Below are 72089 nucleotides of genomic sequence, written 5' to 3'. Positions count from 1 at the left end.
GGTTACATTTTGCAACATTTTCCACTGGTATAAAGGAGTACCTAAGATACTAGTAAGTGGTAAAAAAGCTCATGCCTTTCAAGAACTACCAGAAATGTAGCTCACCATCTGCGGTGTCGTAAGCTGTGAAAAATGCTAATAAGTTTCAGGTTGTCTTTTCTAAATCTGCATCTCTAATCCTTAACTGTCCGTCCAAAACATCTATGTTTCTAAGAATTTGTTTCAGAATTTCTGTTATTACTGCTTGTCCATCTTCTACTGTAACTGRTATCAGAATAAAGATGTTTTCAGTGCACACGCAGACACTCCTTCCATTCTGGGCAGTGAAGACTTTCACTAAACTTGTGGAGCCACTCATAACAGGGTTCACTGAGCACACTCTCTAATTAACTCAGTCAATGTTCTGGACCTGTGAAAATCTCCACTGGGATAAACGATGATATACAGGTACTGCTATTACCTTCAGCGAAGGTAGTGTCCACTGTCCTGAAGGTCACTACAGTCTTAAGGCTTTCATGTTACTTCATCTGCAGTCAGAAGGCAGTATCAAAATGTAATTTGGAAAAAGGAATAACCATAGCAACAGACAAAGCAAATCTATTCTATATGAAACATTTTCAGAACAACTGACAATACCTACCTCTTCTACCATTAAGGTCACCAAATCCTCCAACACCCTACACAGACAGATCATGGAATATCTTTTGAGCTATTCAAAACTTAACGGGAGTTGAAAAAGCCTTGAGCAATCTGACCTAGCTTTGAAGTTGGCGTAGAGGTCCACAGACCCTTCCAACCTAAACTACTCTTGAATTTATTCAGAACTACTTTGCCTTAAACTGAAATGCAAAAATCAATCTCTAGAAGATGAAGTAGGAATTGTATCTGCTCTGCTTCAGACATTTTCCAAAAATAAGCAAAGCTGAGTTAGGGAACTCCCAATCATCTGAACTGTTTTGCAGTGGCCACAGGAGAACAGGAACTAAGCTTTATGTTTCATAARAGAATAGCTGTTTCAATGCTTAATACCCTTAAATTCCAGCTCACCCATGGTTCAGGAGTGATTCCAAGGAAGGATTACTAGTTGCTAACACCCATCACATCTGGATTTTCCTTTGAGGTCTCCTGTCTCACYAGTGATGAGGCTGACCCAGCTTCACTTATGAGATTTAGCAAAGAAACAGTCTCAGTTGACACTGACACAGAAAAACAGAGCAAATTAAACTAGTTGTCTTCCTGTTTTACAACCAACTGCACTTACTTTACTGGGGAGATGTCATTTGAAGAAAACATTGCACCACACAAACAAGAAACATTTCATTAGCATCTGCAGAGTGAACTTTTCCCCAGGTGCAAATTGAGGACTTCTTAAAATATTCAGTTCCATCCTCTACTTTCAGTCCTCAATCACTTGCAATGGCAATTCTAGCTTCCCTCTATACGAAATCCTGCAGTTAAATYTACTTTCAGGATGACTGCCCTGAATAATAACTCTATAATATCTGTAGTCTCTGTCGGATAAAACATTTCTTGTTCAAAACTAATCCTTTTCCTCTGGATGCTGGCAATTACAGTGCCAAGGGAATGAATCACCACTGCTTGGTGCTGCCACTCACACTGCTGGGATGTGTAGTCATGTGAAGTCACTTTGAGATCTATTTTTTTATCCTCCTCTGTCAGCTGTGGATTAAAATAGTGGAGAGCAATACAGATGCAAATAACTCACAAGCTCTCCAACACGCCTGTCAAAGAGACCAGAGAAACTTCATGGATACCCCACGAATTCTCAATGTCTACCTACTGTGTAGCATCATGTCTACCTCAAGAAAGTGTATTGTTTGCAGGAAYAAACAAGACCACCAGGAAGGCAGAAAAGAGTAAGACAAAATACAGTTCATGAAAGGAAATGGAAGGGAAAGAAAGTTTTGTCCTACGTTCAATTTTATCTTGCCAGAAAATAACTCCACTTAGCAAAAGTGATTAGTATTTTGATTTTTGCTCCACATAACTGGAATAAATAAATRAAGAAAAGATCTCTTGGATTTTCATGCAGCAATGGGAGCTACAGTGGGGAGTAAAACATTCAGTGGCCTCACTTGGGGCTCTGTCAAAGGATCATTTAGTCTACAGCAGATCTGAACATAAGTCAGTAATACCTTCAGGTAACTACCCTAGTAATGGGTGATATTTGTTCTACCTGTCTATGGCTTTTGAAAGGTCACTTCATCTGGATGTAGAACACAAACATTTTTAGAAAACATCAACGTTTCCACAGAAAAGGATAACATATTCCTGCCTGCCTCTATGGAGGAGGGGGTGAGGAGAAGAGCACCTTTCAAGAAAGGATTTAAGAATTATTCAACAAGTTAATTAAACAGTTTTACAATGCTTCTATATAACAACATATTAATACATTTATATTCATGATGAGTAGACTGAGAGGCAGAATTTCATAGGCAAATCCCCTGAGGAAGAAAGGCTAAAACAGGTATTTTCTCATCAACTTCACTGAGGCCCATTTCACCTGAATTTAAATGACTTGAGTAAGATTATGCAGTGAGTCAGCACAGGGCCCAGAATAGCACTGGAGAATTGTGGCTCATTGTCTCTGTCTTTAACCATTAATTCTCACTCCCACACTGCAAAAATGGATGTTACTATTTTATTAAGCCCCACAATACATTTAAATCACACCAACACATTGAAACATATTTGAGAAAAGTCATAAACTGAAATATAGGCTTGACATCCAGTCTCAAACTTTGGTCACTAAGAATGTGGATAGAAAGGGGACAATACTTGCATAATCTGACATACCTATGGGCATTACCTTTCAGTTCCCAGCTTTGCTTTGGGCTCTACAAACACTTACTTTACAACCTGTTCCAGGTAACAGGTAGCCCACAATCTCCCTGTAGCAGGCACAGACTAAGCATTCCTTAACATCTGTATCTGCTTTTCCCCACCTGCCCACTTTGGTTAACGGGGATGAGCAGGTTGYGTTTCCTCTGTTTTCCTGTCCCACAGAATTCACCCTGTCCTCTCCATCACCCCTGCTCCCAGCAGACAGGGAGATGCAGCCAATACATTTTCACTCCTGCTCCCTCCAGCTGTTCACAGTTATAAGAGCAGGCAAAAAGTCATCGGTCTCCTACTGCTGAGTAGGAGTGCTGAGGAGAAAAAACATCTTCCCCCTATCAGCCAAGTAGTAAGGGAAATGCAGTTCCACAGCAGGAGTTTTAGAGTCTCAAAAACTGTTTTTCAATAGCTTGTAGCATGGCAAATCTCTTAAWTTTTTTTAAGCAAATGTTTGAAGATCCTTTAAAATTTCACATGCACAGACAGCTGTATAACATAAATGAATATACATTTCCTAGTCACCATCCAAATCCCGTTAGCAGAAGTCCACACACCTCTGATCCATGTGGAMCATAGGAGTAAAAAATGATTTGTTAAAAAATGTTTCAGTAAGTGAAATAAAGAATAAAACAGGAGAAGGAGCCAAGAAGACAACAGGGAGATGTGATTATATATAACATATATATTATTGTACGCATGATCTGCATACTGTCAACTTGCAGACTCAAGGTGAAATTTTCCTTCAAGATACAAAGAGATAAAAATTACAAGTGATAACAGTGGCCATGTGACACAATTAAGATAGATTTCTAAGCAACGTATCTCTCTTTCAACTGTAAGGGAAGGGTCTCACATACATTGCCWTATATCCTTGCAGACCTTCTCAATAACTTTGCTTCGCAGAAAGGAAGGATGGTTGGCTAAGCACCATTTGCTTTATATATTGCCTTCTTAGAAAGAAGGCAAAACACTATTACAGTGTTCACAGACACCTGAGAGTGAACTGTAAGACCATTTTGATATACCCTGTGCCAATACATGTAATGGAGCAATGCTTTCTGAAAGTCTACAAAGACAAGGCATACAGTGAATGGGTTAGGCAGCAGTGGCACWTTTTTTTTAAAATTAAAAAAAACCCCAATGTTTCTYAGCTAAGGGGAAGAAAGAAGGACAAAGGAAGATGTAAAGAGAAGTCAATGAGTTAGTCACTTCCATGCCTGCCTTAACATGGACCATGCAATGTTCAGAAGTTTTATATTAGTCAAGTTTACATTCTCACACTCCCTGCACTGTATCTCCTCCATGAAAAAATCCACTTTTTCTTAACAATGCCAATCAAGGAGACTGCAGGCAAAGCCACCTGGAGGGCATAATCAGCCTAAAGCAAATTAGAAATGCACTGAAGTTAGCAGAAACGGTATGATTAAAACTCCAGCTAATAGTGATACCCTTGTTTTCTCCAAATACTCTAGAAAAACTCTGCCTTTGGATCCCCTTAGAATTTGCTAAGGGATTTCTTTCTTTAGTGAGACACATTTAGGGTGTTGAAGCAAGAGCTCAAAATGGAAAGCTAGTTTTGAATTTCACAACTTCATTACAAGGGTGGTTTTGAGCTAGCTTATACACCTTCTGCGAGAGTAAGGGGATGCTGGGAAAAAAATGCATGCTCTGAGGCAGTAAAGATTTTTTTGGTAAGGGTATGGTTCTAAGAAACATAAATAAAATGGCAAACTGTTACCTCACAGCAGTATGACTGCAGAAAGAAGTATTAATTGTCTTTGACACTTACTGCTGTATCACTGCTACTTATTAAGCATGAAATTATGAACTATTTCTTTGTCTTCTAATAAACCGTTATCAGAAAATAAGGTGGGTAAAGATAAGGGTACGGTGGTCCTGAAGAAGTGCCACTGCCTGCACAAGAAAGTKACCCTCAATTTGGTTTCTGGATCTTCATCAAATCTACTTTCTTGCTCAGGGAAGAACATGGTAGAAATTCTTCTTACTTATGTTCTAAGAGAAACATGTTTATTTGAATATAATTTAATAATTTAACTATCTGGCTCTGTCATGAACAGCCATGTTYAAATCTTTTAATTTGGCAGGTTTTTAATCTGTATTATAAATAAATACCTCCTCTATGCAGCTGTTTTCCTTTGTACTTTTTAACTCTTCTAAATCTGATCTGGATGATGTAATCGGCTGCTTGAATAAACAAAACCTAATTGATGCAGTATTCCAAAGAGCATTATTTCTATTATTATAACTTCCCTGATGTGTTGCTGTAAACAGAAAGAAGAATGATGGCAAATAACCTAGATAAATGTGTCCCAAAAGCTGCAGCTCCTTATGCTTGACCTCTGACACCATCCTAGATGTGCAATGACTTGTCCCAGCATTAACGGATCCACGGTCTCAGGCTCATTCTGTTCTGGGCAAACTACTCATACTCGGCAAAGGTGCACGCGTGTGCACGCGTGCACGCACACACACACACACACACACACACACACAAAATTAGTGAACTAAAATGAATTTCTAATAAAAGATCAATAGAAACACTGAGCCCAACTGCAGCTTCTGGTCTCCCACTACAAAAATAGAAATTATAGTACTGAAGTAAGTGCTATGTATATTTTGCTGATAGTTGGAAGTTTTCATATCTATTTTTGAGCTATATAACTCAGAAAGAGCTCATCATACCTTGCTCCTATTTTCAGTGCCTTTTAGTAAACAGTAAAGAGGACAAGAAATGACAGTCAGTATTTTTGACTTAACAAATTAAGAATCATAACAAATTAAGATTCATTAAGAATCAYTGTAACTTAAAATTGATTTAATCATAAATTTATATTTTGTGTAGTTCCATGCACAACAGTCATTCACTAAAAATACATAAATTCCCCCCCCCCCCCGGGAAAAATCTCAAACTAATCAGAGAATATGTAAAAGAAGGTAGAATAACTCTAACCATCACAGAATCTCAGTGTTRCCAGTAATTGAGAGCAATGTGTTAGTTATAAAATACATGCTGTATTATATGCACAGAGTACCCATGTTATTTCGCTTAAGAAATTAGCCTTAAAATGCTGGACCATACCTGTATACAGCATTATCTTGCAAACACAATCAAGAAGCTTAATACAAAAACATATACCAACAACTTACATAAGTAGGGGCTGAATTAGGTACTCTTCAATGTAGCCCAAATACCTCTAGATTTTAGAGCAAAATCAATCATCTCCATTATTAAGCGGTATAAAATTTTACTAAGCATTTTGAAAGAAAATAAACCAAGTGTGCTGGAACAACAACACTACCAAAATGCAATCTAGCCTCTGTTGGTTTTTCTACATTCTGCTTGCACATTCAGATAAGAGTGAATAACCTTTTGTAATGGGGAAGTGAACCTGGAAAACTTTTTCATCATCCTCATTAATTATCATAGCAAGAAGCCAGCAGTATTACATTTTAAAATTTTGCTAAGAGAAAGCGCTCCTATGAAAAAGTTCATCATTTTGTCCCTTCAGCTTTAAATCATGTTAGGAAATCACTGGTAGGACAGTGTGTTGTGTAACCCATAGGCCCACGGGACAGGGAAGCTTATTTTTATATTGTATTGTTTTGCATATAGTTTCACTATAAATGCTCATGATGAAATTTAAAAATACGTAAAATATTAATACATACTTAAATTTAGATTAAAATAAAGCCAGAAAATATTCTTAAGAGTTCTTTAAGAGGCCAAAAATCATCCAATCTACTTTTTTGCCAATACTGATCCTTACTGTACATATCCATTTGCCAGGTTTATGCAACCAAACATTGAAAATTTAATTCCTTTCTCTCTCAAAAAGACACACACACACACACACACACACACAATTTCTGCCTAACAGAATTCTTTGAGAAGTGACATAGATAGATGTGTCCCAATAGCTGCAGCTCCTTATGCTTGACCTTCTGACACTATCCTAGACGTGCAATGACTTGTCCCGGCATTAGCGGACAACTTTCCTCAGAACTTCTTTGCTTGTGTTTTATTYTTACCTCTGCAAGCAGGGCTATGGCTCTCACAAACTATCAATGGCAAGATCATCCAAGAGTATCTGCTTCCTGTTCACAGGGAGGGAAGATACATAKGTAATTTCTTYTGACATTAATGGGACTTAAACATAYAAATCTCTTGTAAGTCAATGCAAAAAAAGGACCTTGAAGTTTTCATAAAGGAAGCAAAGCAAATCAGACACTGGAAAGAAAGGGGGAAAAGCTATTTCMTTTCTATATCCAAACAGCTCCAACACCACATTTTTGTTTGCAGCCTTATGTACCAGCCTTGATCCTGAGAGATTCTCACATATAAATGTTTCATGAACGCTTGTGGAACTATAAAGAAATATGCCTAAATGATGACCTGAAACAATGCTTAATGGGGTCTAGATAAAATGTCAATGTTATTTGTTGTGTTCTTTGCTGGTTTATGTCGTTGGTATCACTGGTAATCCCACTCCAGCAAAGTATTCCATGTTCCTCGGAAACTTAAGTCTTAAACATAGGAATGTTTTAATAATAGACACACTTCTGTTCAACTGCTTTCATTTTTGTATGCAGTGTTAAAACGCACTAAGCAATGAAAGGCCTTTGCCTCAAAGAGCGTAAGACTGAACAGGCCTAAGCAGCTTCAGTGCAGAATAACACAGTTCAGATTAAAATAAATAAATAAATAAATAAATAAATAAATAAAAATAAAAACCAAAAAATCCCCTAAAACCGGTATGCAGTTCCAATTATGAGATTTTTTTCCAGAAAACAGAGATAAAGTGATGGTCTGGGTATTTTTAGAGAAAAGAGAGCCAAATTCTACATCAGCAAAATGGATCTTTGTTTTTTTTRAAGCTGCCTTATTTTCACTGTGTTTATAGACAGGTAGGAAATGAAGTTCAGACGATACAAAAGCCATCATCACAGTAGAGGTCAGTAAGTCATTCACAAACTACGGTGAGTAAAATGGGATTTTTAGTTCATTTTTTTTCTCCCGAACGTAACTCCGGGGCCTCCATACAGTCAGAAACATGCACACAGAACAGCTGTCTTGGAGCACAAAGACCAATAGTCTCTATACCATCCTGTGGYATTTTAAGGGATTGAGATTCAGGATTTGGTAGCACTTCTAGAAGTCCACATCTGACAGCACCATAACAGCTATCATTCGCACAGCGCAAACATAAACTGCCTTTGGCCTAAAAGCTCCAGCTAAGATGGAGGACAAACTGCATTACAGATGTCATGCAAAGCAGTCTTAGTCATTAAGGTTGCACAGTCTAAGCAAACACTAACAGCTTCCCTTTTAGAGGAGCAACCTTCAGGCACAGAAATATTCATCCCCCTGCCCAGCGCAGTAAGTCCAGGTCAGAGCTTACCCTCCGTTCGAAAGGCCACCGCCTGACCGCAGCACCCTTTGGGAACTCACCACCCGCTGGCCCAGGTCACTCCTCAAGGAAACGACTGTGGACAAACCTTGCAGTGTATTGACGCTTTTAAGCAAAGTACTTGAAGTATACCAAAATCATAACATTTTCAGTCTGACATTAGTTTAGAACAAATATACACGTTGTGCCTGTGGCTACTGCCTGGCAGATACCATACCTTGGATATGAAATGTTATCAGCAGACACCATAACTAAGATAAAAAAGAAAGCGAGAAGATTCTGACCGAACCAGAAGTAGTATCACAAGTTAACGTTTAGGCTATCTGACAAAAAAAATACATAAATTATCAGTTAACTTKACAGAATAAACAGACCACAAAAAATGTAACGTTCTCCAGCAATGTTCCCCATCTGAGTATACCTAAGTAGAAGAAACTTCCCCTTCTGAAGGAAAAGCACTCTGCAAAACTTTTGCAGCGCTCTGACTGAAAGAAAGCAAGCTCGGCTTCCTCCCTGGAGGCTCCTAGAGAAGAAAGAGATGAGACCACATCCCGAACCCACAAGGCTGGAAGCCCTGCAAACAAATCAGGATTGCAATTGATCATCTTGGCGAGAAGGAACAACAGAGGACAGGAAGAAAGGCGGTACTTTAATTTCTACGTGAAACTTTTAACGAGGAGACAAAAATATGACACGGCTCCAATTAAGAAAATACCCAGGCCTCAAGCTGGCGTAACTTTGATCTTATTCTTTGCTGAAGAAAAGAAATTTCACCTCTTCAAAGCTTCAACCAAGTAGAACCAAGTTATTAAGCAGGAAGAAAACTTAAATAAGAACACTTTAGAGAGACCAAGGGCGAACTGACAGGTATAATATTTTAATTGATTGGCTACATCAGAGCAATTAAAATAATAATACATCTTTACTGGTGCAACAATCGTCATATGTATTGAGCTGAGACCTGAGTGGAATAAAATATGCAAATTTCTTCTCAGCTTTGCCCTTTTCATTTCTATTTTACCTTTTAGATTTGAAGGGCCTTTTGGTTTTGTTAGAAAAATTATTTACCACTGCTTAATCTTTGCAATATTAAAATACTATAAAAAGCATTTTATTAAATACTATCATTGCGTTTTGAATGTGTAATTAATATTCATTTACAATGTTAGATTGCCAGCCACAGAAACTCAATGCTGTATTTGTCTGCAAAACAAATTACTGTTTAGCTGGAAACAGTATAAGCTTTTTCAAATTTATTGGGGAACRCATCTCAGTCCTGACCTAGAAATAAACTTCCACCAGCTGTCACACCACTTAGTACTGCCCTAGCAAAGGGTGGCACAAACCTCTCCTGAAAGTGTCAGCTAGAGCTGACCGCGATGATCTGCAGACAAGCCACAAAGTAGACTTTCCGAGGGCAGCGAAGTGCTAAGAATTTGCGGTCACTGTTGGTGATGGAGCACCAGTCAGTAGTACTCAGAGGGCTCCATGAGAATGTGTCACTCCAGTGAGGGGCACTAAACAACCATAAATCCCTCTGGTCTCCCAGATTAGTCCCTTTAAAGAAAAAAAAAATCCAAAAATTGAGAGGAGAAAATGGGTGTCTAGGACAAACACGAGGTAAAAGTAACAGGATATTTTACCCTTGATAAACTAGTTTTAAGTAGCTAATCTGTAGAGTAAGGTTGCTTTTGCCTATGTATGACTATTAATATCAGGTCAGTTTTAGTGTAGAAAACCATGCAGTGGTTTATAGATTGCAGTAATAGTTGTCTCTTTCCAGTCATTCAAATAGCAACAGTTTAAAAAKTAAGAAAAAGAAGAATTTGGTTACAAAACAGCATAGGATAACGACTCTAGGTCTAAGGCTGAATTAAATTACTAATTTTGGGTGTGACCTGTTAGAAGATTTCCATTACCTTCGAGTATATCTAGAAAGGATTAATTTAAAATCTGGAACTTAATGAACATATTCATGCCTGAGCTGATAGAGTTTGCATCTGCCAGAAGACTCTGCATTCCCAGTGGCTTAACTTTTTTTACATGAAACATCTTTAATGTTTTCAACCTGGAGTCAATGTAAAGCCAATGAACCCAACAAAATCTCCCTGAGATCAGCAGAGTCAGAGTCAGAGTCAGACCCCAAGACCTGTCCTCGACAGCTGGTTGTAAAGTGTCTCAAGGAGGGGCAGCATCTTATCCTTATCTTTGGATATCCCCACCCTCCTCATTAATATTTACAACTCATACTTATTACATAGTGATATCTTCCTGCACACAAATTACCAACGACTAGCACTGCTGTTAAGTTTTCAACATTATGATGCATATCATATAATAGAGAAGTCTTTTCTTTTGTCCTTTTAAATATCTGTTTGTGATTTATTTGAAAAATCTCAGGCAATGGGTAAGTAAAACTGGAAGACATCAGTCATTCACTGGGAAGGCTCAGGGTCAGATTACTAACAATATTTGCCAGAGGCAACTGAAACAAAAATGCATTATTTCCTGCTTTGTGAAATTATCAGTTGTTACTTTTACATTATTAAATCCTGCTCATAGACAAACTAACACATATGGACTTAGTCATTCCATAAACTAATCAGTACCTAGAATCTTTCTCATCTGACTTTGAATGACACCTTAACAACTTAATATCAGCTCATACCAAAAACCTAATTAGCAGAGACAAGTGAAAATAGCAATGAATTCTAACGTGGAGGAGGGGGGGAACACCACTACTATGCTGTTAAAAATACAAAAGGAAAATATTACCTCCTATAACTCTTACGTTTAATTTTGAGGAAGAGCCCATCCAAGCAAGTTTTATATGGAATCCAGTTCCATCACCCTCAGCTATGATCTGTACTTGGATCAAATGAATGGAAATATTCACTTCCTTAGCATATGGCCTAAATCAGTATGCCATTACCATTACAAATTAATGTATTCTGAGACATAAAAAAGTGCAAACAATATTCTTTTGAACTAGAGGATCCAATAAGCACAGTAGCTCATACAATCTCCAATCAACCAAAGAAAAGGCTTGATATATTAATATAATTTAGAGCATAAGTATTGCCTCTATAGGAGGCCTCAATTTGAATATTAATTTTGAACTATCCCATTAGTCATGAGAGAATAACGCATATATTGCAGGACATTTTGCATTTTTAGGATGGTATTCCAGACACTGCAAAAACAGCCTAGAATTTACCCTGCAACGGTTCTGCAGAGCATGACATACTAATATAGGATTTTCTGCTGAACAGAAGTAACTGATTCCAAGGAGTTACAAACCAAAGAGAAACAGCCTGTCCTCTCCTCAGATGTTGATGACCAACAGTCCTTGATGATAGTGGTATTAACAAAAATACCACTCCTTCTCAGTGAAGGAGACCCCTTAGCTCTGTACTTTCAATATTTAATATCATGCTGTCATAATAACAGGAAAGACAGTACTAAGATACTTACATGGATGCTTAAATTGAGATATTTTGCAACAAGTAACATTGCTTATTCCCTATTTTATACCTGGTGAAAGCAATGCACAGAGCCATTGTGTGACACATCCAGGAACACACAGAGTCTTATTAAGGAAAGGTACTTGGATGTAAAGGCAGGAGCCTTTAGATCGTGATGCCAGCTATGCCTGCTAGGTTGCGATGCTACATATGATGCTTTCTATTACAAAGGTACCGTCAATTAAAATATAATTATATTTTTCATTGCTATTCCCTCTACATGTGTGATATGCCTCAAGTCATTATCACACTCATTAAAACACAGCAGTACTGTATCCCATGTCAGCATTTAAATGAAGTATGAGGGTATATAACAATACAATTAACAGAAATATTCCCAATGAATAGGGCCTTGAAAAACAAAGAGAAGCCTTAATGGGAATGTTTCTGCCCCTGAGGCCTACATACAGCAATCACTAGGGCTTTTCATCTTTCTTTTTTAAACAGAATTGACAGGCCTGATGGAAGGAGAAAGAGAGAGAAAGTACAATTTTGAAGCTTCATTTTTATTCAAGACATAGTACAAGGGCATCCAAAGGCAGCCTAACAAACATGAGATACAGTCAGAAAATGATGCCTGATTTAGCAGCTGAATTTCATTTACTCTTTTTGAGGTTCTGCATAGCACCTACCACAAGGGCCTCTCTCCTGACTCATGTGTTTCAGAACTTCACAAATAAAAATAGCATGTCCATCTGAACAACAGAGAGTCCCAAAAGACAAAACAARCAGGAAGTTTCTACTTATATTATACCTGTGTACTTTCTGCTCATGCTGCAAATATCTCTGCACATTTCTTTACCTTGGACAAGATGAAAGGTCACTCATTATGTGCGTAATAACGTAATCTCAATTGTAATTATACTGCAGAAAAAAACCTCTTTCATTTGAAGGTTAACTAGATTCAAAATAGCCCAGTTCTCATCAGGGCGTTACATTTATTTCAATTAAGCCAATCAACTTAACAAGGATTTAATTAAAAACAAGTCAGCAAGTCAGAAGAAGTGTTAGAAATGTAATTAATAAATATTTTAAATAAGAAAGAGGTACTTAAATTAAATATACGATTATAAAGGCACTAGGCTTTTTCTTGACAAATGCTTGCTACTGGCCAACTGGGCAACAACAAAAAGCGTTCCACAAGGGGAAAGCTTCACTCAGCCCTGCCTGGCGGTCCATGAGCACTGTGCCCAGGAGGTGCAATACTGAGGCATCRAAGAATTAGATAAAGAGAGGAGTACTTATTTCCATTTGTTTTATCAGAGGCAAGACACAAGATTTGCCCACTCTCTTTGTTCCATTTCATCCATTGCTGTTGGTTAAAAATAGCTGCTTAAGACAGTTAAACAAAACATAAAGCATCTTTTCACTGAGCTGACATGTTTCGTCAGTTGTGCAGTTTCTTGCCTTTGTGCGCGCTCTGCAAGCTGGCAGTGGGAAGCGTAACACTGACAAACAAAAATAGATGACTGTCAATATGAGGAGGCTACTGCTCATGATGGCCRTCCAATCTCTCAAAAGACATACAGTAATTTACATCAGCCTTTTGTTCCTACATTTTGTTCCTTTCCAATGYCTTTTGGAAAATCAAGCTTCACGTCTCTACCTTTGGAGCGTAACAGCAATGCTTAGACCTCCGCCTCTTACACTGTCTCTTTCAGTGTTTCCCAAGAATATCACACTTAATGCCGTTATGTTCTTCTCCTTTCTGRTTTCTGACATTTCAGCGGTGAAGTAGAAAACAAATAAACCATAAGCCAGATCCCTTTTCTCCTTGTCATCATTAAAAAGATGTATTTCTGTTGTCACCAACAATGACCAATTATAATGTAACCAAAAGTAAACATATTTCAAGTAAACAAATTCAAGGACTAATAATGTATACTAGAATTGAAGTTTTAATTGATTTCCCCTTTTTCTGAATGACTGAGCACATTCTCTTTCATGCATCTGACACACTGAGAACAGAAGCATGACGATTAAGACAAGAATGATCAGAAGCGTCAGCTGCTTTTGGGCAACCAAAGCCTGCGCCTGATCTTTCAGATTACTTAACATTATATTGACCCTTTCACCTTCAAACCACAGTTTTTATTCTATTGGCCTCAGCTACAGCTATGAGTGCTCCAAATTTAAGCAAACTCAACCAAAGTTGCTGATGTTAAGCACATGGAAAATAAGCATAACTCCTAGAGAATTTTTATCTGCACGATTTGCACAGCATCACTAAGGAGTTTTGTGGCACAGGCAAAGCTGAAATCCACTTAGCTGGGTGCAGCTAAATGCTAGATCCAGAGTCCTCCTGAAGTTCTCTATGCACTATGACTAGTCTTCTCTGTCCTACTATCTAAATCCACCTAGTACACTGAACTGGCAAAGGTCTTGAGGAAAGAAGGGGGGTAGGGCTTCTGAAAGCATATAATTAACTGCATGTATCAAGGATGCTAAATTATTCCTCTRTGGTCAACTATAGTCCCAGCTTTTCCTAACTTTAAAGCACCTGACTATAGGTTTCACAGCTACTGTCAGAAAGCAAAGGTTGTTTATTTGAATAATGAATCCATGTTTACAACATGACACTGCACAGGTTCTGCAGTCTTTTTCTTTCCAGTACTTTTTTTTTTTTTTTTTTTTGATTCTCCTTGTCACCTCCTCAACTTATGCGTCCATGGCCCTGTATTTAATCCTGCCTAACTCCACTTTTCCATTAACTTCTCACAGGGTTTAGTGAAACTGTTTAATCCATTTCTTCAGAAAGTACTGGATGTGAAGGCAAATGTTCTTTGAGAGCTCCAAAATTTTCAGTAAATTCACTTCAAGTAAGCGATCTGAAGCAGAAGGAGCAAGGACAGGATTCTTTTATGTCAATGATATTCCAGCATCCAGTAGGTAACCTGCAGAGAGCAAGACCTCCACGCAATTAACACCAACAAATGGTTTCTTATTGCTTTTCACCTAGACTATTTCGGGACCAAGCCATTGTAAGCTGGGAACTGCAATTTATSCTTTAATCTTTTCTATTGCAGAAAGTCAAAAGCCTCAAATAAATTACAGTTCTGAGAATACTCTGTTGGAAGTACTTTAAAAAAGAATAAGCTGAACTGCAAAAAATGACATATTTGTTTAAAACTCAGGTTCTACRTGGTGATTCTCTAGATTCACAAACATACAGAGTTATGAGTTTATGTCAGTTTACACCAGAATCATGATACTGTGTAGTGAATTTTTCAAGGACAAAAGCAGAAGCATTCCAGAGAAATGCATCTTAATATCAACTCCCGCATCATAATAGCGATTCCTGAAAGAAAACGCTTTTTAACTGTTTTGTAAACTGGGTATATGTCATCTGGTTTAYTCATATGATCATTTATCCCAGAAACCTGGGAGTTTATCAGAGACAMAGGAGGAAAACAGTTGTACACATTCCTTGTCAAAAATACTGGCTAATAAAGTTCTGACTTTTCCACTCTCAGCTGGCTACCTTGACTTCTCTGTTCCTCACTCTACTCCATCTTTGGGGGGTGGGGAGAGTGACCCAAAAAAAAAAAAAAAGTTGACAGTGTATCCAATACTATTGTGCTATATAGAAGGAATTCTGCTTTTTCTGAGGAGAAAAAGAGCACTGAACACCTTCTGTTCCCTCTCCAAACTTAATCATCTGGATATGGCTAGTATTTGCACTAGTTTGATTTCTTCCATGTCTTGTAGCAGAAGGGAACATATTGCCCTGAATAASACAGACACAAAGCAATCAAAGATATTTGGACGCACTATGGAATGTGATTATCTTTCCTTTTACCGCTTTGACTTGATTTGTTGTTGCCTAGTCTTTTTTTTTTTTTCCTTTAGGAAGCAGCACTGGAGAAAAAACAACCTAATTCTTTAGCTGATATGGTATTTTAGTTTGTGAGCCAGTTTCACTCTCATCTCAGATAACATCCAAAACAGCAATAGAATACAGAATGATTCTAATACAGTTATTTGCATAGTGAAATATGCAGTGTTTTTAATTGAGTTATATATGACAGGCACCAAATTTCTAGTTATGTATGACAGCCACCAAATCTTTACAAGAATGTTAGCTGAGATGCAAGCTGGCTTTTTTGTGCCTCCTCTACCTTTTCTGTTTTGAAGCAGCTAGTCAAAGAAATGGTAAATAACAAGGARGAGGTAAATGTAGGTAGATAACGAATGCTTTGGTGAATTCTACCCATTTTCCTTTAGTGCTCCCCTTACTCCCAACGGTCAAGTAGAGTAAAACAGGTGATCTAAACAAAGTCTTGCCTGTCATTCAYGGACATTTAAAGATATCTCTAATAGCATTTTCCTAAAGTCCTCAGCATTCACAGAAATCCCCCAAATCCATGGAAACTCTCTAAAGTGCAKTACATTTTTAGCTGACCTAATATTCTGCTCATTCTGCTCATTTTCTGAAGAAAAACAGTGAAGTTTKTTTGAAAGATGTTATATGTTTTACCTAAATCTGCTTCTCACCATACTGMAAAAGCAGCAGGTAAAATGTTTTAGTAAAATATTAACAGATAATGGGAGAATCCTTACCACTAGTTGAATATATTTTTTTTTCAAGGAACCCTTCATAAATTAGGGAATCTCAAGAAAAGGAAAGAAGAGACATTATTCAGTGCACTAGGATTGCAAATAAAATCACAGACTAGGAGGGCTATTAAAAGATCTGGTTGACTCTTTTGCTCTAACAGAGAATACATACATAGACCATCTCTGAAAAAGGTTTTTCTAATATGATCTTTAAAATCTTCAGGGAATTAGATTACATAGGCAGCCTGCCTTTCTTCTAGCACTACAATGATAAATGTTGCCTGTGCTCCCCAATTAAATAGTTTTCTTAAATTAAATTTAAAATAAAACCTTYTCCCATAGTTTGTATTTCTAGATCTCTAACAAACATTGTCATCTAAAAGTCTTTCTTAAACCACATCTTAAAGYGCAGTGTCCCCAGCTAGACACAGTATTCAAGGCCTGAATGATATTTATTTAGTTTAGTACACCAGTTACCTCCTCGTATTTCACAGAGATCTTGAGATTACATTCAGCTTGAGATCCAGACAATTAGACCCTCATCTACAGACTGCATGATACATTTGTGAACCTGAAGCTTCCTAAAAGCAACACTTCACACTTTGCATTAACTTTTCAYTGAATCAAATATTGTTGCCATTATGCTACACATATCAACCTCTCCATCAAGAACTAACCGCGCTGTATCTGGCAACTRTTAACGTGCTGCAATGTCAGCGAGAGGAGCTGTCCTCCACGTTTCCCGCAGACTGCTATGGAGCACTGCAGCCTCTGTGCTCGAGGGGCAGCAGAAATACTCCTTCTAAATTACAATGTGAAAATAAACCACTCTAACAGAGCAGGAGCAGTCCTGGTCCATAATCCTACCTCTAGCTATTAAAGCTGACCAACCATGAAGGAAAACACTGCAGCACTTCAGGGGAGATAACAGCAGGTGAACACTGAGACCACTGTGTCTTCTAAGCAAAGCTTCTTTCCAGWGTTTCCCTAGTAGCAGAAATATTCACAAAGCGCACTATGCACGGCTGTATAGGCACCGCATGTTTGGACTCCAAACATCWCTAGACACAAAGGCTAATGAAAGAATTAAGAAAGACTTTCARTTTAACAGGAAAGTTCTAATAAAAGAAATCAGCTAAGTCATTTAAAATAAAATTGTCACTCAACAGGAAAGAAAGAAATATATTCATCATTCATTCCCTGACTATTTCTCATTTTCACTTAGACTCAAAAAGAGAAGGATGCCACTGACAAGTAGACCAAAACTACCCATTATATCTGACACTGAGATCATTTACGGTATATTAAAAAGAACTGTTCTGGCACTTGTATACAGTGGTGTCAACCTAAATTGCTGAGATGCACTGAACAGCTCTTGTAAACACAGCAACAATTTACATTTTAAAAACAAACTGAAAACTCAAACAGGTGGAAGCACTCCATTGTGCCATGAGACCCTTGTTCCTACAGCTGCAACTCAGGATGAGTACACATCCACTAAAGTATCAGTTTGTAAGTAAAAAAGAAGCAAGTACTGTGCTAAATCTTTGGAACCCCAAAAGAACAATACTGCAGGCTTTGCTTTTTTTCACACAAAAAAGTGAAACAAACATTCTTGGAAAGGAATTTTACAGGCTAACATAGTAGTACAAATAAGCCATGGTTTCCACATAATGTCCTCACAAACAAATTAGGAAAACACAGTCTAGAGCTATTGAAAGCAACATCTAATCACTGACAAAAATCAAGAATTATTTGGGTGAAGGGTCTATGTTCAGTATGGCATTATTTAATATCTTTATCAGTGAGCTAGATGATGGAACGCGGAGTATGTTTTATTAAATTCCAAGCTCACAATAAGCTGGGAATAATTACAAGCATTTTGGAGGCCAAGGCTAGAACTCACAAAGTACTAAAGAAAAGAGAAACTGTCCAAAAGCTACATCTCTCCTGAGTACAATACACTGCAGTAATATAGGAATATTCAGCTGCACATATTCAGGGCAGAAATTCAGCCAAAATTTTGCTGTCAGTGATTYCACAGAACGGGATGTGATGGCTTCAGTTCATCACAAAACAAATGTAAGTCAACAGCTGTAATACTCTTAAATAACAAAAATCCAATCACTCATACCATAGGGATGTATGATCAGAGTCTTCTACATATGAGACATGAACTAACTTTCCATTCTAATAAATGCAGGTTTCAGCTTGGTGACTGAAATTTTGAGACATACTAGCAGCCTCTCCCTGGAAACTTCAGTGGCAGTCCCAGGAGGCAGAAGYTCTGTTGACCTCATTCAGATAGTAAAGCAAACTGCCTGGAACGGACCGAAAGGATCTGATTGCCTGGGGCTTAGGTAATACTTGGCAAGATTCCTATGAAACAGAGCTAAATGATAAAATTGGGGAAGATGTGTCTGGAAAGTGTAAACAGATAACCTGTCCACTGTTTCTCGTGGGAGAAGTCACCCTACAGATATATGCTGTAGCTTGCAACCTTGAGGTAAAGCAAGTTTGGACAAAGAAGTTGAAAAGGTCGAGCCTTTTTTTTCCTCCCTCTTTTCTTCTTCTTCTTCTTTTTTTTTTTTTTTTTTTTTTTTTTTTTTTTTTTAAAAAAAAAAAGAAGGCTCCAGGTGGATTGATCAGTATCACTGTATCTTTTTTAAAAAGAACTGAAACTCTATACAGGTTGCGAAGAGATGTGGCTGAGGAGGATGGAACAGCAGGAGCAAAAACAAATGGCTAGGAGAAAAATGGGACATGGCAGACTGGCTGACAGAATAAAGCAGAGATACAGTTAGCAAGAACAACTGGCAACTGTCAGAGAAGCCAGCTAGCGGGAGCAGCTGGCAATGAACCTGGCTGGCAGGGTTTGCCTGGAGATGAATGGTGCGAACATCAAGGTCAAAAGCATCGCTCCTGTGAGGTGTMCCAATGCAGTAAATAAACAGCAATCTGCTAGGCTAAACAACAGAGACTCAAAATTCTCTATACCTGTTTGAGCAGCAAGAGATAACCTGTCCACTGGATGGACTCTACTTACTGAGAATCGGTCAACCTCATTTATCCTACAGACTTTAGTGGTCACAGTTCAAGTTCAGGGTACTTCGCTATCATGCTGCTTTACACAATGATCAAGTAATTGGTGTTCATGGTATACACGTGGTATAGGGTYGGTATGTGCCTGATTGCTAAATCTCATATGGCCAGAATAATCAGTCCAGGAACACATCAACTATGCAGAGCGTAAGCAGTAGATCTCACACATTCTGGGTATTCGAGGCTAGGCCTGTGCGATGAAGAGGCAGTTAACATGTATGCAGCCAAAGCTGTGTAGCCTTAAGAAGAGGTATGGAGATGAAAAACACGTTCTGATTTCAATTACTAAACACCAGACTAGAAAAATATATGGAAGCTATGGTATTTCAGTCAATGCATTTTTTAAATAATATGGTAGATACATCGCTGCATATACTGAGGTACAGTTTAGGATGGAACACATGGCCTTTAAAACCATTTCCATCTTAGCTGCCAAACTCAGCAAATCAGGCTTCATCTGCAAATGGTTCTTCATGAACATCCTGAAAAAATGGTAAATGCCTATGAGAAACAAACACCTTCTCAGCAGTTCTGTCAACATTTCACAAATAAAAACAGTACTAAACTCTGATATAATTCAAATATGAATCCAGACTGAATGCATTAACTTTTGTGATGTTCTGGTAAAGAATGGGACTGGAATTCACTTTCCAACCATGAAGTCCATATATGTAGACCTATTCCCCATTTTAAGATCTCATTTTTTTCATGAATAACCACATTCAGCTCACACAAACTAAGCACACTCTGACTTTGTTTAACCATAYAGCTGAGTGAACATTTTGATACTGCTACCACACCACGGTTTCTTGGTACCTCCTAGTACCATGTTAAGTGTCACGAGTAATAATCTGCCACAGAATGTTTATATTCTTTAATTCTTCCCCAAAGGGAGTATTCTGTATGAAATGTTTCATTTGCTTTGATAAGGTCTAGTTTTGTGAATTTATGTTTTTAAAGAGTATATATACAAAGGTAAATGTTCTTACTGCTCTTTTGAAGGTAGGTCAGAAAAGTCCCTTCTGCTTAGAGGAAAAGATGATGAGGCTTATGCTGCTCATTTGAAACAAACTCCAAACAAAAMCAAAATAGCTCCTGAGAAAGTTATTTCTCCTGTACAGATAAGGTTTTTAGGGAGGACAAAAGAAAGAAAACAGCACAGATTTACCCTATGGAAAAACCCACAATTTACAAAGAGGTTCAGAAACACTTGATTAGCAGAGAGTAGGATTAAACGAGAAGCTATACTTCCAGATGTCATGGCTAAAACCACTCAGGGACTGGCATCTCTAAATCTTCTAATTATTACCCAGTAAAATAGAGCAGAGAATGTTGCTTTTTCCTGCTTTCATACAGCTTAGAAGTAATTGTCCTTGAAGTATTCTTGAAAGCTGTTAGCAGAGACTTCTGCGCCATCTGTATATCAGTAACAGTTTTCTTTTTTTAAGAGAATAMAACAGCATAGGACTGTTCAGAACTTAAAGCTATTTTTATGGACTCAAGAGAGAAGGGRGTGAAATGTAGAAGTAGCCTATCACATACAGAATATACAGTTCTGTTAGGTTCAAGACTCCTAAAACAGGGGCTTAGTTTTTAAATAGATGAATACCATTTATGTCAGTAATGCACACCTGCATGGACTTGAACTGTATTATGGGTTAAATATTAAAGATAGACCTAAATCAGAAGAAAAGAGGAAGTTCTGACATCCATTTCCCCCCMAAAAAAACTCTAACAATGTACCCATTGGAGATTTTTGTTCATTCTCCCTCTTATGATCCCAGTTCTGATTCTTATTTGTAGTTACTATGACACCTACCCTACACAACCTGTTGGTATTCTTTGGCATTAACAATGAATATAATATACATCCAAAGAAATAAACTTGGAATATACCCCAGATTATTTTTTTTTACAGAACCACAAATAAAGCTAAAAAAAAACTTCTGGCAAATTTTCACAAGAATGGATCGATATGCCTTTTTTTTTCTATTATTGAATGTAGAATAGCTCATGAATCCCATCTGAATATCTGGTAAAACTTTCCCTACAGAAATCCCAGCATTTTTGATGGAGAAAAAAAAATCCTAAACCTTAACCCCTTGGTTTTTCATTTGGATTGTAATCTGAAGAATAATCCTGCAGGAAGATTTCTTTCAGAAAGTCTAATTTCTATTGTCCTTTTCATATACCTTGAAGTGAAGTTTCAGGAGATACACGTACTTCAGCAAAGCTAGTTTTGTCTGTTCTTCTTTTTAATATAACTGATTTTTATTTTTTTCTGTGATTTTTTTGTTGGTATAAAACAAACAGTTTTACTCTTTCTACTCTGTTCTACTCATACATGTAAAAAGAACTCAAAAATCATGAACAAATTTAAACAGGAAATACTTACTAAAATGTTTTGTGAACTTCTGCTACATCTTGAAATATCGTGAATGCCATGATTTTTTTTTAAAGATACTAGTTTTTATAAAGCATCACCATAGATAGTTCTAAAGTAAGAATAGAGGAGTATGTATAACTTAATTTTGCCTTCACTTGTTTGGAATCATAACAAGAGAATGATTTGGACTATTTTTCATGTAACCCATTACCTTCTCTTCAGGAAGAATATTTTAGGTTTAACATGTAATTAGGCTAATATGATCTTCAGCTGAGGGGCCAACAGTAGACTCTAATGACCAGTCTGTCTTTGACTGGAAGCAGCTAAGCTGGACTTGGAACTGCAGMCCAAAGAAAATAAAATGAAAACATGATAGAGAAAACCAAATAGAGTAAGAAGGCATTATTATTTGTTCAAATTACTTATAACTCAGCTCAAATGCTGGGTATTTCAATCTTCAAAATAGTATGTTCCATACTAAAGGGGAAAAAAAAAAAAAAGGCAAATACTCTGAAATACACTTATGTGACTTTCAGTGTAGCTGTGCTTTTCAGTTCAGTGGAAAGTATTCTAAGGAATGAAAATTTTATTTATATATGAAAAAGGAATCTTGTTATTTTTTATAAAATAGTCAATGATCTGGGTTTACTTCTTATAGGCTGTGACTTCCTTGTAAGTTGTTTCTTGCCAACAGAGTAAAATCTGAAAAAAATGTAGTGTCCTTCTTTCAAGAAACTCTAGTCACACATATGAGTGGGCAGCTACCACCACTGAGAAGAAATATGCAGTCACTGAAGCCAACAGGTTTCTCAGAATAGGAAACCYTCAGAAGTTGCACGAAATATGTGAAGGAGAGAATCAAATAAATGTCAAATAATAACTCAAAAGCAAAAGGAGGCCTAAGTTTCTGAGTCTGTAATTACTCACAGATACATCTTAAGGATATACRTTAAGGATAACAAATAACCCCATCTTCACTGCAAATAGGTATTTAACCAAGGTATAAACAAATTAAATAAAACAATAAAAAGTATTTCTTCTACAAAGTACTGGATATAGATGAGAAAYTGCTCTAAAAGGTTGTGGAGGCTTTAGGGTTTTTTKGTTTGTTTTGCTTTGTTTTTTAATATCATACCTAAAAATGTGCTCAGGAAATAACATCTGAGGAGGCCAGAAAGACACAAAATGAATCTGAAATGAGATGAAGTGCAAAATGCACATACTTCAATCCTTTCCTGAAGCAAACAGTTTCATATTGGTTTGCTTAGCAAAACAGGCTTGCACACCTGAGTGCCCACACTTGAGTTCTGTGGCTATTTACACTTCTCTGTGCTTCTTGTTACTATTATTATTCTATGAGTATAGCAGCACATGTTCATTCAATAGAAAAAACAATTAAGTCAATTTTGCTAAAAATTAATTGGGGGGRGGAATGGAACTAGATAAACAGGAAYTTTACATAGTTATGCTCAAATTTTTTCTGAGTCTTTTTGGGTGGAAGAAAATATAGATTCAACAGAATTAAAATAGTCTACAGGAGCTAATTGAATGTGGCTCTAAATCAGCTATTTCTTAGTAAGGTCAAAGTGTATCATTTCAAAAACATCAACGCATTTTCCTTTGACTTTGTTGTTTTGACAGCAAGGTTGAGTCAAGAACGTTTAAACTAAACACTGCCTCTTTATCTGACTTCGATGGAGATACCAATACCAGAATCACYCAGGGCAACAGGAAAAAAGAGAAGACCTAATTTCCACTAACTGTCAAAACTAAAATATGTATCAGCAGCGAATTAATTGTGATTCCTAACCACCCACGACAACTGGATGGAATAAATCRCCAAACCTAGCTCAGTTTTATTGATATTTTGTTCATTAAGAACAGGTGGGCTAGCCTTCACCAAAAATTATGTTTGGTAAGACCACAGGAAGAAAAAGGGACTCAGAAATTAAACGAAGTGCCAAAATGCACACCACTGTGTCTTTTCCTTCCTTAATGATGGACCTGGGTAGCAGCGACACTGAAACAATCCAACTTTTTATAGAGTATTTATTTTTTATATTCGCCTAGTCATTGTACCTCAAACAATGTCACAGCAAATTTACCTTTGATCCCTGTCTACTGTCATATAATCTATAAACTTTAAAATATTTTTAAGTGAATGCACCCCAACGAAAGGAAGAAGTAGAATGAAAAACACAAAAGAAACAGAATGCTGGGATGATCATCCAGTTCTAATGCTAGTCACTGAACACTAACTGAATATTCCTGAAGTATCCAAAATAAATGTTTTTTCCCAGTGCTGGCCACAATGCTAACTGGCAGGAGTAATCCTAGTAATCTCAGCTGACTCTACCCATACCTCTAGAACTGAAACCTAGCAAAAAGAACTGAACTGGTAAAGCACTGATCATATGTGAAGGCTTTTAATTAAGACTACTTTTCCAGTCTGATTAATTATATATCCCTCTTCCTTCACCCCTCAAAGAAAAAAGGAAGACAAGAAAAGGAGTAAAAAAACAGAAACAGAAAAGGCAACAAGGACCAAAAGGACAGACAGAACCAAAGTGTTCCAAATTCTTCAGCCATACATACAGCAAAGCAAACTATTGGGTCAATGAAAAAACCTAAGATATAATTATTCAAATTCACCCAATATTCATATATATATATATATATAGCTATACACGTTAATAGCCATAGAGATGATGATGGAAAAATATTTTGTAATAAAAAATACCRGGTAATGTTAAGAGTAACTAAAACTAATGTGAAACTACTATGCCAGTCCTTGCTGATTCTACTCTGCCAAAGTGCAGAAGAACATATGGACCTCAGATAAAAWTCTTTTTTTCTTCAAAGTAGCCTCCTTCTCCAAGCCTCTGTAAAACAAGTGCACAGAGGCTGCAAGAAGCACTGAAATCAACACTGAAGTTGTAAATTGCCTCTCAAAAAGTTCAGAATTGAAACTTTCTGTTTTGCCACCCAAAAGGCATGAACAAGTATCAGCCCATCACTAGTAGCTTCTAACAAGGCCAAGGTCAACATACAACAGCACATAAAGATTTTTCTTCAGAGAAGCAGATTCACTCATATATTTATCTTGATCTGTACCAATCCACCTTAAAAAGCTCAAAGAATACATTAATAATAAAACAAGAACCAAATCTGCATCAGCAGTGACAGTTATAACTTGACTCATAATGAAGCAGATGACAACAAAAAGACATTGGTTAAAGTCCAGGCAAATTAAATGTCATCTTCTTATTCACAAAAACTATTGACAATTCACCTTTAATCATTTTGCTTAACAAAACCCACATACRCAAGCCAGTTTGTTCATCTTTAACTTACTCTTAATTAATAAACTCATAAATTCTGCACTATTGCAATGGATGGGAAAAATCCATCTTCTAATGTGACCCTACRACCCATGCTCCTAATAACCATAAATATTTTCCAATGACAATTACATTTCAGCTGTGTATTTTCTCTGCGTGGGTGTTAGTAAATGAAAAATGTATCCAGATGGATGCAAAAGGCCAGTGAGATCCATAATTTGTATAACATCATCAATTAAGTAACATTTTCTTTACAGATTATTTAAATTTCATTTTATTTTTTCCCTTTTCATTTGGAAATTCAACCTTGGGTGATATTAAATTGTCATTATTATTGAATAATTGATTTAACTTCTCATACTCAGATATCCAGTGTAGGGCAACAGGTTAACAGGAAACACTTAATAGCACCCTGTCTCACTTGAGTGGTAACAACACATTAACATATGTGACACTTGCATTCAGAAAAGACATTAGGTTATTCACTAATTGGCTTTCAGGGTCTTTATATAGAGAGCTACTACAGTAAAACTCAATTCTTCAGAAGTACTCCAGATGAGCTACCTTCAAACTCTACTGCATTATAGAAAGTAACAATAATTTCAGAAATTATGAAAATATTCAAAATTTTGAATYGAAACTCAGAAATTTCAGTGACTTCTGCTGGAAGTCAGATTTTGAATCATTCTAGTGGAGTACCAATTATTCCACCAGTCAATCACATCTGTGTCACATCTGGCTTGCTACCCATTATCWCTGGCCCCTATGCTGCCTGATCTTTCTGATGTACTCCAGTGAAAGGGTGCGGAAATGAAAGATTCTGATCCCAAAATTTTATGTGCACATTTTGAAGCTGCTCACTAGCTGTCCTTGCCAATCTGAGAGAAAACTCCAGAAGCCTTTTGTTTTCAGGCACAACTAATAGCTCTACATAGCTCTAACTCATTATCATGCCTGCTCCTTCTGCTCTTCCCTAACAGTAGTTTCTATTTCTAAGAGTGGAAGAGACATCAAATTCATGACATTTAGATATTTTATGGAATAATATTTGTTCAGACATTTTGCAAGCTAAGTGCGATGAAATAAAATATTTTCTACTTAATAAATCATAAAAGCACCTTCAGAAAAGCAAAGAATTTTGCTAAGACCCTGCGTGCCAACTTTCAGCCATAAGCAAATTACTCATTCAAATTACTAAAATCTTGCAAACAAGATTTTTACAAAAGAACTTGTGCTAAATCTTTACAGTTGGGGCTAAAACAAGTATATATGATTTCAGATTATTTTTGTCCTTTTTGCTCCAGGATTTAACAAAGGACTCTTACTCTCTAAAGTATCATCATAACAGGGAATTCTTTTTTTTCCTGTTGTTGATTCATTTTTTTAATACAGATTTTCAAAAGGAAACTATATTGCATTCACAGCTGTGACAGAGTAATATTTAAATTCCTTACCTTGTTATTTAAGTGTATAGTGATTGGAAGGAATAACGGAGTGATGTCAGGCCTTGAAGAACTGATGTCACTGGCCCAGGCTTACGAATCAGAAAGGAAGATCGTTTATAAGACAATCTTTCGTTTATAAGACTACTATGTGGTTGGTCTACACTACGAAGAAAGATCAGACATCCAGACCTACATTATATGCTCATGATGTTGAGTATTTTACATTTGTTCAGAAGCTCTACCAATGTTCCTTCATCCAAAGCACAGCCATAAGGGTTGGCAAGAGGTAAGGCCCTGCAACAGCATATTTCCTACAGTGGACCTCACCATTAAATACTTGGGGGTGATTAAGATGCTTCAAGCACTGAACTGAGGAAACAGTAAGTCAGGCTAGACAAACAAATTGTTTAAAAAGCTCCTATTGAGACATATCTCAGCCATAGCAGTGACAAAATGGAGTAAGACAGAAAATTACATTGCAATTTAATGACATTTTAGGACAATTAATATGATAATACTTTGGCTGAGGCTGCATTGACGCATTGACCCTTACGGTATAACCACTGCAGACTTTGATTTTGATACACTGTTCACACCTCAAACATTACCATTTACACTGAGAAAATTTTTCAGGCTCATAACTGTTTCTTTTAATTATAATGAGGTTAGCATTATTTTAGTCAGACACATAAAAACTTTGTAACATTTGAGACAATTTTCTTTCCGTACCTCAAATTTCATTCAAAGCATTGCTTTTCTTTCTCTCTCTCTCTTTTTTTTTTTTCTTTTTAGTGGGGGACAGAGCCAGTTTATAAATAATAAAGGCTATGTGATAGCAAGTCAGAAAAATCACTCTGTCTCTCTCTCACACACACACACACAAAAATAGGTCACACAGCTGAATGCTGAGTGCCAGGAATAAAGCAAGTAGCTATGTAATCATCTGGTGACACAGACACTTAATGCACCTTTGCCACAGATCATCTATTAAACTAAGGAATAGTAACTTCATATTCATCATCTTAAATGCGAAAGATGGCTAAACCTTCAATATGAAATTTTAACCAAGTCAGACCTCTAGGATCCAGTTCTTATTTACATGGGGCCTTCCTTGCACACGACCAAAATCAGCCTACCTATTTACTGAGTTTCTCTACATTTACATTTCTTTTTGGCAATATCTTAATGCAAATGAGACTCTAGCCCTTAAACCAAAAACTGTCTGCTTTACATAGTGTTGGGCCTCACCTGAATAAATTAGAATTAGCATGCTTGGTTCTGTTATAAAACCACTTACCCTTGAATTTTTGTTTCCAGTTATCTTTTTTTTTTTTAATAGCGCAATCCCTGAGAGCACTGGATAATTATTTTTTTCAGCTGACTCAGAGAACAGGTATAGCAGCATGGGGAACAATGCGCAGGCTTCCCCACTCCAGTCTTTCCACAGGAAAAACATACTGAGGAAGCATATTGCTGTGATTAACTAGGCTACAGATCTTCACAAGAATATCCCCAGTCTCAAACTCCAAAATCCCTAATTGCTGAACTATGGCAGAAGATACCCAAAGACTTCCTTAAGAAAAGAAGTACTGTAGAAGAATAGAATGAAAAATGGTTGTGTCTAGAACTACTCTTGAAATAAATTATGTTGGAAAATACATATGTATGTATATGTGTATACATCTGTAGATACTCACATGTGTGTGCATAAGCATATATCCATACATTTAGAGAGTGTGTGTGTGCATGTGTGTGTACTCTCTCTCTCTCTCTCTCTCTCTCTCTATATATATATATGTATATAAAATTTAAGCAGAGATAGTGATAGGAAAACCATCCAAAGCTTATCTTGTTTTGACATACACTTAGTATGGATGGTTTTATCATTGCAGAAAGGATCCTATGTTCAATTTAGTCAAGTTTCTAGTATCTTGTAAAATAGTCTCAGAACAATCACCCAGTGAAACTACTTCTCCTGTAAGATGTATTATTTGCCTAGTGAAGGCTCCTCTACCCAAAATCTTAGAATCTAATTTAGGCAAAGGCACAGAAAGGRGAATGAAAAAAGAAAGCATAGAGAGATAATGCCACAAGTCCAAAAGTACACATAAGAGACTGTGGCAGAATTAAATAGAGAATACAAAACCTTCAATCCCACATATACTATACTGTGTTTTCTTTCAGACCACCCTGGGAAAGTTGACCTCCACTCACTGCTAAAAGAATATCAACAAATATATCTGCTCAACCAATTTGTGGAGCCAGTCTCTTCATTCCACACAGCTAAATGTCTGCTGTACTTTAAAAGAGAATTCAAAAAAAAAAAAAAAATCACTATGGATAGTGTGTTGATTTCCTAAAAATAAAAAGTATTTTCTCTCAAGCATAATCCAAAATTTTGTTTTTGATACAAGACAAACACAGAGAGCTCAAAAATATGGTAGAAAAAAAATAGTCTTTTAAATTCAATTTAGCTTTAAAAAAGATTTTAAAAGCTTATTTTTGCACAGTTGATCGTAACAACAAAACACTCTACACCATATGAAGGTAGCTTTGATGTTAGCATATTTATAATGATRTTTTATTCATGTGTTCTTTTGTAGTTCTGTCACTAAGAATTGAATCAGCTACATACTGCTCATTGTGCAATGAGAAGGACACTACTGCTTTCTGACTGCAATAAAACCAAATGAAATATATTACCTGTCTGCTCTGCTATGATTAACAAATGCAGCTGAGCATGAGATACGATACATATCTTTAGTTTTCAACGGAAATGGCAYGCATCCGTAGAACTTTTGTTATAAAAGCGCCAAATATTTCTAGAGCATTCAAAAAGCACACATACATTTGGGGATCCCACTTGCTACAGTGCTTTGCCCTAATCTTATTGACAGTTACTTACAGCAGTTATTTTGTGATAACTTTAGTTAAAGAGAAACGGCATATCATAGATCTGAAATTTTACTTCCCAAAATACAGGAGGTTTTATTTACTTGTTTGTGATATTTTTAACGAAGTCACATCCCTGTTTCCAATCAGATTCCTCTTCACTGTCATCTGAAGATTGTTTTTGAGATGCATGTGGGGAAAAGAAATGAAAGAAAACTTAGAATCAGATGTTAAATTTCTCCTCAGATTAAATGAAGATTGCACCTGAAAGCATTTTTTAACTATTCTGCAAAAGAGCTTGCCAACAGCTGTGGATCATGACAATTCAGTGCTACCTGAAACAGAAGAGTATTAAACACTTCATGATGGGGTTAACAAGGTCCTAAACCATCTTGAAACAAAACTCCAAGATACCTTTGCTGTGGAAAAAAGAAGAAAATGARCAAGTAGTAAAACTGTGCAGTGATAACACTCTTGCACTTCAGTGACAGGAATACAAAAAAACCCATGACACTGATGCCACTTTTACTAGAAGATAAACTCCAAAAACCTCAAGTCATGTCGCTCCAGGCAAGACATAAAGAGACCTGTTACATAATCCAGCTCCCTCCGGCATCCACTKCATAAAAATAGCATACTCCTTTTATCAATACTCAAAGTCTAAGCAAATTTCAGAGAACACCTCAACAGCTTCACTCATATCTGTGAGCAAATGTAAGACTCTTGAGGAGCTATAGTCTTTGATCTCATGGGTAAATACCACTCATGACAATGGCATGCTTACCCTCAATTTTGAAAGGTGCTAGCATGCACCAGAAGCAAACAGTGTAAGTAGCTTCATGCCACAGGTACTGAGTACAAGATCAGTGGCTTTGGGGGCATAATTGGGATTCTTAATTCACTATAAAGTTAAGATCCTTTAGAAGCCATATGCTGCCACGGTACTGTGCGATGCAAGAACAGAGATTCTCCTGGTGGCTAAAATCAATTCTGAAATTGTTGGTACAACTGAATACATACAAAGAAAGACAAAGACAAAAGCATCACAGATGTAGCCAGAAAAGGCAAYGGGAAACAAAGAAATATCACAAGAAGTCTTGTATTATGAACATAAAGAAAGCTCAGAGAATGTGTCTCAAGCAGAATCAGATGCAAAGGAGCATTTTGAGAACACAGAATGAAGAGAATGCTTCCCTTTTTACTCCTTTTAAGTTTTAGTTAGAAGACACTATTTTACCAAAATTTGTTTTGCAAACAAATAAAGATGTATCATAGGCTATAGTCAATTCTCTCATCACTTCTTCTTCCCCACAGAACAACCTGTAAGACTTTGAATACTGATTAACCATTTGATTTAAAAGAGAGTATATACTCCCTTTCRGATGTAGTTGCAGTATAACCAGATATTATACTGATCCTAATTATACTTCTGCTATTAAAGTAGTTAAAAGAAAATATGAACCCTAGATCACATATAAGCATCCAAATCAATCTCTAGAATAGCTAGGTATAATGATCAACTCCTCCCCATGAGCTCCACTGCTTTGCCATTGTTAGTACTGCAGAATGGTACTGAGGGTCCCAAAGAAGGAATATTTGGAGGGGATTATGTAACTCATCCTCTTGACCAGTTGTCTGTGAGTTTACTGTAGATTCAGCTAATGCCATAGGCTTTTGGCAGTTGGCCGTATGCACAGTGTAAAACGTCATTTGGCTTCACTGTCTCAATCACTGCGCTCCACAGAGCAGAAAATTAAGTTCAACAGATTTGGAGGAGGTTCTTGTAATTTACTATAATTTATATAAATCATTATACATATGGCTTTGAAATCTCATCTGTAACTTCCAAAGAACTGAGTCAGTGTGATTATTTATAACATAATAGAAATACCAAGTTATGAGTTTAGATCAAATACTGACTTTCATTCCTGTAGAGAGAAGCATTGTCATCATTTCTATCTTTAAAGATAAACTAATTTTCAGAGGTGCCTAATTTCTATATCATCCAGCCTTACTTAAGATTACCTTGACTGGTAATCTTTTCTTTTATATTGTAACTGGCTAAGAATTTTCTACTTGAACTGTTTTTCATTTGATATAGGTGATTTTTTAGGAAGGATGGGGGGAGAGTGACTGTATGATCTGTCTGCATCTTTTAAGTTCTATGAATGTCCCACAGAATTTAAGCCTGGTACACACTGCTTTCTGGATGCTACATCCACTGTGCTGGGGACAGGTAAGTCAGAAACCAAGACTTTCCAGCACCTAGGGCATGCAAATTATCACAAGTCTGGAGAATGCAGGACCTTCTGCTGTGGAAAAAGTGCCCCCCACCAGGATTCCCAGGGCTGCTGCAGATGCACCCCAACTCAGAAAGCTTTCTTCGTGTTCCTGGCTCTCACAGATGTGACAATTCCTATCCACACTGTCGAATATTTCACAACCTGTTTCACTGTGCAGCCYTTGGCCTCTCAATGTCCATCCTGTATATGTATTAGTTGCCATCAGACTCCTATTTAGAGCAATCCAAGCRGTTTCCTTGGTGAGAAAACTTGAGCATAGAAGAGAAGATAATTTGCTTTGGGATCCAAACCCTCTGGCCAGTACGGACAGCAGCCAGTTCTCATCAGTCACTGGAAGTCTTGCTTCTTGGCCTCCTATCAAAGAGTCTCCCAAAAGCTGTGCATTTGGTCTTCAGCTGTATGTTCTGACATAGATAATTTTGTTCAGAATTCCAAAATCTTCCATAGTACAAACATGCCAACTCTAAATCTCAGTTTATTTGCCACAAAAAATCAGAGCTGGATGCAGGTACAGCAATAATGCCTGAAGATGCTATTCTGAAAGGGAAGTTACCATCCTATTGGACTCCCCTGCACCTCTGTTGCTGGGATCACTGTGAGAATGAATTTGATTAAGTGCTACAAGAGGCTTTGATGGAGTGCACTACAGCCTCCCTTAACTGTGTAATATTTACACCAGTAGTGTATTACTTTTCCTGAATATTGTCCACCTAATTGTCTTACTTTTATGAAAATTTTGTGGAGATGAACAGAAAAAATGCTTATGTTTAAAGTAATTTCTCCAATTATTTTTCTTGGATTTGAAATATTTGGGTGCCATCAGATACACTTGGTCTTTTAAGAAAAAATGACTGTGATGGTATGTGTATTAAATACCTCAAGGGCATGTTTTGCTCTCTAGAAACAATTATTTGAAGATGAAGAGAGGAAAATGAAGCATCATTTCACTGTGATCTASAGGACACTTTTCTAGCAACTGAGAACTCCTGAATAGAAAATTGTTTTAAGCATGGAGCTCATCCTATGGTTTTAGTAACATAGTGACTAAATGAAAATACAGAAAGCTGTTGACAAGGACTTGGTTAAAGTTTCAAGAAGGATCACAGCACCAAAACATAGAACCCCTCTTCCAGCTTTTCCCTCACAGGCTAAAGCCCCAAAAGCTCCTGATTCAAATGTTAATGGTCCAAAGCAGTATTTTTTTTTCAGATTATGTATAGCTATCATGATTGGGTAGCTTCTGAAATCGAAAGTTGACTTAAGTTGACAATTGAAAGTTGACTGAATGCCTACTTCACTTCAGTCTTCACTGCTAAGGACAGCCCYCWTGAATCCTGCAGCCTGGACATGAGGGAGAAAGTCTCAAGAAGTGAAGATTTTCCTTTGGTTGAGGAGGACAGGRTTAGAGACCTTCTGGGCAGGCTAGACATCCACAAATCCATGGGCCCAGATGGGATGCAGCCACGGGTACTGAGGGAGCTGGCGGATGTTGTTGCCAGGCCGCTCTCCATYGTCTTTGAAAGGTCCTGGAGAACTGGAGAGGTGCCTGAGGACTGGAAGAAAGCCARCGTCACTCTTGTCTTCAGAAAGGGCAAGAAGGAGGATCCAGGCAACTACAGGCCGGTCCGCCTCACCTCCATCCCTGGAAAGGTGATGGAACAGCTCCTTCTGGATGTCGTCTCCAGACATATGGAGGTAAAGGTGGTGATCGGGAGTAGCCAGCATGGAKTCACCAAGGGGAAATCCTGCTTCACCAACCTGGCAGCCTTCTGTGATGGAATGAMTGGCTGGGTAGATGAGGGGAGAGCAGTGGATGTYGTCTGTCTTGACTTCAGCAAGGCTTTTGACACTGCCTCCCATAACATCCTCCTAGGCAAGCTCAGGACATGTAGGTTAGATGAGTGGACAGCGAGGTGGATTGAGAACTGGCTGAAAGGCAGAGCTCAGAGGGTCATCATCAGTGGCATAGAGTCTAATTGGAGGCTTGTGGCTAGTGGAGTCCCCCAGGGCTCAGTACTGGGTCCTCTCCTGTTCACCTTTTTCATCAACGACCTGGATGAGGGGACAGAGTGCCTCCTCAGCAAGTTTGCTGATGATACCAAGCTAGGAGGAGTGGCTGATACACCTGAGGGCTGTGCTGCCATTCAGAGAGTCCCAGACAGGCTGGAGAGCTGGGCAGAGATGAACCTCACGAGGTTCAACAGGGGCAAGTGCAGAGTCCTGCACCTATGCAAAAATAACCCTAGGCACCAGTACAAGCTGGTGTCTGACYTTCTRGAGAGCAGCTCTGCAGAGAAGGACCTGGGAGTGCTGGTGGACAACAAGTTAACTATGAGCCAGCAATGTGGCCTTGTGGCCARGAAGGCCAATGGTCTCCTGGGGTGCATTAGGAAGAACATTGCCAGCAGGTCGAGGGAGGCGATCCTGCCCCTCTACTCAGCCCTGGGGAGGCCTYATTTCGAGTACTGCGTCCAGTTCTGGGCTTCCCTGTACAAGAGAGACATGGAGCTACTGCAGAGAGTCCAGCGTAGGGCTACAAAGATGATCAGAGGGCTGGAGCACCTGCCCTATGAGAAAAGGCTGCRAGAGCTGGGCCTCTTCAGCCTGGGGAAGAGAAGACTGAGGGGGGGGATCTTATCAATGTGGATAAGTACCTGAAGGGAGGGTCTCAGGGGGACAGAGACAAACTCTTTTCAGTTGTCCCGTGTGACAGGACAAGAGGCAATGGGCAGAAATTGAAGCACAGGAAGTTCTGCCTGAACTGAGGGGGAATTTCTTCCCTGTGAGAGTGATGGAGCACTGGACCAGGTAGCCCAGAGAGGTTGTGAAGTCTCCTTCTCTGGAGATCTTCAAGGCCCGCCTGGATGCAGCCCTGTCTAACATGCTGAGCAGGGATGTGGGACTAGATGATCTCTGGAGGTCCCTTCCAACCTTACTGATTCTATGTTCATCTTTGTTTATCCATTCATTTTGTAAACTGGGATCTATTTGTCCATCAGCCTGCCAAAACATCCCTGATGACAAGCTGGACTGGACAGATGGACCATAAAATGAGAGGAATACTTGCTTACCTGCTGAGCTCAAAGCGTGGTGATTAACAGCTCAAAGTCAACTGGCAGCCAGTCACAAGTGGAGTTCCTCAATAGGTTGATACTGGGTCTGATATTATTCAATACCTTTATCAATGATTTAGGTGACAAGAGTGACTGTGCCCACAGCAAGTTTGYGGATGATACCAAACTGCAAGGAGAGGTAGACAAACCAGAAGGAAGAGCCACCAGACAGACACACCTCAACAGGCTGAAAGACTGTGTCTCCTGTAATTGCATGAAATTTTACCAAGATGAARTGAAGTCCTGCACTCAGRATGGAATAATCCCATGCAGCAGTACAAGGTCTGAACGGGGAAACCGCAGCTCTGCAGAAAAAGCCCTGCAGGTCCTCGTGCACAACAAGCTAAATATAAGCCAGCAGTGCACCCTTGCAGCAATGCAGGCAAATGTGTCCTGGGCTGCATCAGCAAGAGCACAGCCAGCAGACAGAGGGATGTGAATATCCCTGTCTGACCAGCACTTGCTAGGCCAAATCTGGAACACTGTGCCCAATTCTGGTCCTTCCAGTTCAAGAGAAACCTGGAAAACTGGAAGGAGTCCAGTGGAGGGCCACCAAGATGATAAGTGTTGGAGAAGTCAACACAGGAAGAAAGATTGCTGGACTTGGGTTTGTTCGGCCTAGGGAAGAAAAGGCTCAGAGCAATCCAACTGCAATCTTGCAATACCTACAGGTTAGTTATAGAAAAGATAGAGGCAGTGTCTTCACAAGGATGMACCACAACAGGATAAGATCCAGCAAGCACAAGGGGGAAATTCCATTTCATTATATGAGCAAGAATAATAAAAAAGTCTTCACTATGAGAACAATTAAACACTGAAACAGGTTGCCCACAGAGAGGTGGAATCTCCCTTGCAGGAAATATTCCAGACTCAGCTTGACAGGGCTCCTGATAACTTAATCTAGGCCTTGCTTTAATAGAAGATTGGACCAGATGATCTCCAGATGTCCCTTTAAATTTAAACTCTTTTAGGAGTCTATAACAACAGAGGCATCTGTAAGAACATATGAATGACTGAGCCAGGTCAGACTAAGAAAAATCCTGAAAACAGGATAAGCATATGATGACAGTTCTATAGAACACTCCTCCAGGCTCCAGTTATTCACAGTTCTGGGCTGTGATCTACAAGTTAGTCTTCTGTATTTAACAGACCTGATGGATGCTTCTTCATTAATTTTTCCATTTTTTAAAAAACAAAAACACAACATCCAAGAGTTTCTGTAGCAAAGAGCTCCATAAATTAACTAGGTTACAGAAAGCATTCGCATTAATATTAACGSAAATGTATGAAATGTATATGACTACCTGAGATGGCTCTTTCCAAACTCCTACGTGGGTGAAGAAGTAGCCACCATTACTGGAGCTTTCTGCCTCTTACCTGGCTTTTATTTTGATTAAGCATAAAGAAATCTTAGTAATAGCTTATACTTATCTTTCATGGGTCAAAAGGCACTAGGATTTAGGGAAGAGTTCCCTTCTGTGAAGAAAGTCTTAACTCTGCTTCCCGTATTAGCCCCCACTCAGCTCCCTTTGGCATCAGTCCCTGTGTATTGTTCTCTAGCAGAGCAGTTGTCTGTTTTCCCAGGTGCTTATAGGACTACAAACACTCTGCTATAGCAGTGAAAAGAGTGACAGCTGACAGGGTGTGAAAACCAGGCCATTTTCATTCCTGGAAACTATACTGAAGTACTTAGAATTTTCATGATTTAGAAGGTTATTTTTCAATTGAATACTTTTAAGCCTTTTTATTTTATAGTTTATGGTCAAGTACTCTATAACCCTAGAGGAATGGATTGTACAGCATCATCAAGTCAAGCTAACAATATTCTTGGGATTATTGCCAGGAACCTGTCACAAACTCTAGTAGATATTAAGGGTACTTCCTGGCTAGACATTTTTGTACCTTTGGTTAATTGACTGCCAATCAAGGTATTTGATTTAGAGGCCAGTCCAGGGTAAAGATCAAATATTTATAGTCTGTGTTACAGAAGAGGAGTGTCTGTGCTAGTCTTTGCAGTTAATCATAGGCTAAAAAAATATCTGGACAACTAATACTGAATACACAACCTATAGCTGAACTTCTATGGATTCTGTATTATAGTCTCATTTATTACACATCATTTACAGACAAAATAATGGTAGAAATGCTTGCTGCATATAAGAGGTCTTACGATCCAACAATTTTTGTGCTGCCATAGACAGTTGGAAAATTTGATTTACAGGCTCTTAGACGAATCCTCACATCCAGTCTGTCTGCATTCAGATAACCTCTGTCAATGAATATGCAGCCACTGCCAGTGTCTAATACTCATGCTTTACATCTGCAAATGAAAACTGAGAATATCCCTCTTCACATTTGGAATTTCAGTCACACAATGAATGGAGTCAGCTTCAGGCTGACTTCCATATGAGTACCCTCTTGATGCCCCATGGTACACCCTACTTCCCAGAATAAAAATATTTCAAAATCATGTCACTGTCGGTTGCTGACAATGTAGTGACTGACTTTTGAACAAAGAAATTAGACGATTTTAAGAAAATATTATCTGAAATAGCTGCCTAATTTGCATTTTCTCATTTGTTTTTGTACACCTGAATGCAGACTGTATACAGTCTGATTAGCCCTACTGTGTTTTTTTCAGAGTACTGTAATTGGTTCAGATGCAATTCAGAGAGCCACTTCTGAAATATACCTAAGCTCAGGAACAATTTCTTTAAATGTTTTTAATTGGAAAAAAAAAAAAAAAAAGCAGCAGCACCCAGCACTTTCAGTCTCTATGGCAGTTTTCCAAAAAAATAAAACATTAAACCCTGAAGCCACTAATCTATCAGATAGACCAAGTAAGGTCAACTGAGAACCAACAAGCAGCCTCCTTTATCACCAAGTATGATCATTTCATAGGAATGTAGAAAAGAAATCTATGAAAGAATGAAGATACAGAAAAGGACTACTATTTGTGTAACAGTACTCGTCTCCTTCTTTAAACTTTAGCCTTTGAAATCTCAGATTTCAGGAAAAGAAAGTTATACAAGGTTCTAGGTCTTGCGGTTGCATAGAAACACTAGAACAAGATGAYGTTCACTTTTTCTCCTGCCTTGTAAGAACTAACAGGAACAGAACACAAAAGTGTCCCCTCTAATAACTATTCAAATGTCCTCACTGGAATAGAACCTGACATATGATTTTTGAGAGCTTACAAAGGTGATCAAAGACCCTTTCCCAGAACAGATCACATGGAAACACAAATGCTGCCCAYTCACCTGGGCTGTGGTGGGTGTAACTATGGAAATGAAGGATGAAAGCAAAAGCAGCAAATGCTTCATACACGAGTCTCCTACTCCACACACACAGCTCAGACACTRCCAAATGTTCCATAGCTTATTTTAYCATAGCAACACAGAGCAGGTGCCTCTGGCTTGCTTAGAAACACATGACCAGAGAGGCTGAAGTCTCTGTAAATTCACCACCCTAAATCCCTGAGTAGGGCAGTGGGTAGCACATTTTTAGGCACAACAGCAGCTTCATGTAAGCCACAGAACTGTCTCATAACCTGCTTCTGAATTTATTTTTGCCATCTCTCACCAGTCTTTGTACAAAACTTGGTTCAGAGAGTTTTTTTCCTCTTTTTTTTTATTCTTACAGCTGACAACATAGAGGTTACATCTACAGATAAAACATGAATAATTAGTATTTATGCTTGCAGCCACTCACAGAGAAAAATTTCTCAGGCCATGTAGTTAGTATTTTTGGGGGGATGGCTAGGAGTAAAAATGGTTCTCAACTAAGCCACCAGAGAACTACACGTACAGTCAAGTCTATGATCATCACTTCAATACTTCTTTGTATTTTCATCCCAGCCCATTACATTTGCTCACTTTTATCACATTCACAAAATATTTGAATTTGAATTTTATCCTCCAATCAACCATGTGCTTTCAGTGTGCCTGAGTGAGCTGACTTGCCAAGAGTCATTATGTTTTGCTGAAAATATGGTTTAATTTTAAAAAAAAGACCATATAAAATAATTGGGGGAAAAGCCATAGAGGAAATGCAGAATATTAAAAATGTGAACATACCACTTACTATTATGCAAATAAGCTGTTTAGGTTAATGAAATATAAGACTGTTAAGAACAGCATTACAAACACCAGAACTGAATTAGCGCACCTGTGGACAGGCACGATGTGGAAATGCCAAGTCTTTATAACATTACAAACTTTTTATGAGCTCTATTACTCTTACACAAAAAGGACAAAAACATATGCAGCCCCTTTGCAATTTTCTGGRTGAATGTCCAGCTGGAATTGTCAGCTCTGTCTGCTTTCTCTGGGGCAGAAGGAGTACATACTTTCTTGTCTTCTACACACTCAGGTCGCACCTTCTTTTTGTCATTAACTGATACAATCCTCCCAAAATACAGCTCCCCAGTTCTGGACTGTAAATTATTTCTCATCTAAGACTGTAAATGTAATCTAAACATCTTCCTTCACCTTGCAGTAGTATTTCATATATGCTTCAACTTGAAAAAAATATGACCACTTGGCTGTCTTGCCAGGYTTGAAAGTTGTCTTTGTATTTTAATATTTATTACCTTTAAGTCTTCTGCATACAGCAGATTTTTATAGATATTTCTTTCATCACTCTGGCAGGTCAGTCTGGGATCCTCTAATCATGCTGGGCCTCATCTTGCTGTGCCTCATTACTTAGCAAAGCAGCTTCTGCACATACTCAGTGCTCACAGACTTTCATAGCAGCGGCATGTACAAGATGTTCCAGCTTACTTAAGTTCAATTCACTAGCAGCAATAGACTGCTAAGATATTTGTTATTTTTTAAAATTAGGTATTTATACACACAAATATCCCTATTTTAAATATAAAGATGGTAGAGTCAGTCATTCAAATGTTTGCCAATGAAATGCCAAAAATAATATTTATTAATATTAATATTGTGTGATACTTGACTCGAGTATCATCAAGGCCAACCTGTGCCTCAGCCCTCTTGATCTTGCCTAAAAGCAAGAAAACTCCTCACCCAAGTCTTGCCCTGTTCTCCAGCTTCTTGACTATCTGCATCTTCAGTGTCTTCACGCCAGTCTTGATTCCTTCTGCTCAGGTGCCCTAATGCCTTACTGAAGTATGTCCAAATCTTTAATGTGCTCCTTTCATATCACAGAATGTGTTAATTCATGGTACACYGAAAGAAAAAAACAACTGCCATTCAAGCAGAAAAACAAAGAYAGTCTTACCACCACATAGCACATGTGCACATATGACTAAGACATGAGGGAGGAGAACCATATGCAGCTAACTATTTGCAATGCAGATTCAGAAAGGTTTTCCAAATTATGTCATGGATGACAAGACTATCAATACAATTACACACATAGTCACACACAGACTTTTTACCATCCAAATGTAGATGGGGCTGGATGAGGACTACTTGGGTGTAATTTATGCAACATGGGTTTACATAAGACTGAGGTAACACTGGTAACATTAACAGAAGCAAAATATGATGTTGTAGAGTTTATTTCAGTTCTGTCAAGAAGGGAATATGACCTGAACTGGAGTAGCTCTATTTTTTCCGGATAACCAAGTATCAGTAAAAGATCAGTAACATTTATTTCCATTTATGTATGCTGATGGGTTGTCAGGTATTTTCTAGAAATAAACATCACAGAGGCTAGCCATATCTTCTTAACTTCCATTTGGATGACTGCAATCTGCTCTTGAAAAATTCAGTAGCATAGAAGTGGGCAATATTTTAGAGGCACAACTTTTTAGAAACAGCCATCTGTGCTTGGTAACAGTTGGAAAATTTAGAAAAATACTACTTCGCTCTCTTCTCCTGACTTTTTTGTCAAAAATATTGCTTGAAGTTTTTTAACTAGTTCTACTTGTTCTTCTACATTTGCAGTGGCTTTCTTTTCATTACTACTTCGGAAAGAAAGAAAAGTAGCGGTTTGTAGGCAAATTCACTGTGATAGCCTATGCAATACTGACCCACTCCTGTTAACTAGAGACCTTAGTATCCCTATGCTGCTTCATGTCCCAGACTTAAAATCATTCAATTTTCTTTAAAAAATGTAACCATGATATTTTGGGAAACAAACCAAGAAATAAATTTATATTAAATTCTCCAAAACTGAAAATCCATTTCTGAAAGTCTTGCTGCATATTCTCAAAAACTTATTCTCCAGTGGCATCTAGTTCTGTTAAGATTCACTTTAAGACCTATAGCTTTATCATCAGTTATGAATGGAATGAATGGACACAAACTACAATGTATTTCTAAGACTCTTTCCTGCTTTCCATTAAGGTTAACATTGTCAGTAATCCTACTGAAAACCTGCATTTTCCTTGCTCTGTGCCTCACTATAGGGACTTATCGCAGGGCAAAATCAGTTTTACTCTCCAGGGAGATATTTACAGTTGTCTATTTGTATCACATAGCATATCAGATCATTCCTGAACACTATCAATAATATAATTCATCAAAAATTCTGAACACACAAAGACAAAAGTCAAACATTTTTAYGAAAATTGAAGAAACTGCAACCTTTAAAAAGAATGCACGCAAACACATAGTATGAATACATGTTTTATATCCACACCTATAATACATACAGTATGTATAATCACCAAAGTAACTTTTTCAATGAATAAAAATATCCTATACTATGGATACACTATTCCACACAGTTGGAAGAGGTAAAAGAACAAAATAAAAAAGCTGATTTGGATGCATCATTCATTTAATGTTCAAAGAAGTTATTCATATCAGCCTGATGCAACTAGTTTGCATCCAGAAGATTTTACTAGGCAAAACATTTTTCTCTACATTGTATTCTTTTTTCACTCTTGTAAAGCCAAGTGATAAATCTTTCACATTTAACTATTACTGATATCTTTAATATTACGAAGCTTTTATTCGAGGACAGGCAACATTCACACAGAAAATAAAAAGGACATGTCTCCATTAATCTCACTAGATTAATATGATAGCACATTGTATAGGACTAAGCACTTAAATGTTTCATAGCCATTTTTGTGTCAACAGCAGTGACATTTATACTACGAGATTCCTTCTAAAGAAGGTTTAAGTAATAAATAGTTCAAAATATTAAACATCCATTTTAATTCCAAAACATACGATAAAATATGCTTCACATAGTATACCATCTATATTATTTCACTTTTTAAGACAAAGCACACATTTTACTGTCTTTCACCCCCTTCCTCCACAATATTTAACAAACATTAGCAAATCCTGTTTGTAGTCTCCACTGAAGCTCATAAAAATGTTAATTCAATGTACCTACATTTCCTTCATTGATCTAAATTATAAGAAACCAACCTCAAAATTGCTAATTGAAARCGAATCTTCAACAGATCCTGTAACTACACCTCCAGAAGAAATGCATTAGAGATGCAGAAAGCCTGCCACAAAATAATTACAGAACGACTAGGTGTCACGTTAACTTAAACATAATTCTTTTTTTTTTGCAGGCCGACAGCTAAAGTCAGGCTTCTATCTCCTTCACTGCATTATCCAACCACAAAAAGTAACAGGAGAGCTCCCTGGCACACAGCAGTACTGCAGTGGGTTAATTCCCTCAAGCAAGTAGGCGCTGTGCTTAAAGTACTGGACAGGCATCAGCTGTACTGGTTYGGTTCCTGCTCTGCCACTGACAGGCAGTTACCACATCGGACACGCAGCTGGAAGGATGAGCACCACTGACAGGAGGCTGAACAGCACACCATCATTTTGTTTATAGCCATCCACACAACAACCCTGCAGACCCAAACGGTGTGCAGAGKGCCTCCTAGTAACTTCCAACTGTGGAAGTAACCCTCCAACCCTCCTCCTTCCAGTTAGGGACTTTGATGGACAAAGAGGTAAAAAAAAAAACAGGTCCACATGAATCCAGGGGTTCTTCCCCAGATGCTCAGTCTCCCAGCTGCCTCCCACTACCTTCTGAGGCCTGCAAGCAGTCGGTTGACCCAGATGCATCCTATTGTTTCCAGACACTAGAGAAAGCTCAGCCAACCATGTTGGACCCTGCAGCTTGGTGTGACTCGGACTGCTTAGGCCACATATTCAAGCTGAAGACAGTACAGAAATAAAAAGTTAAGCTCCCAGGTACAGATGCAATAGAGAAGCTGAGAAAAAGTTTCAGGCATTCAAAGAGTATGTCCTTTTCAGAGAAATTCTTCCTTGTCCCTGTAAACTCAGGTAATTTATTAGACTGTACAACTTTAAGACAACTGACCTAACTGAGGACAGGATGGTAGAGGCAGGTGTGACCTGTTTCTGAATCTGGACAAAATTAATGCAATCCAAGTGATTCCAGGGAGTCTGTTTTGCTAGTTGAAGAAAACTAACAGTTGCCACCTCTGAACTCCTTCTACCACTTAGGTGAGACAGGGCGTCTGCTAAGATTTTGTTATATCCTTCATCTTGTCAGTTGTCATCCATCTTCTGGATTTTAAATGGTCTACTTACGTGAGTAAAAAGGCACGTGTCTTTCTACAGTGAGCATCCTCAAAGTACTTCAAGTATGCACAATATGGCAGGACAATATCTATCTTCAGGTGAAAATTAGCAAGCCATTCTGCTTTTGTTTCTCTGTTCTAGATCAAATCTATGTCTACACTAACTAAGCACTCCTCATGCCATTTTGGCATGATTCTGCATGAAAGCTATACAGTCTTGGGAGACTCAACGAAGGGAGAGTGAGAAGGGGTATTTTCATCAAGGCATGCCACACACTAACTGTATATACCACTCTTGCTGTGCTGCTGCCCAACACTCTGCACAAATCAGTGCAGAACCTATTTACCGAAATCTCTTTGATGAGGTATCTGATTACCTTCCATGTTTTTATCTGCAATGTCATGAAAGACTAACAATTATATTTTGAGTATACACAAGTTTTGTACTAGTTCTGCTTCATTTCAGCTCCATGATGTAAAAATCAGTTAATTTTTCCAGAAATGTTGCCCTCCTCTCTCTTGAACATTGATTCTTTTTGTTCCTACCTGACAGAACAGAGGGCATCAAACTAAAGCAGTATCATATTTTGGCAGATATAGTAGATAAAGAAATCAAGACCTAAGTTGTGGACAGCAAACTAAGATTACGTTCCTCATATCCTGACCAAGAAAATCTACAACGAATCACACTTACAGTGGAAAAAAAAAGCTGGATGCTTAGCTTTTTCATAAATCTCAGTTACTAATAATGCTGAAGAAATGGAAAAGGAATTTCTAAATAGGCTGTGTAATTGTTCAAAAACAGGTGAGAAATAGCCCCTCACTCGTTCCTGACTTGTGTCACGGAAAATTAGCATGTCTATCTGATAACCGAACCACACATTATTTTTGAGAGTACTTTAAAGTCTACTTCAATGATTTGTTATCAGCCTTCAGTGACATTTTTGTTTGAGAGCACACACAAAAGCATTTATAAAAAGAACAGTTTCTCCCCTCATGTCTGTCTTACCTAGAGGATAAAACGTAACAGTGAGAAGAGGAGAGGGGATTCTAAAGGAAAACATTTCTCAAGTTTGAAAGAATGTGTGTGTTTTGACTTACACAGCAGATTCACTGCAGCCTAGGAAACATTTCAGATACAGCARCTCCAGTTGCTTCTATGAACGTGCAAGTGCTTTCCCTGAAAGCAAAACTACCGTCAGTGGGACGCCCATACAGTCTGGCTTACATCTGGGCTGCAATATAACAYATTCTAGCGTTTAAATGAACACCGCCCAGTCTCTTCCACTGCATTGATGCAGAGGCTGAAGGCTGAAGTTCTTTAAAGCTCTAAAGTCCTGTGTCTTACTGCTTTGTAGTTCAAGAACTAAAGGCAACTTGCATAAATTAATCTGTCAGAAGCATCCTCAACAGCTCAGAGGCAATCTCAGCATGGAGGATTTTGTTCCCTACGGACTGCTGTTCATACCTTCTGATCAAATGTTCGAAATCCTTAAATCTACTTTTTAGCCAGAACCAATTCAATTCACCTAGGAAGCAGAAAGTAACAATTTGTCTCGGTTCTCTGATGGTGTTCTTATACCAGCACTTCCTCTCCAAAAGAAAGTTCAAAATAAGTCAATTCCTATTAAAGACATGCATGCCTATAGTTAAACATATAAAACTGAGTATCTACTGATGACTAGGTAAGCAGAAAAAAATGTATAACTTCACAAATTATGATTCAAAATGGAACACGACTATTAAAGCTATTATTTTCAGCAACCATATTTTTGAATACCTGAAGTAAAGATTATTTGAACTCAGCATGAAATAAAGACCATGGGAAATCAGCAGTATATTTCCTTGTGTAAACTTGAAGGATTTCCTAGTTTTGAGCAATCTCTTAAATCTTCTAACACTAAAATAAAAACAAATTCTACCTGGACTAATGAAAAATATTCAATTTGCCTACAATTTCAAGATAGAAAAATTAAATTTATTTTGTCAAGTAAAATTGTAGAATTAATTATGCCTATTAGGCTATTATTAATCAACAAGCTGTAAAAACTTTAGACAAATTTAAATTCTGTATCTTTAATACTATACATTACACGCAATAATACAAGTCGACTATATTTAACTGAAACCTGAAAATTCATGCAGTGTATCTTTATATAGCTGAATATGTAAAGGATAAAGCCTACATAGTCTAGTTCAAACTGCACACAGCTGTTCAAAGTCAGCAAAGAGCTCTCCTGATCAACCTAATGTCTAAATAAATTCAGCACATACAGCGTAGTTATTTTAAACATGGCATGTGGGCACAAGCAATAACCAGTTGTTAAAGCAGTGATGCTCCTACATGACATTTTGAAATACATTTTCTTTTGTATTGCTAGCAGTTAGTTTTGGCGCATGCTCTTATTTTGTAAACATGTTCTCCTCTACTACCTTCACTATTATCTCGACCTATCTCTTTTTCCTTCTGCTCCAAAACTGCACTTTAGAACACAAATAGAACCAACCTCAAGTAGCTTTCCATACGGTATCTCTAGTCCTATTTTAAAAGACTATGGAGTAACTGAGAATCAAAATGGCAGATTATGACTGTAGCAATAGCATATAGCTATGCAAATCCAGGGTAATTTGATATGGAATTCCTTTGGATTTGTCTCATTTGGGAGATAAGAGTTTGATGCTTGATTAAGTCTGATTCAAAGAACTGATCAGACTGATAATAAATATATGTGCCTCTTTGATGATTATTTATTTATTCTGAAAGGGAAAGAGAGTTAAGAGTCTACTGCAAAATCCAGTAAAGGTAATCAATATATTTCTCTAGCAAATCTGTACTTGAAACCATGAGTATGAGAAAACTCAGCTATGTCTTTAAGTCTTGCGGGTAAGGTCAGAACAAAGCCTCAGAAGGCATCATAAAAATGCCAGCTCAATTAACATAAACCGGCCTTGGAAACGAACAGAAATCTGACATCCCTTACTGCACACTGCACAGCTGCTCAGCCAAAACTGACCTCATTGGTCTGAGAGTTACATCAAGACTTTTTGTGGGTAAAGCCCATCCAGAACCGGGGGAGCCACAGCTCGCACTTTCTAGAGTGTGCACTTGTGTAAAGCATCATGATCTCTTAGAAAGCTGACATCTCCATTAGCAGCAAAATCATTTCAAAGTGTATTTTACTGTAATGCACATCAGACATGTCAAAGTTCATGTTTGAAACTTCATGAAATATAAATTATGTTATGTGAGAACAAATAGGTTTTAAAAAGCAGAGCCTAGTTAAAATAAGATGCAATTAGTAGCTTGCATTTAAAACAATAACGGTCAATGTTTGGTAGAGAGTTGTTCATAATGTTTCATAATCAAGATTAATTTCACTCAGTAAAAAAAAGAAAGGCAACTTGAAACAATTTACTAATAAGTTTTTTAAAAAATTAATTTTACAAAATATACTTTGCAAGATTTAAATAGGAAAAAAGATCAGGCTATTTGTCTTCATGCACAATCTGATTAGATAGCATGYAACAGAGATGACAAAGTCCTTTGAGGTCTCCTATGAGACTTGAATTTCAGTTTATTTTCTTATGCAAATAAGGGCTAGCTAGTTTTTTTTTTTTAATTCCAGGTTTTTTGACTACAAAACCTTTAAATAGATTATTTGTTGCTTTCGTGTTTAAGCAGTTTTGAGTATATTCTCATCTCATTGCACAGACAGCTATGCATAAGCCTCTCATTAAAGATAAACCACCTCTCACTGGAATGAGAATATACCCCTAAGGGTTTCTGAATTAAATTCATGTTCAGTTATTCATCCAAATTATTTTACATTTTCACAGCAGGCTGACATAGTCACTATAACATCATGGTAAAGAGATACACTACTCATAATCTGCACTAAAATACGAAAACATTTAAGACTGCATGTTAGTATGGCCTTTGAAAGGTGGTGCGTTGGAAGACACATTTGGCAAGATAGTTTTGCTACATGTCAAGACTTTTGTCAGTGCTTGAGGATTGTTTACTACTTGTCATGCCTGTGCTGTTATTTTGAATAGAGATCAAACTAAGTTTTTCYGGACAGAAGACAGAATTCCAAAAGTTCCTTTTGACGTAATACATGCAGCACTTGATAAAACCCATGACTGAAGAGAGACAGAACAAGTACACAAAGCTCAAATTAATCCAAAGCTTGACTGTATTTTGATACAGGGTCTTATATATCCTAGAAACACATTATAGCTAGACCCTGATCTTCATGTTGATTTTTATTTGAAATATTTAGGTAAGCATTTGATCAGTTTGTGTTAAATTTCTCCTTTATATCTACCCACACAGGATACTTGTTTGTGAGTCTTCTGCTATAAACTCTAAACTCTTCAGCTAAAGTTAAGATTCAYAAATTTTCCTTTGCACGTTCTCAATTGAATTAGAAATGAAATGACTGGCAAACACATCAGAACATGCTTGAAACTATGATAAGTTTTTCTCTCCTACTTTAATAATCGATAAAAAAAAGAAGAAAAAAGAAAAAAGAAAAAAAGAAAAAAATATTTGGTAATAACATGCAGGAGATGTGATTTTTTTATAAAATTTTATGCTCCTTTGAGGCCAAAAAGAGAAGAAATGAAAAGTAAATCCTTTTACTGTTTGGCTTGGCATGTATCTTTTTCATATTTCTGTAATTCATCTTAATTTAATTTTTAGGGAGCAGGCCACTTGGTTGAAAACTTAAGTTCATTATGATCAAAAAACAAATCTTATCCATAAAGCCTTGATACCCTTACCAGTCAACATCTATACAATTAAAGCTCTCACTTCTATASTAAGAGTTTGGAAGAATTAGCAGAGTGATCTCCCAAGATGCTGCTGAGCAACCTACCTTGTTGAAAATTCCTCAATGTAAAAACAGTATTTTAAAACAGTACTAAAACAAATTACTCTGAAGTTTTCTCATTCTATGAGTAATACATCCTTATTTGAAAAATGAAGAAATCTGTGAAAGCACTGGCCASAATCATTTCACCTTTGACTTCAAAGCAAATATGAAAAGATTGAATTTGACCCAGTGGATATTTAGATTAGCATAMGCTCTTTCGGTTAGGAASGTCTYGAATCTACTGGTTAGTASTATTTGTCTTCACCATTTAACATKTTTTTTTGTTTTTTAAAAAAAGGCTTAGAAAACTTATATATTCAACATGATACTAGAATTTGCAAAGGAAAAAAAAATCCTTCAGCTAATTAGCTTTTCACTTAAAATGCTAAGTGCTTCAGGACTCACTGAGACTGTAATTTGTACAGCTACAACACAAGCTAACTAGGAGAAAGTATTACTTAGAGAATAATATTCAGATACCAAYCTCATTTAGAAGTTGTTATCTTCTGTAAGATTAACATTTTTATTTACAACTCCATGATAATATAATGCAAATTTACCAAGAAAGGTAACAGGCTTTATAATATATTAAAACTTTATACTTTATATTGTAATAATTTAGCTATTTCAGATTTAATCAAACTGACAAAAAGAAAATCAATGGAAGCTACRGTTGCTTTGCAACTGTCCCTTAAGATTTCGCATAAAATTTACACAATACTAAATATATAAAAATAAAGCTTTGTATACTAGTAATCTTTTGCTCATGTTAGGTTCTACTTGATAAGCAGTACAAAACATAAACACCATAGTAATACTGAACCTTGTGACTTCACTTGACAACAAATACAGAAACTTCTTTTAGAGACACTGGAAATAGTTTTTCAAAGTCACATAAGGGACCTTGGTGTCCAACTTTTCTGTCTAAGATCACAAATGTCAGTCTAACTAAGCTGTCTAACTATGATTATAAATGACTCAATTCAYCTACCCAGACTCTCTTCCTACTGATTTCAGTATGAATTTTGCATGCAAAATTATCTCAGCCCTTGCAGACTTTCATTTAAAATTATACAGTATATTCTTTCAGAATATACAGAATATGTTCACTCAGCAAACATGTACACTCACGACTGTAGTTTGAATCTAGAGTTGTATAAATTAAAAAGCAATTAGCTACTTTCAAGAGTAACCAGTAGTTTTGTGCACTTGACTGAGGAAAGTCAGTACACATCAAAACCTTTAAGAATTCATATTCTGTCAGGACTGTTGTTTCAGTACACCGGCTCACAATCTCAAAATTTTGGGAAAAAATGTTCCTTTCCAAAATAAATTTTCCTGTCTTTGGTCTCAGCTCAGAGATTTTTCCTTTTTTAATCTGATTCCCTCCATCTGTTTTTAAGTAGAAAACTATTTTAAGTTGAAAATTAAAATAAAATATACACTGTAAAAYATCCCACAAATTCAAATTAGATGGTTTCTTACATTTCATATTATTCAAAGGGCTAATTCTGATTAGCTTCTGCCTTTCATCRAAGTGTCAAAAATAAGCAAATAAGAACACTGAGGCAGAAATGGAGCTCACAGCAAATAAAGACAGTACTAGTATCACTGAGAGATGAATTAGTGTCTTTTTCAGTAACAGGCAATAGTAACTTTTGTTAAAATGGAAAGCTGTAGTACTGACTACAGTACTTACAGGTAATTACAAGAAAATCAAGTAATCAAGCCCCTCAGAGTCAGTGTTTAAATTAGATTCTTAACCAAAAAGGATATGAAGATGAGAAGAGACAACACAAGGATTGTTTTAACCACGTAAGCAAAGTCTGCTCTGAAATCCTGGGGAGTGGAGGAAGTGGAGCATGAAAATCTCAAATATAAAGAGTCTTCCAACATATCTTTATAATGAAATCCATAGCATATAAAGAAGGATCATAGCTTTACTGTATGGATTAGGAAAAGGCTATTGTATCTATAAGCAACACTTCCATTGAACTATGCCATTCAAGCCAGATTCTTTTCTTCTACCTCTCCGAGAACAGAGCAGAGACATAAAAATATAAAATTCTGCATGGCAATCTAAATTGAAAACTAAGAATGTAAATTGTCAAGACAAACTGAAAACGTTACAATTCCACAGGAAGGCTAAGCTTGTCATATATGTTCTGATACAATACATTTTCTGGATTGCTTAAAAACAAACGAACAAACAAATAGTTCTACTGATATCAAGTTAGACCTGCCTAACCTCTACCTATGTGTATTGAATACTTTATATCCTCTCTAGATATCTTGTGTACATATATATGTACACACACTCTACAGGATACTTTATATCCTATACTTAGCCTACTTTATATATAAACATACTAATGCCCATATATTCATACACATTCACAAAGCATATGCATCTTGGATATGAACTTTTTAGGTTGAAGAGCTTTAGTGTCAATCATTACTGGCAAGACATCCAAACTTTGTGCTATCAACCATGTTAGCAGATGTCCCTAAAGCAAAGAAACCATCTTTGGCACAGGTTTGGAGAGGAAATCCAAGTACTGAGTGAAAGCCCTGAATGCTTCAGTCCTTGAGGCTCTTACTCATTTGTTAGAACAGTCTTCAGGCTTCACACCAATCCTAGCACCAGAAGAGTACACAATACACAACGTACACACCTCCTTACTGCAGCCAGACACGGAGACTGTACTGGTTTTAAATTAGTAAGTATTTCTTATACATCTTTGATGCCAAAAAAGTCAGATATTAAATTGTGAGTAAGAACATGATAGCATAAACATTACTAGCACATCAGCAAGACATGAATCCAAAATACTGCTATCCTCAAAATTGTATATGTCACTGGAATATGTTTTGTATATAAGAGACATAGGCCTCTCAGTTTGATGTGGCATAAAGCATATTATATGTCTTAACAGTATGTTTTTATTTCTACACCTTCATGAATCTGCATGAACCCGATGGCTCCCAAGGGAGCTGCCATTTTGTTTTATTTTTCAGAAAGTTACTGAAACTGATGTTGTCATGAAGGAAATATACAGTTTATGCTCTAAATGTTTGAAAATTTGAGAGAAATGTAAAAAGGGTTGCTTCTTGCGTACCTATTTATTCATTTCATTGCATTCAAATATCTCAAATACTTTTCTTTTAAAAGTATGTTTGAGTCAGTGGACTGGACTACACTCTGTACAGAAATACATTACATCCTATACAACTACAGCCATATCCAGTATTCATCAAGGAAGTGTTCCTGAAAAATGCAATGGCTATTGATTTGAAAGACAGCAGAAATGATTTTTCCCTATAAGAATTAATATGATAGAAGGCAGATATGTGCAGAAGTTAAGCAAAGCAYACAGTTTAAATGCATAAGGAGAATATATATGGCATGGAGAATGCAGAGGCAGGAGCAAGCTCATTAGGCTTGTTAAACGAAGGAGAGGCTAGCTTTTCAGAACAGATTTCTAATCCAAAACATTTCAGTCACTCCTAAAACACTGAATRCCTGACCATTACCTACTTTCTCATCCTTTACTCTTGGTTGATCAACTGGATCTTCATTCATCTAAGGAGAATGGTGACRATGATAAAAATGAAACCGTACAGCAAAAGGTAGCAAGAAAGCTCACAGTAAAAGATTTACGTTGGGTGTTCACTTTCATAAATGAAGTGAGCAAGATCTTTCAGAGGAGAGATCTGCTCTGAAAAGCCAGCTGCCGGAAAGCTAGCATCTTAAATTGAGTGTACTTCTTGAGTTCTGGCACACTATGCTTCTTCTTCTTATTAGGAAAGCAARTGAAAAAATGTTTCTCAGGAAAACACCGTCAGAAAAGCACTTCTGAGGTAACCTGCCTCTCGATTATAGCCTTTGAGGGCTATAGGACTGTCTTGGYCAGTTCTAGGCCTGGGCCTGAACTAAAGTATTCTTGCAAGTATCTTCTCAAGAAGAAGAGCCTTACTTATTTAGGATATTATCTGTGTGCATGGCTCAAAACATCTAGCCGTGACTACAGATGCTATCTATGATCATAGTGCAGTTCTTCAGCAGGAGAAATGCTGTTAAGACAGAATATAGCATATGAAGGTTTTAAGCCCTTACTTCTACAATAGTCTTCCCTCACAACAAAAAACTGTGGAACTGTTYTCGCCCTGCACCTGGAAAACTGCTGGAGAGATTACAGCTGGCCACAGTATATATGAATGCATTGTTCTGTATCATGTAAATTTTAGAGAGCTCCTAGGAAGAAAAACCTGTTGTTTCTGGGTATTTTTAGTGCCATGGACATTATTTTTATTAACAAATTTGAAATGACTTTAAAGAGCAATTCACAACAGATAATCTATCCAGAATATCTGTAGGTGCCATGATGCCTTTCTCCCAGACACTATCCTGACCRAGGAAGCTCAAAAGCATACTGCAGACAGCATCACTAAATGTCTGCCCTCTCTCAGTCTGTGACACAGGCATGCATCATTGCCAGCTGCTGGAGCCAAAATACCAGGGCCAACCCAAACTTAGTCAAATATTGTAGTAAAATGAATTAATTTTAAACCAAATAAAATCTAGCAAGGACCATTTTTTTAATGCAAAATATTTTGAAAGAAAATCACTATGCTCTGGAATAGGGTTAATTCAAACTGTAGAGTGGCAGTTCTTCTCTAACAGAATATATGGAAATAGTTATTTAAACTTGCTGCATTTATAGATTCAATGGCTTTTAGGGGCAAATCCCATGGCATTTAACCAATCAAAACTYCCAGTGAAGTGAATAAGTATTTTCCCTAAAGACCGCAACATTTGGCCCTTAGTAATGGAAAACATTCAATAATAAATAGTTTGGATTAAGTAAATTCAATAGCAAATTAACCTACCAAATACCAAAGAGAGAAATCCTCTTTTGATTAGCTAATTAAAGTTAATATGCTTCTAAAAGTCTACTATATTTGTACATTTACTTATAAATTATACATTTACTGTATGAATATCATAGTCAGCTTAGCACTCGAAAACCAGATCAAGTTTATAATAGCTACTGGCACAACCTAGTTAAACTGTTGGTATTTCACTGCAGATCCTGCAGTTCACGGTCTGTAATTTGGTTATAAATATTCACTCAGGGATAAAACACTGCATAAAAGATTTTTGAGTTGGTGACTTTACAGTGTGATTTAATARAATTTGAGCTTTAAAAACAGATGCTGTAGTTTTTCACAACATTATGTATAGTTAAGAAATGTGTATATATACATATATATATATGAAAATAACATATATTTTTTATATATGCTTTAAAATAAGACTGTTACCCACATCACAAAAGAGATTCCATTGAAAACTAAAAGGAAAATTTCCACTGACATCAAAGTAGCCAATAATTTACCACACATTTAATCCTAATACTAAAGGTAGGGGACACAAATTCCTGTGTGATTTTCTTTCTGAACTATGCTACCTACAGATAACAAATATCAGAATATTCAGAAATTTGTCTCACATACAAATCGAAAATCTCTGCTTCTCTACACCGACTTAGTTTTCTCTGTTTCATTGATCCTTCTGTTATTCTCCCTTCATTCAAATCATGCTTCCTCAACAGCATTATCTTCTTTCACACRTCCCCCGCTGTTACAGTTCAAGCATCTTAATCTTTTATAATATACTATATGATAAACATCAGGAAGGTCAATCTTCTAGAAAAGTTACAGGTACAGAAATGTTCTGGAAAACTGCAGAAGGTCAGTTTACAATAAAAAAAGAAGCTGGAGAACTACCTGACATTACTGAAAAATCTCATTAAAAAAAAAAAAGGAAATAAAATCCACTTTCAAGGATCTCTTGAGAAAGAGAGCTAATTATACAAAATCATTAATATCTGCTATCTCATTTTAGTGTAAAAAATCTCAGTCTTGAATGGAAAAGGCCTCCAGATTCACAGAGACTACTATGTTTCTGTCACACATAATCGCATCACATAATCCCTTTTGATAAACTTTTCAATTTTTATCTGAAAAATACTCCCATGATTCCTCTTAGAACACTGCTCTAAAYACCTCACTTTACTAAACTTTTCTCTAATTTCCAGCCTATCCATGAGTGAGCACTATCTTTTGGCTCAAATAGTTGGTTCCTCTTTGGTGTTCAGCTCCTTACGTATTACAGAGCACCATGTTGTCACCTTTCAGCTTTAAAAAATGCTTGACTTTTTCAGTTAAACAAAATATTCTGTTTCCTGACCACATAAGTAGCCTTTCCCCACTCAGGAACTCAATTTTCCCCCTACACAGTATTTCTCCTTCCAGCGTTGCCAGTAATCTCCCCATTACCTAGTACCTTGCCCATCTTACAGCTCCTCATCAATCTTCATGATTCCACAATTGATTTCTCATGTGGCACCATAATAAGTACTTTATTAAAGTACAAATTGGTTACCTGCCACATTCCTTTGTGTGGAAGAACATCTACTACTTTTTTTTTTTTTTTTTAAGGTAGAGAGTTTGTTTGATGTGATCTGCCTCTGCCAAACCCATATAAAATTCTATATAACTTTTTATTTACCTCCATATTTCCATCATTCTCTCCAGCAATACTTTTATTTAAATATTTGCAAACTGTTAAGTCAAAACAGAGGTCCTGAAGCTGTTCATATTACTTAAGAAAAAGAAATCTCAACAACCATTCTCCAATTCATGTAATATATTACTCCAAATGACAGTCATTGGATATCCATCTTGTACTCACAAACATTTTCATCCCTTTACGCCTCCTGGCTTTGCCATCATAGTCAGCTGTATCATCCTTATTGCAAACAGAACCAAAATGTTAATATACCTATCAGTCTACATCTAAACTCTACACTTCAATCTCTGAACCTGAATTTCTATTTATTCCTCTGTTTCTTTTTTCTTATTCTTTTCTGCTCATTTGGCTGAACAACACTTTGCTGATTTTTAAAATATTTCTTACAAGACCTARCTCTGTCTTTAGGAATATTCATTCCAGCCTTTATAGTTTTCTTTACTGATTAGCCAATATGGAATGGAGTATACAGACTCTTTTATTCTAGAAGATTTTTGGAGAATGATCATTTCACCCAGTTAAATCAGCAAAGGCCTCTCGCAGGTTTTTCTTGTGCTTGGAACACTAGTTTCAGATAGCTTTTTCTATGATAAAAGTAATGGTGTGCCTCCCTTAAATTCCTCTGTCCAGCAACTTCCCTAAGTTCACCTAAATTCACTTTTTCCAGTTCACCTAAATTTGCAGTTCTGAAACTGCAGACCTAAAATATTTTACTGATACACTTTCATTTAGATACACTTTCATTTATGCTTCTATTTCAGTCAAAATGAAATATCTAGTGAACACTCAATTCAAGGTGACTTTCACAATTTTTTTTTAATAAACTAAATTTCTTTAGTTATCACAACTTGCCAATTGTATATCAAAGCACTTAAGGCTGTTGCTTTGGTAACAGTATTTGTTCTTCCATCTCCAGCCATGAATTCTGCAGATMTCTTCTTTCATAACATTACTGAAATATCTATCCACACTGAACTCCATGGTCTGGGGTCTCCAGGCAGGACTTCTCATACCAACCAGTGCAATTGTTTTCATCATCTTTCCCTGAAAGACTTTCATCTAACACATTCTTCTTATCTACRCTGCTCCTTCTTGTAAGTCAACAGCATGATTAATTAATCACTTTCTCTTTAAAGAGTTGCCAGTGCACTTAATAAAAATATTGCATATTATTGCCATGAGCAAAAGGAAAATTTAACCACAGGCATAATATTTAGCAGAACTTGTGCTATTAGGAGGAGTTATGGCTCAGAAAACTAAATGTAGCTAGCAACATGATGAAATCTTTAAGAATGAAAAAAATTAGAAATGCACACCAGCATCTCACATGACGTTTTTCAGGCTTATATAAGGCAACCACACTTGACTTCTCAACTTCACTTATCTGTGTTRTAACTGTTTCTTCAAAAATATGATCTTTTTGGTATGTTAAGAATAAATACAGATACAAGATTTTGAAAGGATTTTATATGAAGCAACAGTGTATCTGTAAATTATTAGTATTTTTAAGGGCAAGTGATTAAAACACTAATTACTGACCCTCCTGACTCTTAATTTAATTACAGTTAACTGCAGGAACAAAGAGGAAACCAGATGCCCTAGAGATTGCCATATCCTTCTGTCCTCTTCCATCCAAGAAATGATTCCGAAAGCAACCTTTCAAGACTGTGCTATTTCCCTTACAAAGGATACAACACAAGAATATCTACTGCTACTTGTCAAAGCAATCTCTATGAAAATATTCTCAAAAAACAGGGAATGTAAGATCACAGATTTCTAAAATAAGCATACAAAAAAACCCCACCAGAATCCCCAAACAAAACACATCTCAGTCTTAGTACCTTCTCTTCAAAAAGAAATATTAACTTAAAGCATAAACAGTAGATTAAATAATATTCTGAAGTTACTCAAAAAAAAAAAAAAGATTGAGTAAGTGATGGTGATTGGTAAACCCCAGAAGRAAATGGAAATAGAAGTCAGTACTGTCTTTTACAGTAGGATATGCTTTAGATACAGTTCCTTTGGATTTTTGTTTTATTTTATTTTAAGGAACATTGACATGCAGACACCTCAAAGCAAAAACTTTACTGGGGCAATGAAAACTGTATTTTTCTTACTACTTTTCCCTCTTTCTCCACCTGTGTATTCAACCGGGAAGCAGTAAACCACAGTCACTTCTTCCTTAGGCAGAATTTGTAGATCTGTACAATTAGACTCTGCAGTGAAGTTAATATCATCGGTCACAAACTACTTAATATTTCTAGACTGTAAAATACTATAGCATGGAACACCACACATTAAAAGAAATATTTTACTAGTTATTTCCTTCTGCTTCAAAAMAAWTTTTTTTTCTGAATTGAATGAAAAAATCCATAAACTTACTGTGCAGCCAYCGCTATCAGCTATAGCCACCAAGTGTTTATACTATATAAAATGTTAAATGATTTGCACTGTTTTAATAGATATTCTTTCCTATTTATAGGAATAAAACAGTATTACCAAAAAACCACAAAATTCTAGTATAATGACRGCTTGAGAATTCACCTGACAATTCACTACCCCTCCTCTCCTCCCCCCCCAACATTGCAATCGGGAACAATGTTAACTAATGAGATCAGAGCTGCACATGACTTCATCTCATTTAGCTTCTCAGAAGACAATAATAGGTTTCTCTGAATTCATCCTATATCTAGTCTGACCACACATACAAATTCAAGCTCCTGGGAGGTTCATTAAGATTTCAGGAGTACATTAACAAACTTTTAGGACTTGGGCTTTCTGTATGGAAATAATAGATGAGGACAGTCCCCAAATTCTAGACTGCAGCTATGGGAAATACAGAGTACCCACAGAGCCAGATCTACGATCTGGTAAATAAATTTTCTTGTAATATTCAGATTCAGATCTGTTGAAAATTAAGATTATGGTCTAAAAGAAAAAAAAAGCTTTATATTCACTGTCTCTGGCTTTATGCTTTACTGAACAACAAGGTTTATTTTTGCTTTAAGTAAATATTAAGTAAATTATTCATCAGACAACATAAACATCTCAAGACAATAAATTTTGATGCATGCTTTTTTTAATGCATGAAGTCAYATTATTACCCAAAAGAGAGTGAAAATTTCCTCTTCAGTAGTTTATATGAACCTTTCAGAAGTAGCTTCGTTAGCACAAAAACATTTTAGGCCAAAATTCTGCTAGTCACAGGAAGCAAGAAGCCAAACTTTCCCAGTGTAGATTACAGATATAGTCAGAATTTAATCAAGAAAATGTGTCCTTTAAGAAGACACCACAGATCTGARAACATCTCTACAAATAATGTATTTTACTGTACAGATATTAGCTGTCAGGAAGCTTTTTAGAAAGACAGAACTAGTTTAGAAACACTGACCTAAATGAGCCAAGAAAATAATGCGCAGAGAGAGTGGTTTTACATTTTTAATTAAAAAATTTTAGACTTTCAACTAAGAAAATAGAAATTTTAGACTTTCTAATGATTTCTRATATGGAAGGGTGAATTGAGAGTGTCACTAAAATCAGTATTAGATAAAAGGTACTGAACTATTTACTGCTTGGGCATTTTGTGCTTTTTTGCAGTATCGTGCTTATTTTAAAATAATTACCCACTTTTCAGTCACCATTCCATATGAGCCCTAAATCACTTTTCCCAAATTAGCAGTGTAATTGTGACTAGCTAACACTCTGAACTTCCATCCACTAATTCACGAGATTAAAAACATGTATACCCTGACTGAGCTTCTCCTCTTAACTTTGAGCAGAAACCCTTTGGGACTGTGCCTCAGGAACATAAGAAATCAGAATCATCATACTTGGAGTGAGGGAAAAGAGAGAACTAATGAATTTCTGGCTACCAAATACAATGTTTTTAGTACAATATCTCTGGTTCTGGCCCCAGTGGCCCACAGYTGGAGTGATATTGTTCCAGTATGTTTTAATGTAGGTCATAGCTGACAAAACAAATCTATGTTATCAAGTCTAAAAAGTGCAAGTCAGATAAACAACATAAAAATCATTTCCAAAAGTAAAATGCTTTATAAAAGAAACAGTACTGTCATATGTTTGATAACATAAGCTTGTAGGAAAAACATTTATTTTCTCAGTTAATAGTTGCTGGTGTCTGTAGGATTGGTTTTCATCTTTATTATCTTCCTTATTGAAATATTGTTTCTTTACGGTTCTATACTCGGTAAATATAAACCTCAAGCCCTTATTTTCTTGGAAGCATTCCTGGAAAAAAGAGCCACAGGATCGGATGCAGGATATAAAGGATATAATAACTTCAAATGGTAGACAGAAGTTAGGATCCTTTGAATTTCAGCAAATCTCTGTAGCTTTCATATACCAATTTTCCTTCAAGCCCTTTGTCACACAGCACTCACATAACAAAACATTTTCCAACACCAGTTTCAAATGAGTTTTTCCCATTTTATCATATAAAAATAGGTCATAATTTCCATGTAGTTGTTTAATATGCAATAATTTTCACCAAATATGTCATGCAGAATTCTCTCATAACTATATGAGGCATACAGAAGTATCAAATATTCGAAGTTTCTTTTGTTATAAAAGGATCAATACTAACTTATGGACCTTAGAAGATGTGATTACGAAATAACTACAGTTTCATTGCCACAAAGAAGTCATCAGAATGATTACAGATATACTTGATATGGGTCTGTTTGAAGCCCATGTTAGCTTCTGTCAAATTAAATTAATTTTGTATTAATTGCTGAAGCATAAAATCCATTTATTCTCAGCAAGTGTAGTTTTGTCCTCTAAAATCAGTTCATAACCAAATAATGATGTTAAAATTTGAGTTTATTAAGGTAACATTTTTAACATCAAGGAAAATAAATATATCTCATTTATCTGTGTTGCAAAGATGAGCTATCACCACACCCACAGTTAATAAAAATAGACAAATTAAGAGGTAACCTCTGAGCTCTGTAGGTAACAAAAAGCTGCAGTGAGACACTTAAATAAAAGAAACATTAGAAGGCTGTAATTAACTGGACAGGAACTTGGCCTTTTTTGGAACATCTATTTCAATTGTTCCAGGAGTATTAAACAAGTTCCCTGCCACAAAAACAAAATATCCATCTCCTCTCCTGCACTACAGAAAAGAGAAACTCTAATACAAAATCTAAACAAAAAGACCTTATTGAATCTTCTCTCTGAGTGACAGCAAAAACTCCTGAAATATCAGTTGAGTAAAAATGTTCTTTCCGAAGCCATTTAATCTAAGACAGAGTACCAATACAGAATAAAGAGATAAGCATTTAACACGTACATATGCACAATAATTTCTACCACACATCAAACAAGGTACCATAGTTACACTCAACTGGGAAAGTGGGAAATACTGTCTTACAGAGAGCACTAATATTATCTCAGACACTAAAATACAATGATGGTTTGGTGTTGTCATTATGGTAGCATTTTAATTGTGAACATAATTTGAGAAATATAGTGATATTGAAGATTAATAACATTTTTATAGTGCAAATGGGAAGGAAAACAGTTTATTATAAACAGAATAACTGTATTCTCTGCCAAGAGGCCTCTAAAACCTGAGCAACATATCATTTTTGTACAAAGAATTATGAAAGAAAAATAGAAGACAAAACATTAAAAATATACATTCTCTTTTGGTAAAAACAATCTCTGCATATCATTGCTCATTCTATATACAGAAGTCAATTTTGTTTATGTTTGATTTCATTATATTATGGAGCCAAGATCTGATCAAATAAAATGAGTGAACGCTGCTGTCCAGCTGAGAAGGATGTTTACTTCAAATTCTTCTTTAAAACCATTTCAGGCAGATGACAACTGCATATTTATTAGGACAAAAATCCTGAAAATCAACTAAGTATTATACAAGATTTATTCTGTAGGAAACAAGGGAATAATTAGGGAACAAAACTATTGCTACAGCCTTAAAATAGCATTATATTGGTAGTACTACAGCTTTCAGAGAAATTAACAAAAAAAAGATTAGCCTTCTGTATCAAAAATCTGATCACCCAATGATGAATTTAACTATTGCCATATATAAGTCTAGCATAACCACAGAACCTGAAATTAGTTAGTTGCTTTTTTTACCWTTTTAGGCACTATTACTGTCTCCAATCCAATTGCACTAAGAAATTAGGCATTTAAATAACATATATCCTCCGTCTTAAAAGAGGAAATCCATCCATTGAACTCTCTCCTGAACTACAATCTAGTGTGATTTCATCCTGATGTCTCATGGAGTAAATGTTCTACATATTGTGTTTTAAGTAACATTTTTTCTGTTGTTGGGAATATTTATTGGAATATGCAATTTAGCACATCAGTTGATTTGTCACATCATCTTAGTCCTTGTGCAAAGCCCATTTCAAAACATGTATGTGATCTTTTCCTAAAACTATCTTATTGCTGTTATGTTCAAATCTATTCAACTGACCGAAGAAATTCTCACCGACATAAGAAATTCTTGTGTCCAAAACCTTAATAACTCCTGCTAACAATAACTAAAAGAAGTTTTGCTCCTTCTGGCCAAGTTCTTCCATCTGACGTATCTCTCAACACATATTTTCATGAGTAGCTCTCGATTTCAGTTTCCTCTCAAGAGCAAGCAACATCTTCAGATTATCCTTGGAGTAGCTCCACATCAGGTGCAGACACTCTTCTGCACAGCACTGAGCCATGTCATCATGTGCAGTACCTTACCTGGGAGTTCCTGACAACCCCGTATGTTCTACCAACGGCCAATCCACCCTAAAGGGCAACTGGCTATGCCACTTCATTCCCAGCTACCACCACAGAGCACCTAGATCGAAGCTCTTGTGATTTAATCATTCATCTAACTTTATTTAAACTAGAAAGGTGAAATGATCAGGATTACAGAGAAATCATGAAAAATGCCTGAGTTGTTCAGATAAAGCTCCTACTAGTTTTGAGAAGAGTAATTGAGATACTTCTGAGAGTAAGAGCTAAAAAAAAAAAGTTTTTCTTAAACTAAATTTTTTAAGATATCTCACTGAAAAGTTATCACTCCCATTCTTAGAACACAGCAGCAGGATTGTTCTGACTTTAAAGTTAAGAAAATCAAAAGGCACCCTTTGAAAAATTGCCATTTTCATCTCACTCAATAGGAGTATATTAGAAGCAGTAAGAAAAATTCTCCTTATACACCAATCTCACAGAACATATTCCACCCCAGCATCAGCCTGTCAACATGCCTCAGTCTGAAGGCAAGCAAGAGCCTTTCTGCCATTGTTTATTACTGTAAGAAAGGCCACAATGGCTTGACTATTAAAAATGAGATTAAAAAGATACTCTGTTTCTAGTACTCTCTATTCTCCATTCATGCTTTACCAAAAGCCTGGAAGAGAAGGCAGAGCCTTGCAGACAACAACGCAAAAGAAAGGGGAGAAAGAGGAGTATAGTACATAGAGAAGGAACATGAGTCAAGATTAGGAGACAAAGTAGTCAGGCAAGGGGAGACAGATGAGACAGGGGCAGGAAGATATGCAGTCACTGAAGTATATTTCATTCCAGAACTTGGAAGTAAGCCCAGAAAACTGAAGTCTCCAAACACTCTTCTGCTGTCAGCTAGAATTTACAAAAGCTAATTGCAAAGTTCTTGTCTCAGTTATTTGACTGGATCACTGAAAAGTTAACAGTCCAGTATAGCTATCTGCCCCTTTGCTATTGCAAGAGGTAGACATGCTTGTACTACAGTGCTTAACATGTTTGGGTACCTATATGATACTATTAAGCAGAGAAGGAATTGTTTCTTTTCTTTAAAAACATAATACTTAATACTGTAAAAATATTGAAAGATTAAGAGTCAAAAAATCAACACAGAATGAATTAAATACATCCTATACACAGCAGAGCATGCATGCACATGACCAGCACTCACCTATTTTCCTTTGCAGTCATGGGCAATTAACATACGGCCCACAGACATGTATGCCAACATCAATTAGTTCCCTTTTCTTGAACTGCAAAAGAAAACTCCATTCTAGTTTTGTGAAATACAGTTTCAATCATATATATGGGCTGAACCACAAAGAAAATGGTCTTCTGAGCTAGTGTGGATAGGAAAAATGAAAGGCAAGAAGAGCTTGGTCAGATGTGCATCCAGGCAGCCTSTATCTGCTATTGCAGTATTCTTCCATGTAATTTGTACCATGCAATCCTTACAACTTTTTTCCTCTCTTAATATACCTCAATTACCAGGTTGTTCACCGTTCACTGTCAACAGGAAGCTCCAGAACTACTTCACAAGGCTAAGAAATGAGATTCACCAGAATGCACTTTAAGTTCTTGAGTCACAGTGGTTAAATGCAATAATCATCCTTAGGGAGACATACTAAATTAACTCAAGGATTTTGACTATTAATTGCATGTATCTCTAAAACTCCTATTATTCTAAGGAAGCTTTTTTAACCTCCAGAAGTTGAGAGATATATCTTTACCACATATTCCTATAGTTACTATACTTCCTGCTTTGATTTACTCACTATTAATACATCAGTGCAACCTCTTGCATTATTTTTCCTGAATAGTAAAAAATACTCCTTGTAGGTACAAGTAGTGAATGTCAAAATGTAGAATTCTAATGAAATGCTAAACAAAGAAGTGATATGCATTGACCCGCAAAGTAGAAGTGTAGCAATGTACAACAGGCTTGTGTGTAAAATATATTTCTGGAATATTACAGCATGCATCTGCATAAGGCTGACTGTTGATGGGAACCAAAGTTGACAAAGGCATAATAACATAAAAATGTATCTGTGATCTTACTCTGTATGTGGTTGAAAGTGACAGCCCATCAGTGTACAATTATCATACATTACTAATGGAATATTAATGAAATATTCATTGCTCTAATTAGAAAATCTTGTCTTGAAAAGCAGTCTTACTTTTCACCTCTGGAACTGTAATTGACACGGAAATGAATTTGACAGTCTTAACTACTATAGCTCCTTAGTGGAAGAAACGTACAGTGTCTTAATCTTCCAGCATTTAGCCTAACAACTAGTTTTCATTCACTGTGGATAAAATCCAAGTCAACTTGAATGGTCTCATGCACTACTTCAATCTCAGTTAAGTCCTAAACCTGTATCTAACATGGCTCAAGATAATACATAGGTCCCGTGCAGATTCACTGGGTGGCAATTCATCTTCCTTTAAGAGGAGASGAAAAAAAGAAAAGAAATATTTGTCTATAATTTTACAAAGTCAAGTCTGAAGTGGGATTCTAATTATCTGTGTACATACACACTTTATAACATGCATAACTTTTTTTTCCCCCTTCAAAAATGTCATTTTTTGTGCACATACTGGATAAAAGGTCAAAGAACTCATAAATATTAACCAAATACAGAGGAGACGAGGTAATAGAACAAAGCCTGCCTTTCAAACAATACATGTGAAGAAGAAAGTATTAAGAACATTTAGGAGCTAATATTCTGATGTGCCAATAAACCAGGAGGTCTCGTCACAAAATGAGGGGCTGGTTTTGACAAAAGCCAGTGCCTGCTGAAGGCAGTGATCACCTTATGTTATATTCACAGTGTGAGCCACTGATTTCAACAAGCACTGGACCATCCTATAGATGGATTATCCTGCCTATGCCAAACTACAAGACCTTCTTCTAGCAATAAAACTTATAAACATACAGGTTATAGGCTCCAACAAGCCTCACTACCACCTCGCTAACATCAATGGATAAAATCCTGAACTAATTTAAGTCACGATGAGTTCTGTTATTTATTTCAAAGGAGKTCATGACTTTACCCAATGCAAAAGATACCACCGTAGCATTTCAAAACTTATAATACTGTTTGACCCTACAAGATACTTGGTAAAGTTAATATAAATAAATTGAAATTCACATTGCTGACAAAATATAATGGAGAATTAATTATGATTTAGAAATATGGTCATATTTTAATTACTCTTGACTTTATATGTCAGATAATTATTTACTGAATATGAAAACTGTTATTTGTTTAGTGCTGTAATTTGTTTATATGTTAGCATTTCAAATTACTATGCTATTTTCACTTATATTAATAGAGACTCTCTGAAATTGTAGGAAAGGARTATTTATCACCTCTGAAACAGGAAATTAATTTGGAATTGATATAATTAATAGAAGTCTAAATATTTAAAACTCTAAGAGCATCAAAATATATTGTTTCATTTTTGTCCCTGTTTATATGTCTTCATCATTTTATTTTAAAAAATCATTAGAACTAAATATTCATTTATAACTAAATTAGCAAAGAAATCTCAGAAATTATTACTATTGCTTCAGTTTGATGTGGTTTTCTGTTATTTAAAATAATAATCTGTATACAAATTATTTTCTTTTGCTAAACATAGATTTATTTCAAATACATGATCCTGGCAATAATATGCTACCAAATAGTGACCATTTTTGTTCTAACAAGAGGGATGGAAATATTGTACTAGTCATTGAGGAAACAATAAATACATCTTATTTATTATTGTGGATAGCACTAGGCAGATGATTTGCTGATTGTGATATTCATTACATAGAAAACATTTCTTTCACGCTTTCCACTGTTGTTCTACCCACGGTCTACTCTGAAGCTTAGTGTCATATGTAYTGGATATTAAAGTACTAAAATCTAAATTCATCCTTTAATTGGTTATTAAAGCTTACAAAAGTTGTGGATTTAGTCTTTTTTCTTAGTTGTTATATTCTCCACTAGACAAATAATAAACTTCCCTCCCACTTTTCTTTAAAAAAAGCACTGAGTGAAACAAAAATTAATCTCTATTCATCTCTAGATACTAAAGACAAAAAAAGAAAAAAAGTAGTTATGTAACAAAAGGAGGTTTTCATTTGGCTTTACACATTTACATTTATATCTACTTGAATCAAGCATTAAATCAAATTCATTCCTATTCCTAATTCACCTATCYTCCTCTAAACGCATCAGTCACAAACTCAGTTTTCTGGATTTTATATCTGCCGAGATACACTCTAGTGCATATACATTTGTGCTTCCTTGTATCATTGAAGAGGTACTACAAAACACATGCATGCTACCCATTCTGTGGGCAGAAAGGATCAAGATCTGCTCTATTTTGATAAATTTAAGGTTTTGTGAGTTTTTTTTTACAAAATATTTTCTTCAATATATCTTTGATTTAATTTCACATTTATTTATTAGATACAAGTGGAGTTATCTAAAAGTAGTTGTTGGATAAAGCATGACTAATTTCATCCTACTTTCGAAAAGTATTTGACCCAGCAATAAATACAAGTTTAATCCTACTGCTTAAAATATCTCCACATAACAAAATAACCCTTAATACTACATTTGCCACACTTCATTTTCTAGCACACATATAAACTTAGCTCTAGAGAGACTCTATTGAATTTACTCACTTTAGCTACTACTGTATTGTAAAGATAATAATGGACTCTTTTAAGAAAGGACTACTTGATCAGGTTCCATAAAACCACAGGCAACAATCCATGACTAATCTGCAAATTCAAAGAGTGAAGCAAAAMTAAAATTTTTATTTATCTATTTTAAATAGGTAAGATGTGCAGTCCACATATTAATTCATTTAAATATTTTGCTTGTAATACTGTATCTACAAAACACACAGCAGGCAGCTCACCTTGCAACAATTCATATTAAGGATGAACAAACTAGGAAGTGACTAAGCGTTTAGGTTACACGCAGTTTAAATTTCAGCACCTAATGTAGAGAGAGCCCAGTTTGGCTCCAGAYAATGAGAAAGGTTGTTTTGCCACTGAAATTCAATCTGATCGAGAACTATTCTCTTGATTGCTAAACTAAACTTTGGCTGCTGATCATGTCAATAGTATGTACTCTAAAAAATGTACTTTTCCCCCCAAATATATATGAATAAATGCATCCTAGTCTGTAAATTTTYAAGGATCTTAGTATCATGTAAAGTATGTATTCAGCTTTGAATAATAGCTTACTACATAAATGTAAACCAATTTGTATCCACTAAAATAGAATTAATCATATCTATGATACAAAATTGTAGTAATAAATTACTGTGCTCTGTTAGTAGTGGAAAAAGCTTTATCATATTAGACTTTATGGCACAGTTGTATTACAGTCAACCTTATTTATTTATTCAGTCATATATCATAGTATACTAAATGACGTATTGGTTATTTACAATATGTAGAGGGCACATCTGCCTAGATTAAACTGTTTAAAAATACTATTTCATTTATTATGGCTAAACTGCTGTACTTATTACTAGAATCAGTAATATGAGTGTAGTTAACTGAGCTACTAGTACCCCAAAATACTGAACAGTCATTGTTACTACACAGAAAAACTCTGTATAACACATTCCCTAAGTCAGATTCCTGAAAAGTAGACTTGCAACTATGCAAGTCTACTGCATGCATGTAACTAAGCACTGTAGATCTGATGTACAGTTTGGGGAAATACTTATCTGAGCTAGTATGTCTATATTTCATGTTCTCCAGATCATCTGATGGAAATAATTRCAAGTTGGAGTTTTAGCCTTTAGATAAGAGGTGTGCAGTCACTGCCTTTGAGAACTTTCAGAAAGGAATTCCCAAACAGAATTCACTGTTCCTTTTCTATGTTCCTTCATGTTTCCACAGGAAAGAAAARTAACTCTTGTAAGTGTTCCACGTGCCTGAGCAGCTCATCTCAGCTTTTCTTCAGCCTTTTCTACAACATGAGGAGTTCCTGAAGATCAGGGAGAGATCAACATCAAGAGAAAAGGAGTTTAAAGGGAATTCAGTCTCTCACTCCTGCTTTCCTTGATTGAGGAATAAAACTCCCCTCACAAGATCAATACTGACTTGAGCATAAACTCAAATCATATGGAAACCTTAAGAGGTATTCCACCTTTATCAAGCATACTGCTAAACCACGGCTCATAGCAAATGAGCACGGCAGCAGCTTACAGTTAGAATAAAAATTAAGGCAATATCAACAGATATATCTGAAATAATTTATATTCTACAATAACACAAGGCAAGTGTGTACATACAATACTGGAAGAAACATTACATTCAGTTCTGAATGCAAAGGAGAAAAACCCAAATGCACACATACATGCATGCACGCACACACAAATAGGATGCACCATTTCCTTTAGCATGTATTCAAACCAATGCCTCAACTGCAAGCCTCTGCAGATTCAGGTCTTGTAAGGTAAGGGAAGCCAGAAAAATTAGATCTAGCTGACTCATTAAATAATTAATGATACTCATTCTCTAGAAAAACAAACAAACAAAAAGAAGCACAGCTGGAGTAAGTTAAAATCCACATCCATTTTATTAATTTGTCTCTCTTACATTATAATAGATTAAAAAAAAAATATTGGGCTTTTCTGAGTTAGCTTCAGTTTCAGGCACTGTTTTTTTTTTTTTTTTTGCTTCAAGGTATTATCTCACATGGAAGTCTTTAAGAGCTACACACAGAACATTTGCAGAATTTATTCTAACTGCATTAAACAACAAAATGAACTTTAATATGATAACATTATACAGTAATAAACTGAAGCATTTGTTCAAATCTGATTTACATATGCATGTTTTCCTACATATTAGTTTGATGTACCTTTGTTTTTTAAAGAGAGTATATCTCTTTGGACAAATGTCTGATTATTTTGGTCCTAAAGTGGTTCAGGTATCAAACTTCAAATAAGTTGAACAGCAAAACTCAAGTTATAGTGTCTATAGCTGTGGTCAGCCAGAAAACTGAATAAGCACACAGAGAACTGAATTCCCCAATTTTCTTTGTRTGTGTAAAACTTTTCCTGTGAGCTCTAAAAGAAACCTAAATGGGCATCACATTGAATCTCACCTTTCTTTCTCCCTGTTCTGGTACGTATTTTGTTGTAGGCACTAGAAATTTAGAATAAAGAAAGAATGATTTAACCTGTTTCTCCCAGATCCTAGAGATACCATGATCCTTGTCTAACCCTTAGCAAGTACTTTTGTCTTCAGAAGAGATCTATAAGCATAACACACACAAGTTTTGCTATGTTTCAGCATTTCTTTTTTATGAAAAATCTCTAACTCAGCCCTGACCAATTGCTACTCATTAAAAACGCAGAGCCTGCTCCTGCAGTTCATGTTCAAAATGACAGTCAGTGAAMAGAGCAAAGGATCAGGTTAAGCACTTTGGTATACTCTTACATTTTGACTCAGTTCTGTCAGAAACTTCCTCTGCAATGTAATTATAACATAGGAGATGAATTATTTTGCACTATGTTGCACTGATTTTAAAAGCACCTTATTTAATGTTGGTTTTATAACTGACCAAAAACTACTTGAATACTGAAAAACTTATTTGTGTTTTGCTTTCCATTTATTGTATTCATGATTTCATTAAGAGTGCAATTTTTTTCCCCACATGAAACTTTGAGAATGGGAATGATATTTCTCCATCTACATCTTTTGTCTAAATCTACCACTCTAATAATTATTAATATTTATTTTTAGAAATGCACAAATTATTATTCCTTTTCTTTATCAATCACGGTCCTGATTTCTGAAAATATTCCTTTTAATTAAAAGAMCTTTTATTTTAAGACAAACAAAATGCAGCAACTCAGCCATATGCATGGATTAATGTGTCCTATGTATTGAGCTTTTTATATTATTTGCGATATACAAGMTATCCCACAAGCTTCATCATATCATTTTGTCTCTTAACTATTAGCATATGACACAGCAAACAAATGATCATTTTCATGCATAAATACCTTTGTTCATATATAACTTTGCCATCCATCTCTCTTTGCAAAATACAGCATGACAATTCACAACGGATAAATTCACATCAAACATTAACTATAGAGATGTAAAACATCATACAAGTACTCTGCAAGTCAGATCACACACCATCAACATATAGTAAGAAACACCATACAGATCTGCAGGCTTGAAGAAACAGAAAATTGGTAACTTGTACCCCCCCCAAAAAAACTTTACAATTCTACTTGAGGTGAAATAAACTGTTCTTAACTATCATGCCAATTTTGAGTCTGCAAATGACTTTACACAGCTATTGTAAAAGATCTATAAAAAATACCATAATCTTTGAAGTGATTTTTATGTGAAAATATTTTTGTTATTTATTTTCATGAAAAATGAAAAACAAAAAGTGGATGAGGTAACCACTGATTTCACATAAGTTCAATGTAATAATATCTAAGCAATTATACTACTTTCTGAGATAAAAGGACAGTGAGCTGGTTTGTTTACCATTTAGTGGCCCCTCTGATTTTAGTATCGGTATTTCTGTTTAAAAAAACTCTTGCACTGGCCTTTTTTCCAAGAAGCTGTGAGATCCAAATGCTTAAGTAAAAGGTTTGTTCTTCAGTTTGTAATTACTCTTGAATTATTTTTATTAAGTAGATATCCTATGTGATGAACACTTATTGCAGCATGCAATTATCCTTTTTTTGTTTTTAAAGAAACACATCTTTTCACTAAAGTAACAGTGCTTCCCAAATAAAAATTGTATCACTTTCTCTAAAGCCTTGCATTTCACACATTGGTGTACATCCAATGCTTTTTTCCAGTACAACTGATCTAATCACTATTAGCAGTATTTCATTGTCTATATTAAATGACATATACCATAAATATAGTTATTGTGAACTCCATAAACCAATATATCTAGGTATTTGAGAAGAATCAAATCATCTCACTAAATATTACGTTTTTATGCATGCAAAGTTCTTCCCCAAACATAACTACAGAATTTACTTGACTTTTCAGATCTAGAGTGAATTCAGTTGTTTTGACTTCAGAATGGTTGTAATACTTGACTTGTGCAAAACAACAGTTATTTCAAATACATCCTACCAACTCTACCTCTTTTGTTCTTTGTGGGGGTGAATTCTTCCTATTTATTCTACTATGCCCTTGCCACCAARACCTGTATTTGGATATTCATCAAAAATACTTACAAAAGTTTGCATACCTATTTCACAGTAAATGCTTATCTGCAAAGAAGAGACGTGTTAGAAGRAACAGGTAGGTGGATGGCATTTCTGCTATGGCATGTTCTTACAACATGGGATCCAATACTAGAATTTACTTACGTTCTAAAACATGGTCACAAAAAAGAAAACAGAATCATGACAGCAGCTTTATAGCTGCTGACAACTTTACATAATGGACTAGACTGAACTTGAGCATTGAGCTGAACAGATAGGCAGCAAATGCAAATTGGAGAGAACAAAGAATCTCCTTTGGTATCCTTGGGAAATATTTCCACCAATGCAGTTCCAGTACCTCAAAAATAGAAGATGCATTCTCCCTCCCTCACCTCAAAGAAAAAAAAAATCAAGGAATGCTTGATTGGATCCAGCCTGTGCTGGTCTACCTCTATACTTTTACACATCAAGATAGTAAGAGGCTGAAATTACAAGTAGTGACAAATAAAGTCAAGCTCAAACATCCTATATTCAATATTAGCACACAAAGGTTTAAAAAAGCACCTTTGTGATCCAAGWCATCACCCATAACTGCTGAGACCTTTGTTTACAAATATGCCACATGCTTTTGTCATCTAAAACACTGTAACTGCATTTGAAACCTGGATCTACACATTTAGAACCGTACATTTCCTTCATTTACTTAGAAGTCCATTTCTCAAAACCTTAATTTCTTTTGTATGAGGTATCAGAAGACGAAGAACCTTTTAGCTAAGTAAAAGGTGGCTATAAGATTTTCAAGGGGAAGGAGCAGACTAGGTTGTAGGGTAACCATTGAAATGCTATCAACACAGGGACAGTACACTGTGTGAAAAGAGAATTAAAGTTTCTCCTATATATAGGTTAAAGGAAAAACTCCACAGATCACTCTTTGAAAATCACCTACTAGAAGAAACTGTAAAGATGCATAAAGTCAGGCTTACTTGGCAAGCCAGATTACAAACGTACTGGTTTTCATCATCATGGTTTCTTAGGTCGTACTCAAATGGTACAGGCAATTCCTTCTGAAACATACAGAGATAAAGAATGGCAGAAATATACTGCATGACTTCAAAACACTATGAAGTGCTTCTAAAGACAACTTGATAACACAAGAAGTTAAGAAGGCTAACATCAGCATTAGCATCT

This window comes from Rhea americana, unplaced genomic scaffold (assembly GCF_003343005.1).
Source record: "Rhea americana isolate MKP2758 unplaced genomic scaffold, rheAme1 scaffold_58, whole genome shotgun sequence".
Classification (NCBI taxonomy): domain Eukaryota; kingdom Metazoa; phylum Chordata; class Aves; order Rheiformes; family Rheidae; genus Rhea; species Rhea americana.
The sequence above is the reverse complement of the archived record's forward strand: the minus strand, read 5'-3'. Positions refer to the sequence as shown.